Source organism: Canis lupus, chromosome 3, assembly GCF_011100685.1.
Source record: "Canis lupus familiaris isolate Mischka breed German Shepherd chromosome 3, alternate assembly UU_Cfam_GSD_1.0, whole genome shotgun sequence".
Taxonomy (NCBI): Eukaryota; Metazoa; Chordata; class Mammalia; order Carnivora; family Canidae; genus Canis; species Canis lupus.
The window spans coordinates 59,159,479-59,227,332 of record NC_049224.1 but is presented as its reverse complement, the minus strand read 5'-3'; the positions used below and the strand labels follow the sequence as shown (position 1 = coordinate 59,227,332).

At 53.5% G+C, this 67,854-nt stretch overlaps 2 protein-coding genes across 13 annotated transcripts; one reads left to right on the top strand and one right to left on the bottom strand.

The window, feature by feature from the left end:
* Positions 1–3,986: 3,986 nt before the first annotated feature.
* On the bottom strand, positions 3,987–36,809 carry MAN2B2 (mannosidase alpha class 2B member 2). 12 transcript variants are annotated; one of them, XM_038533070.1, is made up of 21 exons: positions 36,669–36,809; positions 35,366–35,566; positions 33,310–33,456; positions 30,754–30,859; positions 28,960–29,132; positions 28,108–28,196; positions 26,761–26,938; positions 25,122–25,320; positions 23,065–23,255; positions 22,017–22,155; positions 20,314–20,447; positions 18,417–18,691; positions 15,096–15,287; positions 14,342–14,594; positions 13,096–13,206; positions 12,824–13,016; positions 11,156–11,296; positions 10,708–10,845; positions 9,620–9,732; positions 8,665–8,785; positions 6,951–7,229 (listed from the first exon to the last, which is right to left on the bottom strand). In XM_038533070.1, the coding sequence occupies exons 2-21, from the start codon at positions 35,501–35,503 to the stop codon at positions 7,036–7,038; spliced, it is 3,225 nt and encodes a 1,074-aa protein (XP_038388998.1). In that variant the 5' UTR covers positions 35,504–35,566; positions 36,669–36,809; the 3' UTR covers positions 6,951–7,035. The 12 variants fall into 12 exon arrangements, 11 of the variants coding, with proteins under 11 accessions (XP_038388989.1, XP_038388998.1, XP_038388988.1 ...); XM_038533061.1 differs by lacking the exons at positions 6,951–7,229; positions 36,669–36,809 and adding an exon at positions 3,987–4,332; XM_038533060.1 differs by lacking the exon at positions 36,669–36,809 and having other exon boundaries at positions 25,122–25,284.
* A 1,728-nt stretch (positions 36,810–38,537) lies between these two features.
* Positions 38,538–45,183, top strand: LOC610273 (epididymis-specific alpha-mannosidase-like). Its single transcript, XM_038533693.1, is given in 8 exon segments — positions 38,538–38,562; positions 39,869–40,092; positions 40,172–40,364; positions 41,895–42,035; positions 42,610–42,636; positions 42,639–42,721; positions 43,553–43,673; positions 44,723–45,183. Coding segments are annotated over 8 exon segments (972 nt in total). The 3' UTR covers positions 44,881–45,183.
* Positions 45,184–67,854: the final 22,671 nt, after the last annotated feature.

Below are 67,854 nucleotides of genomic sequence, written 5' to 3'. Positions count from 1 at the left end.
TGGGAAGCAGCTCAGATGACCCAGCTTGTCCCATGAAGCAGGAGCATGGACTGACAGGAAAGAGAGCCACCAAAGAAACAGCCTTCCAAGGAGGTTCTGTCCTTTGGCCCCTGCCCAACCTCCCACGGGTTGGTAATTGGGTGTGTAGTGGCCACCTCTTGGCCAGGAACAAGAAGGCCACACCCCAAAATACTGACCCATGTCTTAGGGATCATAAAGCTGGAATGTTCCTCTCCATGAGGGTGTGTTCTCTGCTACCCCACAGGCTCTCCTATGGGCTCTCATCTTCACCTTCCTTAGACGCTGAGCTATCTTGCACAGATGCTTGGGAGGGTCTGTCTCAGAAGGAAAACCTCCACGTCCCCAGTGTGGATTGCCCCTGAGGAGGGGGAGAAGGAATCCCAGTGTTTCCCTCACCCCAGCCCCACTGGTTTACTGAGATAGAGAAGCAGATACAATGGAGGGGCTCTGGTCCAGGGTCAAGCATGGCAGTCCTGGAGGATGGCAGAAGCCTGGCTCCTGAGGATGTCATGGAGCTACACTACTACTTCTGGACTGTAGACTCTAACATTTTGGGCTCAACCTTAGCCCCTTAGGCTCCAGCCATCAGCAGTCCATTGAGCCAATTTTTCTCTTACTTGCAGCCAAATGCTTCCCTAAATGATATGCATTTACTTGCACACACACGTCCCCACAGAGACTCTCATAGTGGACAAGAAGGAAGTGTGGGCAAGAGTCTCTCTCTGAGACTAAACACCACTGGCCAGCCACATCCTTTCCTCTGTGGTCTGTAAGTACCAAAAGGAGCAAGTTCATACAAAGTAACAGAAGCAAATAAACGCATAACTGAAAACCACATCCCTGTGGTTGCATCTTTGGGTTGATTCCAGATTTGTTTTGTTCAGTCTCTACTGCTAAATAATTCTTCAGTGAGTATGTTTAGGGATACGAGTTTATTGTTCCTTCTTCATCTAATGTACTGAACATAAGTCCCCCCAAATGAAAATGCTGCATCAGGGAGGAAGACAGAGTTTGTAGCTCTTGCTGTCTAATGTCACACAGGCTTCCAAAATGCCACACTGGTGCCTGCAGGTGTTCACCCACCCCTTCTCAGGACCAGGAAATACGTTATGGATTGAAGAACATTGATCTACAAAATTCAGGCCTATTACCTCTCACAGTGCATTAGGGAAAACTCACATATTTTTAAAGCATGTATAGAAAGCTCATTTCAGAAAGCTCTACTAGTGCACTTGTGTTTCAACAAATGCCTGAGTGACACAAACAAACCAAATCGCATTACAATTCATCCCAGGGGCAGTATAGCTGGGGACCTACAGGGTAAATTACCTGCATGAACAAGATGCTTTCAAGGTGTGGTGGGTGTGAAATCAGATATTCCTGATTTGCAGGCCCTAGGAGACAATCTCTGGATTGTCTGGATTGTCTATCTCTGGAAATTACTGTCCGCAGGGTCAGAGGTAAAAAAAAAAAAGTGGGGCATATTTCTCCTCCATGGGTCCACTCTCCTCTGCACCTATAGGCTCAATGCAAAGAAATAGGCTTAGAGCAGTGGATGCTTATCCAGGGTCAGGGGCCTGGCTCTCTTCCCAGCTCTCCTGTAATTGACTCAGAGATCTTCGGCAAGTCACTGTACCTCCCTGGCCACAGTTTTTTCTGTGTCATCTCTGAGGACCCCTCCTCTTCCAGGGATCCCCAAGTCCCTGCATGTGGAGTCAGTCAGAAAATGAATCATGAGATGTAGGTAGGTGCCAGTGCCTGAAACACTGGGGAACTGTGGCAAGTGATCTCTCTCCCGGGGGCCTCCATCAACTGGGTACAAGTAAGCCAGGCTTTGCTTTCCTCTTAGGCTCACCACGTGCATTCAAACTGGTAGCTAAATCCAAATGGTCAACCAAGTATCCACATTGTTGATTTTGTTCTAAAGGGTTCCATAGAGGCAGGAAGCTTCCAGGGCACCTGTACAAAGCACCAGCCCCTATGGGGGTGTTTCTCCAGAAATTTGAGGATCTATAAGGGAATTGCCCACAAGGCATGGAACCAGTGCACAGCTGATGGGAAGGGCCCTGAGAATAATGGCAGCTGTCACTGCTTTGGTGCCACTGTGTGCTGGCCATGGCATTCAGACCTCTGTAGATGTATCTAAGGAAACTGCAAGGTCAAGGTTGTGGTTGGAGTTTTATAGCAGAAGAAGGTGTCAGGTCAACAGCAGAACTGCAGTCTGACCAGAGTCCTCCAGTTGGCCACAGTGAGGCAGGGTGTGGCTGGCTCATCCCAGATCCAGACATCACACCTGGAAGCGAGGGAGCTCCAGAGGGGTTTCTGACATATCAGAGGTGTTCAGTAAGTATTGACGGTGGTACTTGTAACAGAAATAATGCTAGTGAGATGGCTCCAATATGCCTTATCTCACTAATGCTCACAACAACCCTCTAGGAGATGCAATTAATTGAGGCTCAGAGAGGTGGAGTGACCAGCCCAGGGCCAATAGCTTATGAATGGCAGAGTCAGACCAAGCCCTCTCCCGCCACACCTTCATTAAGCATCATGGTGGTTGCTTCCTTTCCAACCTCAGAGAAGGGAAGGTCAGGGACCCCAGCTCAGGAACCTGAAGTTGCATGTTTCTGGGATGGTCTTGTCAGTCCACAGAACCATGGAGATAATAACATGTTGTTGTTTTAAGCAACAGTTTGTGATGCAGCAGTAGGGAACTGGGACACTGACTCCGGTCCCTTCCTTCTCCTGCCTCCTATGCCTGAAGTTCTTTCCTCTGCATTTTCATGACTGATCCCTTCCTTTCAATGATCTGTCTTCAGAAGGCACTTCTCAGGGATCCCTGGGTGGCGCAGCGGTTTGGTGCCTGCCTTTGGCCTGTGGCGTGATCCTGGAGACCCGGAATCGAATCCCACGTTGGGTTCCTGGTGCATGGAGCCTGCTTCTCCCTCTGCCTGTGTCTCTGCTTCTCTCTCCCTCTCTCTGTGTGACTATAATAAATAAATAAATAAATAAATAAATAAATAAATAAATAAATAAATAAATAAAAAAGAAGGCACTTCTCAGAGAGGCCTCGCTGAATCTCATTCTGGTGGCTTTTTGGTTACCTTTGTGCTCTGTGTTCACAGGAATGAGATCTGCTATGGGTGTTGGCAGAGCCATATCCTCGGTGCTGTTGGTGTTCAGCGATTGGCTTTCCATCTAAATGCCAGAATCATGATACAGAGACTCTTATAAACATTTTAAATTTAAAAAGTCTAAATTGGGGTATAAATGTCATACAGTAAAGCTAACATATCCTGAGTATTCAACGTGATGAGTTTTGACAAATGTGTATGCATGCCATCACCTCAGAAAGATCTCTTGCTTCCTGTCTGGTAGACTGTCCTCTGCCTCGTAGAGCCAACCATTTCTGATTTCTGAAGAGCCAACACATCAATTTGCCTGATCTAGAATGCTGTATGAGTGGAGTCTTCCACTGTGTCCTCTTGTGTTTGACTTCTTGGGCTCTGCGGGTCCATGAGACTCATCTGTATTTTTGCACGAATCAGTATTTCATTCTTGGACAGTTTTTTAGAATTCCATTTTCAATTTTCTGTGGGCTCTTCAGTCCTGTCTCTGTCTCTCATTAAATTTTCAGCAATTGCTCTAGGATTGTACTATATACATCCTCAGCTGTTCACAGAGGACTTCGTCAATCTTGGGCCACTTCAAAGAATGGAAGCACCCCACAAACAGAAAGGTAGACTCCCTTCATCCTTTTTGCTATTGTTATCGTATGTATTATATCTAAGGTACATTATAACCCCCGCAATGTAATCAGTTTTCTGTGCATAATTGCATGCACTGTAAAGAAATGAGGAGAAACAAGTTTCTTACATTTACCCATGTACTCACCATTTCCAATGGTCTTCATTCCTTCTGGAAGGTTCAGGTTTCCACTTTGCATGTTGATTGTCACTCTGGAGGGCTGCTTTTAGCATTCTTTGGAATGCAGGTCTGCTAACACTGTATTTTCTGAGTTTTTTTTTTTCCTTCATCTGAAATGTCTTTATTTCATCTTCATTATTGGAGAATATTTTCATGGAAGATAGCATTTTTTCAGTGACAGATTTTTCCAGTACATCCCAGATGTCACTCCACTGACTTCTGGCCTCCATTATCTCTGATGAGAAGTCAGTGATGGTCACACGGTCCTTCCCTTGTCTGTAATACATCTTTTATTTTCTCTTGCTGCTTTTGAGTGTTTCTCTTTGGTTTTTAGTAGTTTAACCATGACATGTGCCTTGGGATATTTTTCATTGTATATGTTTCTTCCTGAATTGGGAACATTTTTAGCCATCATTACATTTGTCTGCCTTGTTCTCTCTTGTCACACTTTCTGTGACAACACTGACCTACACTTGTAGACTCTGGTATTGTCCCACAGACCTTGAAGGTCTGGTTTACATTATTTTGATATCCTTCCTCTGTTCTTCTGATTGGGTAGATTCTACTCATCTCTCTTCAAGTTCAACTGAGGATTTCTTGTAGAATATGTACTTTTTTTTAAAGCACATTTTGTGAATTTTTTTATCCCAGATACTATATTTTATTTTATTTTTTGAAGATTTTAGAATTAATTTATTAGAGAGAGAGAGAGAGAGAGAGAGCATGAGCAGGGTGGAGGGCCAGAGGGAGAAGCAGACTCCCCACTAGCAGGAAGCCTGACATGGGGCTCGATTCCAGGACCCCTGGATCATGACCTGAGCCAAAGGCAGATGCTCAACCAAGTGAGCCACACAGGCACCCCACAGATACTATAATTTTAGTTCTAGATTTTCCATGTAGCTCATTTAATAGTTCGAGATTATCTATATCAATTTATCATGAACATATTTTTCTTTACATTCTCAAGCATCATGACAAGAGTTGCTTTAAAAGTATTATTTAAGGGATCCCTGGGTGGCGCAGCGGTTTGGCGCCTGCCTTTGGCCCAGGGCGCGATCCTGGAGACCCGGGATCGAGTCCCACATCAGGCTCCCGGTGCATGGAGCCTGCTTCTCCCTCGGCCTGTGTCTCTGCCTCTCTCTCTCTCTCTCTGTGACTATCATAAATAAATAAAAATTGAAAAAAAATATTAAAAAAAGTATTATTTAAAAAATTTTGTTCTTTATTAAATACACTACCCCCAATGAGGGGCCCAAACTCATGACCCCAAGACCAAGAGTCCCACACTCTACCAACTGAGCCAACCAGGCACCCCATCTGCTTTAAAATTATTATCTGAAAATTCCAACATTTGGGATCAGCTGACTCTCTTTTCTCTGAGTTGAGTTTCTTCTCCTATCAAGTAATTTTGGTTTCGGTCCTGAATGTTGTGAGTACTAGATAGTTTGAATTCTATTCTGTTACTCCTGAGGGTATTGCCTTTTATGTACATTTAACATGTGAACTCACACTGTAAGATGTCTCCCTTGCAGAGGGGAGTGGCTAGAATCTCAGTGTGGTTCTCGTACACTTGCTGGGCTATTTGGTGTTTGCCTTGTGAAGCCAGAGTTTTGGGTAAAGCTCACACACAGAATTTGGTGCTCCCATGTATGCTTTTCTCCTCATTTCTGTGCCAGTTTCCAGAAGTTGAGTCTGCTTATTTCCCAAAGCTCTGTCCACTTCAATTCTCTCTCTCTCTTTTAAAGATTTTATTTATTTACTTGAGAGAGAGAGAGAGAGAGAACGCATGAGCAGGGATTAGGGGTGTGCGGGGGAGGGGCAAAGGGAGGGGGAGAAGCAGATTATCCACTGAGCAGGGAGCCTGACCTGACTTGGAACTCCATCCCAGGACCCTGAGATCATGACCTGAGCATTGAGTGCTCTCGAATTAAATGCTGGATATTGATCCTGCCAAGTGGCAATAGACCCTTGCTGGAGGGATGGGAATGGGAAAAGGCTAAGTCACTCTATCCTGTTCCCTGTGTTGGCTTTTCCAGGGTATCTTGAAATCATTTAATGTCTTATTTGCTACCTTGTTGTCTCTGTCCCCAACAGGATGGAACCCAAGGCTCCAGGGCAGGTTCTAGGAGTTGTATAGGAACTCAGGGATAGGACAGGGAGGAAGTTTGGGAGAATGGAAGGGAGATGACAGGGAGGGAAGAGGAAGAAAAGAGGGGAGAGAGAGGGAAGGAGAAAAGGACAGGAGGGGAAGGGATGGGGACTGCCCAGACTGAGGCACAGATCTCCTCCAGACCCTGATCCTGTGGGTAGCTCCTCCCTGCAGGCTGGCTGTGTCTCACACAGGGTGTGTGTGGGAGAACACTTGCTATTATGCTTCACCAGAATTCCCCAGAGGATTCTCTTCCATATAGGAGGCACCCTGGGTGTCGACATTTAGATTCAGCCCATAGAGCTGAAGGTGCTGGGAATCCCCTTCAGGCTCCGACTCCCACCCCGGGTCCCTGTCCTAGGAGAGGGCCACATGGGACCGGGTACTTGCACCATTTACAATATAGTCCATGGAGGGCCACCCAGGAGCCCTGAAGTGAGAACAGAAATACCCCGCAGATCCTGCCGCCTGGTCTCATCACCCAGTCTGTGGGGCTCAGGACTCAGGTCAGCCTGCTCTTCGCATGACTCTTGACCGGGTCTGGGGTAACCTTTCCATCCTGAATGGACACCAGGCCCTCATGCTACCCACAGGCTCTGAAGGCCCTTGCAGTACCCACCCCTCCCACCCCATCATTAGCCACACAGTAGGCCCGTATGTAACACTGGTGACCTGGGTGAGAAGGGATGGGGCCTGTATGGCAGGTGCCTTTGCTGTCACGCTGGGTATTTCACTGCCTTATGGGAGCTTTCTGAAGACTCCTGCACATGCATGGGGAGTGTGGATGTATGTACAGATATCACCCAGGTTGGAGGATCACAGAGGCCAGCTCTAGTGCCTGAGGAGACTGTGTGGGTCTGTTTAATGCAATTTTTATTTAAAGCACAACAAACCCCCCAACCTGACCATTTTCTACATTAGCCTATCAGGCAGACAGCTGTTCATCCCCCATCCCTCCATGCTTTTCCATGTCCTGGGTCGTCTTCCTTTTTCTGGGATTCCTGGGGCCTCCCTGGGGCCACAGAGTCTGCCAGGGACTCATGGCTACGAAAGTGGATAAAAAATGTCCGGATTTCCTTCGGGTAGATGGTGACCTTGGTGCCTTGCAGGGGTGTTGAGTGAGATCTGGAGCTGCCTGGGGGAGCAGAGGTGGTCTGTCCTTAGAGCCACCTGCTTCCCCAGGACATTTCCACCCAGCATCCCCCTCATATACCACACCTGCCTCCACTCTGTTGTGGCTCCTTCATGAAGGCCCTTGGGTGCCCCCCTCCTCCTGGGACTCCCACTGCCATGTACCCCTTGTATTCTGGCTCTCCCATGAGGGTAATAGGTAGGTGGTCCTGGCCATACATGGCCTCATTCCCAATAGGGTGTAGCACTCGGTGCCTAAAGCTTTCTCACTCAGGTCTTTGGGTGGGGCCTGCACTTTGTATTACTGGGCTCCACTAAATTCAACCTTGGCAGGGAAATTTCTTCATCCATTCATCCCATGGATCATTCCACCCATGATCCTTGGTCCATCCATGAATCCATTTGTCCTTTCACCCATTCAAAAACTCATAATTCCATAGACCCATTCATCCATCCACCCACCCAGCCATCCATCCTTCACTCCATCATTCATCATCTAATCCTCCATCAATTATTCACCCATCCACCCATCTATCCATTCACCACGTATTCACCCATCAATCAATCCTTCTACCCATCTTTTCACACAAATACCCAATACCCTTCAATATACCCAATTATCCATCTATTCATCCATCATCAATCTATCATCCTCATCCATCTACACATCTACCTGTCCATTCATTTATCCATCAATTCATCCATCCATCCATTAATCCACCATCTATCCATCATTCATTACCTCTTTACCAATCCATCTATCCATCCACCTATCATCTATCACCTATCCATCATCCATCCAACTGTCACACATCCATCCATACATCCATCCACTCATCCATCATCTTATCCATCATCCATCAACCATCTACCAATCCATCCACCCTTTCATTTATGTATTTGTCCATCCATCCATGATCCATCCATCCATCTCCACATGATTAAGTGTCCAGCAATGTAGATGGCACTATGCGTGTACAGTGCACAGAGAAGATCCACAGCAAACAGGAAAGAGGGGGAGAGGACAGCAGAGGAGGAATCTGATCCAGCCCTGGACTTCACAGAAGCTTGAGTAGGAGCAGGTCAGAGGAAAAGGGACAAGGGCCATGCAGGCAGAGGGAAGAGCATGGGAAACACTGAGAAGCATGAGCTGCCTGTGGTCCCCAGGAACTGATGGTGTGTGTGCAGTGTGAGGCACAACATGGTAGGTGTCAGAACCCCCTGGAATATGCTTGCCAGGTCAGGACTCAGCCAGGACAGAGGCATAAGGTGTGGTCTCCAGACACACATGCAGGTGTGCACACACACTGACCTGTGCAGATTCAGAGGAGCTAAGGAGCCTGCTCAAGGTCCCACAGGCCATAAGGGGCAGAGCTTCTAAGCCAGGCTATGGGGTTGCTAGGATACCCAGGCAAGGCCTGAACCAGGGGCTCCCAAACCTCTGTGGTGGGGCGGCTCCTGTGTCCTCCAGCTCCAGCGGTGTAGTGTGTTCCCATCCCAGGTCCCTGTCAGTGAGCGCTCCTCCACTGCCCCCACGGACCCCAGCCCCTGCAGCACAGCCTGCAGAAACAGGAGCACAGGGAGGGTGAGCTACTCCAAGCCCCAGATCAGAGCAGGTAAAGCAGGAGTAGGGGGGGCAGTCTCACCCTGGGCACAACACACTTCCTCCTTAATTCTTACTGCAGATCCCCAGACAGGAACTGTGTCCACATTTTAGAGATGAAGACACTGGCCAGGGTCAGCATGCTTCCCCTGGCACTGTCCTGGAAGAGCACACTCGGGGGTGGCAGGCACAGGAGCTGCCTCCAGCATCCAAACCCCTTCTCCCTGGTGTGGCTCAGCAGGCAGCAGCCCCAGAGATGAGGCCAGGCATCCTTATCCCTCCCCTGTGTCAAGTAACCACAGACCCAGCCTCCTGTGCAGGGAGGGAGGCAGGCAGCCCATTCTGGCCTGAAAAGGAAGGGACCTTCTGCTGTCCAGGAGACAGGGAGGTTCTGGAGAAGCTTCCTGGCACTGACAGGAGAGAAAGCACAGGGGGCATGGGCTTTTTTGCCTCTGCCTTCCCAGCTTCTGCTGCTACATCTGATTGGGAGGCCAGTGTGGTGGGTGACCACAGGGACGAGCAGAAGCAAAGAGCCAGCACGCTGACCAAGGCTGGCAGCAGGACAATATGACCCAGGAAGGGAGCAGAGGAAGTAGAAATGCAGGAAAAATGCAGGAAGAGGGGGGCAAGGTGCCCTTGTGCCCCAACAGCACCCACACCAGGTTGAGCCAGAGCTCCCACAGGCATCTCTTTGCCCACGTCTTTGCCAGAGGGGATTTTCACCCTGGGCTTGTGTCCCTGCTGGGGCTTCTTAGACAGGAAGCCTGTCCCAGGGATCTGAGGGCACTTACCTGCAGATTGACCCTCACTGGCTGAGATAGGACCGGGTCTTCGCCTTCCTCATACAGGTGGTGGAGCCGCAGCAGGACACGGCGAAGGTCAGCCTTGGCCTTCCCTCGATGGCCTTCAGGGACAGAAGGACCCACATTGGCCCCAAATCCTCTAGTCAGGGCCCAGCACTTCCTACTCCACACCTCCCTGGGAGGCAGCTGACCCGGTCCCTTATTGATGACAAGTAAACCAGGCTCATAGAGGTCTGGTCACTTGCCCAAAGACACAGCTGGTGGGCACCAGACAGAGGATTCCAGCCCAGGTCTGGCAGCCTCCGAGGCCTCTCCCCACACCCAGGGACTAATGCTGAGGGGTGCCTGCAAGTCTCTGCCCTCGTCTGCTGCTGTGCTCCTCACTAGGCTCATCCTTAAGCCTCCCAGTGCCTGCTGGACTGCTCTTCCCTGCCCCCTGTGTGCTTTGGTGTGGCCCCAACCCTCCCAGGTCAAGGCACAGGGAGCAGGAGGGATGTAGCCCTTGCACAAACTTCTTTATCCCCGGGAAGGAGGAAGCAGGTGCTGAATATGGCCTCCATCAGCTGGGGACCCTGGTGGCCACAGTGACAAGGGCCATGAGCTGAGCCCACTGGACCTGTGGCACAGGGGAGAAAGGAACGAGGCTGTGTTGGGTCAGGGGAATGTGGGCTCCTGGGTCCTGCAGAACAAGGGGTTTATAAAATCTCTTGGATGTGTTCCAGGGTGGTGGTTGTGGATTCAGCCCAAGGGTTGGGCACGTTGTCTGTGTCCTGTTGGGGGTGTAGGTGGGGGTGGGGTTGAGACACGTTGATGTCCATGACCACATACCTACTTCATAAGGTGGCCCTGAGCTCGAGGACAGCAGTGGGGGTGTCTCACTGCATCCCTGAGGCTCCTCTCCCTCTGCCACTCACTCACTGCTCCCCAGGGAGGAGGGACTTTCATTCAGTGAGTCTGGGGACACCCCAGACATTGTGTGTCAGGGCCCAGCACTTGACTTGGCGGCTTCCCTGTCTAGTCTGAGAACTCTGTGAGTCCAGGGTCTTTGCCTACCATCACCTCTGCTGATTACCCACCGCCTGGCACAGGAGACAGTTGTTCAGTGAATGAATGGAAGCCCCGGATAGTCAGGCTTCCTGAGTTCAGAGGATGAGTGGGACTCAGTTGTTCCCAGCTCCAGGAGGAGTCCCTGAGGAAGCAGACTCCACGGCAGGCTAAGCATCCGGCAAAGGTGGACGATGGTTGGGGTTTGGTGGTGGGGATAGAAGGGATCCTCAGAGCCTGGGTGTGGACAGGTCCTCCTCTGGGGCCCTGCCGACTGGGTGTCCTGCCTACTGAGGGACCCCGGTCCCCCCACTGCCTCTCTGTGGGCCTGGGTCTCCCCATTGGGCAGATAAGGGGAACAGGGGACCATGCAGAGCCAGGACAGCTCTGACAGGAGCCCACTTTGTCCGGTGATGGGCGTGGGGCCAGGTTGACATGGGGAGGGAGGAGTGACTCTGGTTCCCTGGACACCCGGCTCACGTTTCTGGAGATCCTGCAGGTGCTCCGTGTGGTTGGAGCTGTAGTTCCAGCCCGGGATGCTCAGGATCTGCAGGTGAAGACTTGGGGGCAGGGTCACGGCTTCTTGCTGCCGCTGGGAGCCTGGAAAAATCTGGGCAGACTCTGCAGGGCAGACACACAGAGCCAGGACAAGGATTGGGCCCCGCGCCTCCTCCTGGCACCGGGAGCTGTGTACACTCTGGCCCCATTCCGGGCAATCCGGCTCCTGCCAACTCGTGCCCCTGAGGGAGGACAGCCTGAAGCCCCTGCTGGTCCAAGCGCCTCGGGCACCCCCGTCTAGCCTTTGCCCACGGACATCCTTCCACCTGAATGCCTTCCCTCCCACACGGCCAGGGGCCCACACCACAGAGTCTAAGAGTTGGAAGGATCCTGAATCTCTAGGTCAGCTGTTTCCAAGTACAGATGGGGAGACGACCGCCCAGAGAGGTGATGTGGTTTGTTCTAGATCACAGGGCAGGTTCACACAGAGCCTCGGTTTCAATTCAAGGTCTAGGATGCCAGCTCCTCCCTTGTTAGGTCATCCTTGGTCCCCTGCTCAGAAGCACCCAAGGCCCTCCTTCCAGGAGAGGACCTGTCCCTTGCCCAGTCCCACTGCCTCTGCTCCCTGAAGCCTGGATCTGTATGAGCATGGCCCCCCAAGCCCATAGCTCAGGAGAAATCCTGCAGGAGAGGCCTGGCCCTTGCCCATCCTCAGTGTGCAGCACACAGCAGGCACTCAGCCCGTGTTTTGTGCACGTGTGAGCAGCAGCCTGCCCGCTTCTACAGCCCTGGGAGGGTCCTGCTCTAAAACTGAAATGAGATAAATCATAACCACATTCTCTTCCAAACCTCTCAAGTGAGTAGAGAGGAACAGTTCAAGGATTAAGGGAAGGATACGAACTGTATCTAAATGATTCATTCTTTAAAAGCTGCTGCAGAGTACCATATTTACACATGATCATTACTTATTGTTTCTCATCTTCAATTATTTCTGTAAAGACATAGGCGGTTTTAAATCTGAAGAAGTCTGACCGAGGGACCCCTGGGTGGCTCAATGGTTGAACATCTGCCTTTGGATCAGGGCGTGAATCCCAGTGTCCTGGGTATAAGTCCCACATTAGGGTCCCCGCAGGGAGCCTGCTTCTCCCTCTGCCTATGTCTCTGCCTTTCTCTGTGTGTCTATCATGAATAAATAAATAAAGTCTTAAAAAAAAACCAACGAATTTTGAGTGGAGGCAATGCATGAATTTTGCACATCAGACCATGAACTTGAACTAACCTTGCCTGGTGACAGCACACCCAGAAATCAAATAAAACAAGTCTTTTAATGTTGATCTACTAGGGGTGAAGCCATCGAGCCATACATGTCATATTATGGAAGATAAAGAGTCATCAGAGCAGAAAGTGAGGGATACTCAGGGAGAGGATACAAGCGGAATCTGTGATTCTCAGAAGTGCTCGCTACTCCATGTATAAGCTTGGGTGAAGCCTGAAAGTATTTGCACACACTTTGCCCACACATTAAACGAGGGCTTGGATCAGAGACCCCTGAGCTCGTTTCTGATCAAAGTTTCCAGATCATGGTGGCCCACACGGTCCCCAGGTCCATCCCAGCCAGGGGGGCTCTTTCTGGGGTGAACACTCCCTTACCATTCAGCTCTCTTAATAGCACTACGGGTGCGCGCTGCAGCGCTAGCCCACACCTCTGACGCAGGCGGGTGGTGAGAGACTGGGGTCCCAGCAGGAGCCAGAGCACAGGGTAGACAGTGGAGGTGTCATTCAGGGTGAGATCATAATCCAGAGCCCAATCAAAATTGTTCCAAAGCCGGCGATGGAGCATGACCTGCAGGGAAGAGCTGTCTGACCGGCCCCCCTGCCCACCTGCTCCCACCCCTGGGTGACCAGCAGGGCCCACTTCCTACCTCCACCTGCCCGTTCTCTTGGCTGGACACGCCGTGTGCCTGCTTGGACAGCAGCACCAGCCTGCTTCTGCCGTCCTCAATGAAGGCGGACTGAGCCATGGGGTAGTAATTCTGTGGACACAAACATTGCCAGGCTGGCGGTCGTGGAAGGGGACAGGAAGGCCTCTCGGTCTGGGTCCCCCTCCGGCCACCCCACACCCTCCACCCCACGCACAGAGCACCAGCTCAGGGTGGAGAAGGGAGACAGAGGTTAGAGGCTCTGACGTTGGACACCAACAGACTGTCACTCCAATCCTGCTCCACTGCTTCTGACTATATGAGCTGGGGACTAAGCCCACTCAAGCTCGGTTTCCCCACCAGTACAAAGGGCCCAAAGACACACTGCACAGTCCTGCAGGAGTGAGGAGGGGGTGTGTGGGGTCCAGCCTGATAGGGGAGCTGGGTGGAGAGTTGCTCCAGAGAGAAAGGGCCATGTGTGTTCTGGGAGAGCGGCCCCTGTCCCAAGGCTGAGTGCTCTCTGGAGCCAGATGTCCCGGGTGGACCCATGGGAACTGTCAGCAGCCCCTGCACAGCCCGTGAGGGCTAGCAGGTAGGTACGAAGGGACCTGAGCTCAGAAACAGAGGAGGGTGGGGACACATGCCTCTGGGTCCCCTCAGGAGGAAAAAGAACTGATTACTGAGGGCACAGGAGGCCCCCAGCGGGGGCTTCACCTGGATTGTCCCCCCTGACCCTCACAGCCCTGGGTTTGTTCCCTTTCTCGGGTCTGCAGGGAGCCATAGGGAGGCCGGCCCAGCTCGCCCAGGATCACAGGGCCAGAGGCCTAGGACGTGGGAGCCCATCTGGCTTCTGGCAATGCTCAGCGCTTGGAAGAAGCTGCCAGGGAAAGTCTCTGCCACAGCACCTGGGATGGGTCAGGCACACTCAACCTGAATCTCAGAACACCCCACACGAGGCGTTCATTCTCCACGAGAGGAAACCGAGGCACAGACAGGGACAGGGACAGTCTAGTGCATGTGGTGGCCCCGGATTTCAGACACTGCAGGTGGCCCAGCCTGGGCCTCACTCCTAACGGCACAGGTGGGCAAGGGGGCTCTGCTGGAGTTTTGTCCAGAGGCCTCTGCCGCTCCATGGTGAAGCTGCAATGGGCCTCCTCCTCCTGTCTTCTGGAAAAGCACCATCAGGGATTCCCACCCCCACCCCCCCGCGCTCCGGGACCGCAGAGCAAACAGGCATCCTAGAGCATACCCGGGCGATGCCATTGCTCGAGTATTTCTGGAAGACTCTCCGCTGCATCTGGTAGCCGTTGTTGTCTGAGTGGAGGACCTGCTTGTTGTGGAGACTGGTGCTGGTCCTCAGGATGGCCTCGCGGTTCAGCTCCAAGGGGCCCACCCGGTACTCCTGCTCGATGCGCCGGCACAGCAGCTCCGCTCCCTGGGCCAGGGGCACGTGGGCGAGCCGGGAGTAGATGGCATATGTGTGATTCCTGTCCCCCACCTTCCTGGTGCAAAATAGGGAATGGGTGGCTCAGGCTCTGGGTTCCTTTGGAATGCCCCTCCCTCCCTCCCCTCACTCTCTCCCTCCTCCTTCACTCCTTCCATCCCTCCCTCACTCCTTCCTTCCCTCATCCAGGGCAGGGGGGCAGGGGGGCAGGGAGCATTACTTATCAACATAATGGAAAGAACCTGGTCCCCTGATGATGTGGAGCTGGGATAACGTGGAGCTGGGGTGCCTCACCCGGATGGCTTAGGTGTGTGCTCTCATGAAAACACAAGAGTCCCCTCATTGTCCCTGTCCCAGCTCTGAACCTGGACACCCCGTACAAGGTCCAGCACGTGCGATGGAGCCAGGATGCCCTAGGCCAGAGCAATCACGTCTTCCTCAATCTCCCCTCCAGAAGGACCATGTGCCAAGCACGGGCCCAGGAGCAGGGATCCGGCACAAACATGGACCCTCGTTCCCTTCCACACTTGCCGGCAAGCACCTAGGAGCCTGAGCCCACCTGTAGAAGTATTGCCGGATCTCAGTCATGAGCTTTCCCGCCACAATCTGCATTCCCACACTGTTCCATGGGCGCTTTGCAGAGTCGATGGGCATAAACACAAAATTATCAGATACAAAGCCATATTTCAAATCAGCATTGGCATGGTATTCCATGAACTCCTGGGTCACCTGCACTGTGCGGTTACTCCCTCTGCAGAGACAAGAAATGGGACACAGCATTATCTTCGTGCACACATGTCCCAAGCATGGTCCTCTCATCTGGAAGCCGGTAAGAAGCCCTCTATGCAGACACCAAGCTCCACCTGAAGTGAAGAAAAGTGATCTCTGCAGAGCTCAGTGACAGTCAGGAGGCCACTCGGTGACACCCGTGCACTTGCCTCAGATAAAGCCCCTGGGAGTCGCCCCTCCCCTGAGCCAAAACTGCCTTAGATCTTTCCATGTGCCAGTGGGGATCCCAAAACAGGAGGGGGACAGAGGCCTCACCCTAGGCCCCTGAGAGCCTATAAGAAGCAGTCACGCTGCCCCAGAGGAATCATCCCAGGGAATGGTGCCTGCTTATCAGGCTGCCTCCAGGGCCACCCTATACCTTTCAGAGGTACCCCAAGGAGGACCCACAAAGACTTTGTCATGCTGACCCCAAGGTGTCCAGATGTCAGGAACCAGCACTGTCAGTCATTTCACCTTCTCCTGACTCTCGAGGGCAGGGAATATTAGCCCGTTTTGCTACCGAGTCACCTAAGACTGGGGCCCTAACATCACTGGCATAGGATCACATGTCTGGGAAATGCTCAGGCCAGGACTCAGGTTCTGACTCAACTGTATATTCTCGCTCCTTCTATTCTGTTCCAATGTTTTGCTTGGGTCGGAGGAGCGGGGAGGAGTGGGTGGGGACTCAGAGCCTTGTAGACCTGTGTATGGTGTACACGTGTACATCTCTGTGTGGTCTAAGCCGAGGCAAAGCCACGTATCCAGGATTAGGCATGGCCCTGCAGCCACAGAACATGGAGAAGTGTCACTTCCTCAGCCATTTTGGGGTTTTCTGTGCTAATTTTGGGGAGATGGATAGGGAAGGCAAGGGAGTCATCCGTGAAGGGCCCCTGTAGTCCCTCTGGAGTGGCCAGAAAAGAATCCTTCTCATGAGTCTGGCCCCCAAGGCTTTTCCCTCTGGCTGCAGGCTGCCCCCTTTTCTTCATCAGATCCCCCAGGCGTCATCAGCCAGAGACTGGATGGGCAAAATGTGCTCCATCTGTCGTGGGAATAACACTCAGCCCAAGGAGGGCTGAGTCCCTCATGCACCTGAAGCATGGATGGGGAGCTTGAACACATGATTCTAGGGAAGGAAGCCAACCCCAAAGGGCTAACTGGAGTTGATCCCAAGGTATGAAATGTCCAATTTAGACACATCCAGACAGAAGGGTGAGAAGGGCCATGACTATGGTGATGCTAACAGGGCCCGTGAGTGTCCTGATACCATAGATGGGGACCATTTCTATGGCTGAAGTGCATGGTCAGTGAATTATATCCACAGTGCTGTCATGTAAGAAGAGAAGCTCAACCTCAACACAACCTGGCCCGGGGTGGTCTGTACATGGTGGCCTCCCATTCGGTCCTCTGCACAGGAGACTGCCTCCGTGGAATTAGCTGTCCCCTCGTCTGTGCCCGTGGATGCTCTGGCCCTTCCAGTCCTCAGGCCCGGCTCCAGATGCCTCCTGCCCACCAAGCGTCCTCTGCGCTTCCTGCTCTCCATTCCCACAGCTCCTTTTCTCTGTTACCAGAGTTCAGGTGCTGAGCTAGCAGTTTACCCTGGAGGGGATTTCAGAGTCTTATGAGAAATACCCAGTCCTCACTCCAGCCAAAGGTAATAGAGACACTTGGGGTCAGATGGATGGTCGGCAACCATGAGCTGTACACCCAGAAATGTTGGGTGGGGGATGTGGCTGAGGATGAGGCCTCCCTTGGGTGCACACAGGGAATGTGAGGTGGGGCTGGTCCAGCAATCACTGTCTAGCTGGGGGGCGAGGCCTGACTCAGAACCATCCCAAGGCCAGCCTGGGGACTCTGCCCTCCACGTCCTGACCAGGGAGGCTCAGAAGTTGTCTGGCCCTCCCCCGGTTCCAGGTGCTCCCCACACCCCCTATGCTGGCCACTGGGCCCTCCTCCTACCTGCCACATCCTCTCTCAAGAGGATCTTTGGAGTGATGAGGAAAGAGCTGTGATGGGCCCCACTGCAGGGGACTTTCTCATGCTCTGTGGCTGCAGAGCTGTGGACAGCTGCCTTCAGGCTGAGCTCCAGGGGCCATTCACCTCACACCCATGCTGCCCGCTCCCTTCTCTTTCCTTCCCCTCACTTTCTGCCAGCTACTCTTCCCAGACTTCCTGCTCCTCCTCCACTTCCAATCCTGTTTGGATGTCACATTGGGAAACATAATTGGCTGTTCTGGCAGAGGCATTTGGGGTGGCATGACAACTATCTGGGATGTGGCCTGATGATGGACAGGGCTGGCCCCAAACACTTGAGAGTCCTTTTCCTGGGGTGACCTGCCTTCTCTGCTGTCAACAATTAGTTGCTAAATGCATGGATATGTAATGGATGTATAGATGGGTGGACATGGACAGATAAGCAGATACATAGATAGATCGAGTGGTTAGTGGATAGATGTAGGGGTGAATGAGTGGTAAGTAGGTGGATATATGGATGGGTGGAAAAGTTGATGAGTGGATGGATGGATGACCAGTGTGTGGTTAGGTATATGGGTGGGTAGATATATGGTGGATGGGAGGGTAGTGAATGGATGGGTGCATAGTTGAGTGAGTAGATGGATTGTTGAATGTGTGATTGGATAAATATATAGAAAACTGAGAGTACGGTGGATTGTTGGAAGGAGGGTGGTGGGATGGATGGGTGGATGTATGGATGGATGAATGATGGATGGATGAATGAGAGGGTGTCTGGAAGAGGAGGATGGGTGGGTGGATGGGTTGTTTTGTGTGTGGCTATAAAGACGGTTGTGGGGATGAGAGGATAGATGGGTGATTGGGCCATTGGTAAATGCATGAACAAAAAGTTAGTGGATGGATGGATGGACAGAAAGGTGGGTAGATGTGGATCAACAGCCCTGAAATGGTCAGATTCAAGAAGGGCTCTATTGTACTTGTCTAGTCTCAGAACTGCAGAAATAGAGAGGGTAACAGAAGGAGGGCCTTTGTCACCTTCTGATGATTTCCCCTAGCAGATGAGGACACTGAGACAGGTGGGGAAATGACGTGCCCAGGTCTCAGTGCACGTCTCTGCCTCAGAGCCACCATGGCTGCGCCTCACCTCTCCCAGATGCTGTGCAGTAGGTTAGTGTCCCGGTCCAGGAACACAGTATAACAGTCATTCTCCACGTGAATCAGGTGCCTGTCCCTTGGACGAGCAGGTGTCTTTTTCTTGCGGCCAAAGTTGGAGGTTCTGGCCAGACTGGCACCCAACTGGTTCGTCTCCTCCTGGGTCCCCTCGGTGCTCCTGATGCTGTAGTATCGGTAACTGAGCCCTGGGATTGTGGTCAGCACATGCAGGTCATATGCAGATTGTGTCTTCTTTGATTCCTGGATCTGCAGGCCAGAAGGATAGGGCAATGTGGTTGGTTTCAGGCCTGGAAGACCTTCAGCGTCCTCAGTAACCTGTGACTTGCACACCTCCTAGTCGAGGCGCTCACTGCTCACGGGCAGCAGGGTCTTTGCATCATTGGACTGTGCTGAGTTCCCTCTAGTCATCCTCCCTGCTCAACAGGACCTTCCCCAGCCCCATCTCCCTCCCTGGCCCCTCACTCCTCAGGGTCCAGCATCAGCAGTGCCCTCCTTTCTCAGCACCCTGTTTTCTGCCTCTGAGCCTTTGCTCATGATGTGCCCTCTCCCTGGAGGGTCCGCTCTCTGAGGGGACCCTGATTTCACATCCTCCAACTTTCCCAAGGGGGTGTTTTCCTGTTCCCCTCCTGGCCTTCCCATTCCCCTTGTCACCTGAACTGGGAGGGTTGGAGGAGGACACAGGGTACACTCAGAGGAACCCCTCACTCTCTAGGGGAAGCATGCAGCATCCCAGTTGCTGGGGGTAGCTTTGGGGCCTCCATTAGTCACCCCAGGATGTCTGCACACAGCGTCCCACCCAGGCCTTGTGGGACATTCAGCAGACACCCCGTACCTGCCCCCATCCTGCTCTGGAGAACTTCCTCTCAGAGCCACCACCATCTGTCACATTCCACACCATCTTATTTGTTTCCTGTTGTCACCCAGGGTGAGAATATGAGTCCTCCGCAGGCAGGGACTTCATATGCCTGGTTATTAAGGAAACCTGGCCCCTAGGGCAGGCCTGACACAAAGCAAGTCTCCAGAAATATTTGCTAAGAGCATTTATCTGCATGCTGTTGCATGTGGGGGAAGAAGGGGGTGCTAGGAGTTGGGTCTGTGAGAGCAAGCCTATCTCATCTCCCTGCCCACGTCACATGAACTCCTCCTTCTGCGTCAAGCAAAGCCAGCTGCCCTGGCTCCCCAGGTCATCACTCCACACCACACGTGTCCTTCAAGTGTTGCAACAGCCTCCCCACGGTGGCACTGCCGTCCTGGGGATGAGCACTCAGCCCTGGCGGGAGCAGAATGTGCCCTCGGAGTGTCTGCTAAATGGCTGAGGTCAGCAGCTCCTGCCCCTCTGCAGGGAAACACTGGCATTGGGGGACAGGCAGGTCCCTGGGGCCCTGTTGGCTCCTGGCCGTGGAAGGACATGAGAACAGATCATGGGCATGCTGGCATCTGGGTACGCACACCTTCAGGCAGGCCAGTCTGAAACATCAGCACCTCCACCAAGTGCCCCAGGAAGCCCCATGAGGGTCTTTCCCACACAAAGTGGAAGTTGACATTCAGAATATAAAGATGCCTCATGGCGGGGGGTGGGGGGGGATGGGGGGCGGGAGAAGGGCCTCCCAAACAGTGCAAATGACCCAGGAGAACCTCCTGGGAAGGGACAGTGGGGCCCTTCTGGCCACTTCAGAGGCCCATAGCCCAGTGCCAGCCTCCTGGTGGATCCCACGGAACCTCACTGGACAGGGTCCCCATGGGGATGTACTCCAAGGGAGCACCCATTGTCACATGTTCACTTAAACTGTTCCCATTTCTTGAAGCACCCTCAGAGAGCAAGTGTCAGCAACGGCAATTGTGCCACGTGCAGGAAGTCATACCCATACCTGTGCAGCCACTTGCTGGCCTGACTCATCTGTGACGCTGACCCTGGAGAAGCCCACAGTCAGGGTAACAATGGTGGTGACCGTCCAGGCCAGGGGGTTGTAGACCGCGGCAGAGTGTCCCACAGGTTCCTGGTCTGCACACAGAGAACTGAGTTTACCTGCTGCCATTGGACTCACCCAACACACCTGGGTACCCCTGGATACATGGGAAACTGGAGGCAGGAGAGACACATCCCAGTATAGCTGCCAGGGCACCTGAGGACAGGGACTAGTGGGCTAGTCACTGCTACACCCAGGGGCCCCATACTCTGCTCAGTGCTCTGTTCCCGGTCCCCAGGCAGAGAGGCTGGAAGGGAAGACACAGTGTTCCTCTGACAGAGAGGGTCCCCATGCTCCTCACACATCACCCCTGACAGCCCCACTGGACTGAACAGGCCCGGAGATGTACAGTCACCTGGCCTGCTACTGAGGTGTGGCTGCCAAGCTTTGAGTGCTTGGCCTCGGGATGGACGGGAGAATTTTTGGGAGGCTGGAGGGTCCAGTCCAATCGCCTAGCCCAACGTGTGAGCCCCAGCGATGTGCACCTGGGCTCCCTCTCTGTTCCATCCTTTATTTATTCAGTGAGGTAAACTCTGACCATGTCTGATGATTCCTAAACACATCACACACTTCCAGGCCCGAGCCCCTGCCCAGGCTGTCCCCATGGCTGGGACACCTCTCCTGACCTCCCTCTGCTCACTGCTTGGGCAACCGCCCAGGTGAGGTCACGGGAACGGCCGGTCCCACCTAGCAGGGAAATCCGACCCCAGGTTCCAGCTCTGTTGCAAAGGTCTGTACCAGCCGCCCCAGGATCTATGGGCTGGGACCCTGTGTGCTGCTACCTGGTCCCCGTGGGCCTTCCTCAGTTTGAGGATCCAATGGCATTGCACATAGACTCAGAAGGGAGGGAAACGCCGGCCAGGGGAGCAGCGAGGGCCGATGTGAGGGGTGCCCCATGACAGAGTGCATGCTGGGCTGGGGAGCAGGGAAGGCTCATCAGGCCTTGTACATGTCACATTCAGGCACTGGGAGAGACACCACGGTGTCCTGGTGCCTGGGCCTTTCAAGGGGGAGGTTCTCAAACCTCCTCAGGCCCAAACTGGCATGACCAGTTATCTGCACATGTGGAACCCTCACCATCAACGAGGCTGGACATCAGCACTCAAACTGCACTGACGAGGGAGTTGGGGGACCCAGGCTGGGCTCAGATCCCCGAGGACACCTGCATGCTCTGTAACCCTGCAGCACGGGGCCACGGTTTCAAGCCCTGCTCTGCTCCTTCCTGGCTGAGTGACCCTGGACAGGTCCACAGCCTCTGGCTCTGCTGTGTCCTCAGCTGCGCAGTGAGGATAACAGCCCCGAGCTTACAGACCCTCCCGGCATTCAGTAACCACTGTGTGCAGAGTGCTGAGGCGGCCGCTAGGCCTCACTCTCATGGCAACGTCACCCTTCTTCCCACACACACACAGGACACACAGGCTCTGAGCAGCCAAGCACTTGCCAAGCTCAGGCCAAGGTCAGGGTTGCACAGGGATATGTGGTGGCAGGGTCTGAGGCTCCGGTTGTTCAGATCCTCTCCCTGACCCCAGGCTCTGTGCTCAGAAATGGTCAGAGCCGCCCCCCACCACTGACCTGCAGGGCCACCATACATAGGCCTCGCTTACCCGAGTGGGCTGGGGTCCTGTCACGGACGATGGAGGCCATCAGTTCCTGCACACCCTGCATCCCTGAGCTCAGATTCTCCTCGTACATGTCTCTCACCTTGGGGCTCTGGGTCCCAGTGATGGCATCATGGTGCTGGACCTGCGTCCCGACAGGATTGGGGGAAACATGGGATCTGGCCTGCCTCTGTACACCACCTACCCGGGTACCTCCTAGGTGCTGGCTCTCCTTCCCGCTCCCCAGGGGCTCACGGAGACCCACTGTGTCCCCTAGCTCGGGAAGAGAGGAGACTTCTGTCAGGGACCTGCCCCTGCTTCACCTCCACTGTCCAGCCTCCCAGGAAGTGCCGCTGGGATGCTCCGGGCACCCTCCGTTCTCTGCGCCAGAGTGGGACTGGGATTAACTTTCCGGCCCGAGGGAACCTGAGACTCTACCAGTGAAGCCTCTTGTCCAGCCCCCTCTGAAGGACTCTAAGGTCTACCCATTTCACCCCAGTGACACATCTGCCAGTGACTCCCTCAGGTGAGCATGCCAATGTCACGTCCAGCATGACCCTTTCTGGCTGGGTATGACAAGTCACAGGATTTCTCAGATCTCACTTTTCCTATCTGTACAGTGGGGACAAGTGGAGACGGAAGATCGGAACCACTTGTTATGGGGCAGCCACCGTGCCCAGCACCTTATGTACATTATCACATTCAGTAGCCTCGCCACCCTGGGGTGGGCGTGAATTTCTCATTGTCCAGGGAGGGAATTATGCTCAGAGAGGGCAGTCCTGAGCCTGAAGCCACCGGCAGAGGAGGACTGAATCCACACAGGACACTAACGCCTCTCCTGTCTGCCCTTTACCCTCTGCCCTTTGGCTCTAAAGCCTACTGAACCCACCAGCTGAGCGTTGTCAGGACGTGATTCTAGCCTTGGTCCAGTGTCCACACACACCCACCACCTCAGTGTTCTCCTCTGGAAAGTGACCTCTAGCGACCAGGGGCTGGGGAAGTGCACTACACAGGAGGTTTCAACCTGACATCATGCTGAGAGGTGTGACATTACCTCGGAGACTGCCCAGCGGAGCCTCTGGAGCTGCTTCAGGGCCCAGGCCGGGTCCAGGTGCTGGTGGGGGGCAGGCCACATGTAGCGTGTGAACATGGACTCCCCGGCATACAACAGAGCACTGGCTCGCCTCGCCAGCGCCTTGAGCCCACTGCGGGAGGCGTAGAAGCCCGTCCAGGCCTGAAATGGATCTGGAGAGAAGAGCTGGCAGTTGGCATGAGTCTCCCTGGCGTGGGGGCTTCCAGACCCCAAGCCCAGTAAAGCTGGGGAAACTGGAGCCTGGTGTCTGGCTCTGCCTGGGTCACCTATAGAGGCAGCCAGAGACTCCTGTCCAGCCAGGCCAGGAATGGCCCGTGGATCCCTGTTGTGGGGGCTGGGGCAGGTGGGAGGATCAGGCTGGGCTGGGCCAGGCCTGGGATGGGGGACCAGACAGTCCAGGGAGGACCTGGGAATTTGAAGAGCCTGTGAGCCAAGGGCCTGGGAGACCTCTGAGGAGTACAGGGGGAGGTGGGAGCCCAGCAGGCAGCACCAGCTGGCACGTGCTCTGAGTGCTGGCAGAGGCCTTTGCCTGTGACTCAGGGGAAGCCTGCAATCAGTGGGGTTCCACTGGCAGCCCAGGGAGCTGGGATGGGGGATTGCTGAGGGATTCCCTAGCTGCTGTGCTGACCTGCACCCAGAGGATGACGCCTGTTCTGGGCTCTGGTGAGAGGAGGGGGTGCGGAGTGCCTCCCCAGGCCCTGGCTGGGTCTCACAAGTTGCTTGACTCTTCCCACTGTTCTTGCCCCCTGCCTCCTCCCAGGTTGGCCTGTGTCCCCATTCCCTGACCTTCCCCACACGGCCTGAGGACACCAGGAAGGGTAGCCCCACTGGCCCGGAGAAAGGCCACAGGCCATGGGGTCAGGTGGATGTGCTGTCCACAGCCCCTCCAGCAGGCTGAGTGTCCTGGCCAGGCAGGGGCTCTCCACAGCCTCAGCTCTAAGGCGCCCGTGACCCAGAGCAGGGCCCAGGGCTCACCGCACCTGTCCAGTCTCCACATAAACACTGTCTCTGCTGGGGGGTTACAGCAAGCCACGCCCATTCAGGACAGAACACCTGCTGGACATCGCCCTGTCTGGACCTACCTGAACAGTACCCCTACCTGGACCGTAACCACGCCCAGAGGCACATGGTCCTGGAACTGCACCTGTAACCAGCCCACATCAATTTGCCCCTCCCACTTCCACCCCAGCCAAACTCACACCCTTGTATGTCCTCCCACAGGATGGCAGCCAAAGCCTTGTGGATGTGGCCTTCATCTCAGTTGTCAGCCTGTCTACCTCAGGGTAGCCACGCCCACCCTGACGGTAATCCCGCCCACTTGCACGTGTCACCTCTGTCTGGAATCCACTCCCAGGTCTCTGTAGTATCCCCTCGCACCTCACCTGTAACAGCCCCTCACTTCAACATATCCAATTTCACCTGGACTGTACCCATCCCCTCCATCACTGTGGCCCATCCCATCTCCACTGTAGCTGCTTTGTCTTGAGTGAGCCACATCCACATGGAATCCCATGGCACCTGTCTTTATCCCTAGGTCACCCTTGTGTCCCTCCCATCTCCCCAACAGCCCCGCCCACATCATGGCCTGTCACCCCACCCACTGGGAGTAGCCTCGCCCCCTCCCCTGTGACCGCGCCCGCACTCATGGGCCCGCTCCGCTTTGCCTGTCACCCCGCCCACAGCTAGAAACCTCCCTCCTCTAGTGCAACCTTGGACACATCCCTGTAGCCTCTTTCCCTGGCGGGATTTTCTGGCCGGCCACCAATGCTGGTCAGACAGAAAAAGGCCTGACAGCCGTGCAGCTCCCCCTGGCAGCCGCACAGAGAGAGGTGGGGGCCCAGGGGCTGGAGCAGCCGTCCTGTCGGGCGGGTCAGGGCAGCGCCCGCCCCCGGGAGGCAGCTCCTGCGAGGGGCTCCTTGGGGCATCTCCTGGAAGGGAAGGGAATGAGGGGAGGGAAGCAGGAAGCCTCCCGGGCGTCCCGGGAATGTCTTGCCGTCCTAGGATGCCCGGGCTCCTACCGGAGGAATAGGGCAGGAAGTCCCCGTGGGTGTGGACGCGCCACGAGGCGTTGTGAGCCTGCACCGCCTCGAAGTAGTCGGCCAGCGTGGCGTACTCCACGGAGATGCCGAGCTTGGACGAGTTACTGTTGATGAAGTCCAGCAGCGGGTCCATGTTGGAGAACTGCAGCGACGCGTTGAAGAACTGCTTGTCACAGCCCTGCAGGCCGGGCCACAGCGCGACCCCCGTGATTGCGGGGCTGAGCCCAGTCCAGGCGAGCGGCCTCCCTCGGCCATCCAGGGCCCTCCGCTCTGCCTGGAGAGGCCCCACCAGCTCCCGAGTGCAGCCCTGTGTCCCTTTCCTTCCTGCGAGCCTCCCTCCCTCCCTCCGTCCCTCATTCCTTCCCCCATCCCTCCTACCTTCTTCCTCCTTTTCCCTCTTTCCTTCCTTCCTTCCTTCCTTCCTCCCTTCCTTCCTTCCTTCCTTCCTTCCTTCCTTCCTTCCTTCCTTCCTTCCTTTCCTCCTTTCTTCTTTCCTTCCTTTCCTCCTTCCTTTCTGCTTACTGTTCTCACTAAAATCTTGTTAGGTTTTACATCATGCTCTACATTACACCTCCAACACATGTTTCTCATATAACTAAAGTCTGTACCTTTGACCCTCCCTCACCCCTCAAGTCTGGGAACTAAAAAACTCATCTCTTTTCTCTACATCTGATGCTTTTAGAACCACATTAAATGAGGTTGTGCAGGGTTGGAATTCTCTTTCTGACTTACTTCACTCCGTGGGCCTTTCTTAAAGACCAGCAGTATGACTCTTCATCAATATCATTAACAATAATAATATGAAAATTAGGAATGCCAGGGATAACAGCCATCACCCACATTTACTGACCCTCTGTGCACTTTCCCATAGGCACTCAAGACATAAGAAGACAGAGTAGGGAATGCCCAGCCAGGGTGTGATCACAAATCCCCATCTTAGCTGCCCTGCTAAGTAGCTGTGCGGCCTCAGGACGATCCCTTGACCTCTCTGGTTCTCAGGTCTCTCATTGTCAAAATGGGATACCAGCAGTGTCTGCCTTCTAGGCCCATGGGCAGACTAAGAGGATGAGACAAATGTATCACATAGAAGGTGCCTTGTGCCCTGGGGAGGCTAGTGAGGGGTGGATCTGAATGTAATGTTGAGGAGGAAGCCAAAGAGGAAGAGGAGAAGGGAGTGTCTGACACTCTGACACTGACACGGGGCATGCCTCCCCTCAGTCTCAGCCTGTGAGTCAGGGACTGTCATGATCCTCACATTAGAGATGAGGAAAGTGAGACCCAAAGGGGTCGAGGCACACAGGGTCTGAGCAGGGGTTCAGGATTCCTACCCCAGCCTCATGTCCCAACACTGAGATGGGAAGAGGAAGATCAAGGATCTGGGTGGAACTGGGGGCTGGCAGGGGCCAGGGCTGTATTTCAGGTGAGAGAGGCTTGGGGAGTCCAGGGTGGTGGCAGGAGCTGGTGGAAGGGGTGAGGCTTTGTGGTGTGCAGGGAAGAGGCACCACCTCGGATCTGAGATGGCTGTCTGGCCTGTCCCCTGGAAAGAGCATGGTTGGGTGAGACTGGACAGGAATCCAGGGCTGTGGTCAGGTCACTGAGGCCTGGGATCCCACCTTACCCAGGGCCAGAGGAGGTGCGGTGTCCGGAACCAGGTGGCTCGCTCCTTCACATTGTCCACAAGGAGACTGACATAGTAATTGATATTGTTCCAAGTGATGGGTACAGACTTCGGGTGAAATACCCTGTCTGGCGGTGAGTTCGGGAAGACTGCAGTGCCGTCCCAGTTAAAGCCTTCCCTGCAGGGGAGAGAAGGGTTAGAGGAGCCCCGCCCTGAGAGGGGAGGCAGCTCGGGGTCCAGGAGGACAGGCAGGTGCGGCCAGGCCACAGGGCAGCTCAGGGTGTACAGATCGGCGCTCAGGCCTCCTTCTCACACCTGTGTGTTGGGAGGGTCAATGGTGGCCGACAAGAGCTCCTCTGACAGATGGGGCTCAAATCCACATGTCACAGTTTGCCAGCTGTGGGGCCTGGAACACGGCCCCTTCCCTGGGCCCACACTGCCTCCCCCGCCCCATGGAGCCCACAGTCTGCATTCCCACTGGGGATCTCACGGAGGCCACTGTGGTACCCTCAGACCTGAGTCCAAAGCACAGAGCAGGGCTGGGGCAGGGTGAGGCTGTGATGCACAGTGCCCTGGGCTGCGAGTGTAAGGGGGAGCCCAGTCACAGGAGGTGACATGGAGGTAAGTTGGTGTCATGCTTCAAAACTCAGAATTAATGTGAAACAAATGGCGATGAACAGAATACCAACATTCCCCCCAAGTGCAAGGGCAGTATTCGGATTTTCCCTTTTGTCTCAGGCTCCAATTTGGTCTGTATGACACAGACCCCGAGACCGACCCTGAGGGTCCGGATGCTCCAGTTAGGGTCCCCCCTGCCTCATTCCAGGCAGCATAGAGTGACATAGGGGTGACCCGGGCCAGCATCCAGGAGTGGCCACTTGGATCCTCAGAGCTTCAGGTATCCTCATCCATTAATGTCCTGATGGTTGTTAGAATCAATAAAGGACATCAGTGGAAAGCCCTGGAGAACTTGCCTGGTGCACAGCGTGGGCTAGAGAAGAGGTCATGAAATCCTTCACCTTGCCCAATAATCTCTCCTTTTCCAGGATAGGGGAGCTCAATTCTCTATGGCCTCAAGGTCGAAAGGGCCAGAGTGAGTTGGACCCAGGGCCTCTCGTCCCAAGAGCCCACAGCCTGGCTGCACCCATGCTTTAGAGGCCTGGAAATAGTCTGTCCAAACCAACCTGACTCTGCCACTGTGGGCCCTGGGACCCTGGCTGAGTGACCCTGCCTCAGTTTCTCTTTGTGTAAGCCAGAGTGTCCCAAGAGGATGCACGGGAGGGTGGGTCGTTTCTCAGGTAACACAGGGAGAGTGCTTTGAACTGGGCTCCCCAGGAAGGTGCTCACGAGCAGTAGTTGTACTGGTCCAAGACATGCGTGAAGATTTCCTGCTGAGCTGATAGGGTTGGGGACCCTCGCCACACAAACTGCAGCCCCTGCAAACCCAGAGGGAACAGAGTGACGGCCCAGGGGCAACACGGTGGCCCTGGTTCTGCCTCCTCCAGCCCCACTTGGGTCTCCCTCAGTGGTTCCAGGGGCCATCCCCTCCGCTGCCTCCTCTAGATTCCCTCTGACCCCCCAAGGCCACCCATGTTTGTGGAAATTGCCCTCTAGTGGGAGCCAGCCCGCTTGCTCACTGCCCGCCACCCCCGCCGCCTGCCCCGGGGAAGGACCCTCTCTACCAAGGCCTGCCAGCGAAGCTCATTCTGGCTCTGCTTGACGACCTCCTGGCACAGGAGCTGCTCACCTCTCACTAATCCTCTGGTCTGTTTCTTCATTGCTCTCATGACTGGGACCCGCTCAGGGTTACAAAGCAGGGGGAAATCCTGGTTCTATTAAGCACTGGCTCTGGGACGATGCACATGTTCCCTGAGTCCCCCGGGACTCGGTTTCTGCATGGGAGGAATGGGGAGGGCCCCACGCAGCTCACAGAGTCAGCAGCGGCAGAAATGAGCTGACATGGGAAGTGAACTCTGCGCACAGCGTGGCATGAGGTGGGGCTCAGGACATGTTCTCCTCTTGCCCAGCTAGAGCCCACCTGTACCCTTGTCTACCGCTGCGAGCCGCAGCCAGCATTTGTCCCAGAGCGTTATTACCCAAGACACGATACTCGCTACAGCAGGGGCTTAGTAACGGGCCCTGCACACAGAGGGAAGGACCAGGGGCGAGAGGCAGCAGCGGATGTGGCTCACGGCTCACCTGCGAGTTCTGCATGGTGTCCTTCAGGGCATAGTCGATGCGGGAGATGACGTGGGCATGGAAGCCCGCCAGGGCAAATAGGGTGGGGGTCGTGGCAGATGCACCAAAGGAGTCGATTTGCCAGGAGAACCTTGGCCGGATCCCAAAGGTTTCGTACAGGAAGCCGTGTCCTTCTGCAAAGAGAGCCCTGCCTTGCTGGTGACAGGAGGGTGGTCCCTCCCCACCTGCTCACTCAGGGCCCCTGCCTTTCCAGGGGGCTGGAGTGCCATCCTGGGGTGTGCTGCAAGAGGGCCTAACACAGAGGGTGCCACGGCAGGATCACCCGATGTTCCATGTACTCATTCACGACTGTAGAGCCACCCCATGAGTCTGATGTCAGGTTGAGTGCTGCAGGGGAAAGAAATTCCAGACTAGTGCCAGACATTGGTTCTTGTTTCCCAGGCCTGCCACCACGTACTGTGTCAGAAAACTCAGGGCAGGAAGCAGAGGAGACGAGGAAGAAGCAGCAGTGGGAGGGAAGACCTCGGGGTTGTGGGGCCTGAGCTTGTCAGGGAATGCTCAACAGCATCACCGGATCGGGGGAGGGTAGCTTGAGGAACAGTCCTCTCTACAGACAGGGAGCCAGAGCAAGCCAGGCCTGACGATACCTCACCCAGCTCAAGAGATCAATTTTCATTGGCTTTAGCTATTCATGGCTAGAAAGTACCATCGTTCAAGCCGGGGTCAGGGGAGACAGTGTGAGCAGGTCATTAGACAGCATCCCTTTCCATCCTTCTGGTTTACAACAAGGGTAAATGGGGCCCCTGTGTCATGGAGTGACCTCAGGGCTTGGCTGCAGTCACAGGCCTGAGTGAAGACCCAGCCCATCCACTGACTTTTGGCCCTTCTTTGGTCAGGGTCATCTGAGCACATGGAGACTGGAGACCATGTGCTCACAGCAGCCTGCGGAGAGGACAGGGTGAGCTGCTGCTCCTGAGGGCATTCGGTACATGGAGAGGAAAGTGTCTTTAGGACAAATGTGCATGGTAATGGTGGTGGTGGTGATGGTAGCCGTAGTGGTAGCTGCACCGGGCAGAAACAGGGCTTGTGACCTAGGAGGTCCCTGAGGGGTGATGGCCATGAAGTGGGAGTGGGTGGCGGTATTTGCTGGGGTGTGGATGGGCCTGTGAAGTCACGAAGCTAGTTGTGACGATGCTGGAGATTATGATGATGGTCATCGTGATGTGGACACAGGTGGTGTATGTGGGGCAGTGGCAGTCAGTGTGGTTGGTGGTAGTAAGATGATACAGGTGGTGGTGGTGGTGGCCCTTGGGGGAAGGCTGGAGGGTGACCGTGCTGCTGCTGTGGCCCTGTACGTACGGGTGGGGAAGGCAGCAATGGCATCTAACCTCACTACTCATTTTCTGGGAACCACAGGCTCCACTCCCAGTGCTCTAATGAATTGTCCGAATTTGATCCTCACAACTACCCTGGGAGGTAGGCAGTGCCATCACACTCACACTCATTTAAGTCATGAGGAAACAGAGGCCCAGGGAGGTGACGTCCCTTGCCTGGGTCACAGGGTTGGGAATGGGCAGAGGCAGGACAGCGCCAGGCCATGTGGTCTCCAGTCCACGTCCACAGCCCTGCACTCAGCAGCACTGGCAGGAGGACGCCACTCGCCAATGCCTGTTTCTACTGGCCTCAGGGTCCTGCTCAGAGGGGAAGACGGGGCTCAGACCTGGGCTCAGAAACCCAGTCCCAGTCTGATTGGAGGCCCCAGGAGACCCGGGGGATGGGGAAGGGGGACCTCACCTGTGAGCTGTAGGATCTGGTCATCAAAGTGGGCCACGGTCTCATCATGCATGACCTGGCCCCCGATGACAAACTCCAGGCGTCTCGTGGCCAGGAGATGGCGGACCTTGGTGGCAAGCAGAGAGAACAAAGCCAGGATAGAACCCCACAGTAGGGCTGGATCTGTGGGGACATGCCTCCGGCGTCTCATGGTGTCCTCCATCAAAGTCCTGCCGTGCCTTCATTCTGCAAGAGCAGCAGGTCAGCACTGCCTCCCACCCCCCGCGCCAGCACCTGGCCCTTGGCTGTACTTGATCTCTGTTGTGTCCACCTCTGTCTCTACTTCTGTCTCTACATCCATGTCTACCTTTTTCTCTACCTCTGTTTCTACCTCCTTGTCTATCTTTTTCTGTGTCTTCATGTCTGTATCCACATCTGTTACCTTTTCGCTGTGGAAATAATTTGAAATTTCTGAAAGACTTGCAAGGAGTATGCAAGTGGCTCCCGGGGAATCTGAGCCCTTCCGCGGATTCGTTCACTGTGAACCTTCTTCACCTGTTTGCCGTAGCGCTCCCCCATCTCCTTGTAACCTGGGAGGGTTTTCTCTACACCATTTGAAATTACCAGTTAGACATAGCAGCCTTGCGCCCAGGTCCTTCACTGTGCTTGTCAGGAGAGGGTGCTTATAACCATAGTGTAACATAGTGTAAGGCTCCACATAGGACATTTGACACGGACGCAACAGTGTAGCTAATCCAGTGTGAGAAGCAGAGCCGGCGCCCATGATTGCGAGGCTCCTCCTCGGGATTCCACAGGCTGCAGGGTGAAGAGCCCCCAGTTTGATTGGGGGGACTGACTCTCTGCTTTGCCTTCTCAGCTTTACTACCCTGGGCACGTCTCTAGCCTCCCTGACGTTCACGATCGGTGACTGCTCTGAAGGAAGGTGAATGGCAGGGAGGGGACCAGGTCCACAGCGTCCTCCCAGGTGTTCCCGTCCTGCATCATCTGGCCTGTCCACTCCGAGGAGGGGGAGGTCACTCCCATTTGCGCAGGCGGGCCCCCCAGCTCACAGCGTGCACCCCTGCCTCAGGCGGAGCCGGGTCCCAGGCTGCCTCCCTATGGGGTGAGGCCTCTGTGACCCTGCAGCCTGTGATGCCTCCTGCAGCCTGTGATGCCTCCTGCAGCCCACTAACTCAGGGACTGTGGCACCTGGGAGGGCAGCCAGCTGCGTGCCCGTGGGGCCAGGGGTCGGTGGGGTCGGTGACGCAGGAGGTGGGGTTAGGGCCCCTCCGGAGTGCTGAGGTCAGAAGTGACCCCATTCAGCACCAGCTGAGTGCTCAGTTGGCTTGCCAGGCTGACACTTTACACCAATCGCCACGAGGCTGATTAAAACCCAACCTGTCTATTGTGGACATTGCTGCTATAAACATCGGGGTGCAGGTGTCCACAATAGCCAGACTGTGGAAGGAGCCTCGGTGTCCATCGAAAGATGAACGGGTAAAGAAGATGTGGTCTATGTATACAATGGAATCTTCCTCAGCCATTAGAAACGACAAATACATAGAAGACGGGCTTGATTGAGCTCATAATATTTTTTGTAGAGTTTTTCCTGGCTGTGGAAAAACTCAGGCTGGTAAGCATTTCTCTGTTTAAAGTCCTACAAGGCAATTTGAAATAATTCATTCTTCTTACCCAACTTCTAAGTGGTCTTTTTCTTACCAAGCCAAGCCTAATATAATTGAGGGAAATGTCGAGGTGCTGGCTTAAGGCTGCACACTGACATCCGGATCATGTTCAAAGCCTTATTAACATTGTACCTAAAATGATAGGCCATTTTGCCTCACTTCCTTGCCAAAATAGCCATTTCTAAGTTAAGGAAATTTTGAGGTAGTCTTAACAGCATTCTTGTTGTATTTCATTTTAGATTGTAAGCTTGATGGCAGGGACACTATATTGTTAAATAAGCTTTTATATAACAACCATTGCAGTATACTCTTGGTGCTTAATAAATGTTTATGATTATTAATAATAATAATAATAAAAAAGAAACAACAAATACCCAGCATTTGCTTCGACGTGGATGGAGCTGGTGGGTATTATGCTGAGTGAAATGTCAATCAGAGAAGGACAAACATTATATGGTCTCATTCACTTGGGGAATATAAAAAATAGTGACAGGGAATAAAGGGGAAAGGAGAAAAAATGAGTGGGAAATATCAGAAAGGGAGACATAACATAAAAGACTCCTAACTCTAGGAAACGAACTAGGGGTGGGGGAAGGGGAGGTGGGCAGGGGGTGGGGGTGACTGGGTGGTGGGCACTGAGGGGGGCACTTGACGGGATGAGCACTGGGTGTTATTCTATATGTTGGCAAATTGAACACCAATAAAAAATACATTTATAAAAAAAACAAAAGAAAACAAACAAAAAAACCCCCAACCTGTCCTGGGGGCAGGGTCTGAGCCCAAACCTGAGGTAACAAGCCTGGGAACCGCCCAGTGTGTCTGGGCCTGAGCTTCAAGCCACACAGCCCTGGCACCCCACCCTCCCCCTGGAGGCCCCTGTAGGTGGGGGTACCTGGCGTTTCTGCCTGTAGGAGGCGATGCCATCCCACCACAGCCGGAAGTACTCCTGCTCCACCGCGATGAACCTGCGCTGCTTCTGGAGCATCAGCTGCTCCACCACTGTGGTATAGACGTTGGCAGCATAGGCCCGCAGGCTCTCCTGGGGAGGGGGCCGCCGTCACACCAGCCCTTGGGGAGGCTCCCGGACTCTTGGCCCCAAGGCTCCAGGAGCAAACTGCAGAGTGACATCGTGTCCCTGGGCCCCGCCACCCCCTGCAGGCATGCGCCCAGGGCTCTTCCTCTGCTTCTCCCTCTGCTGCTCACTTGGAGGACCCCGGGTGCCCTGTAGGTGCTGGACACCCAGTGCCGGCTGGGCCTGAGAGGGCCTCATGACCCTCCCACCTCTGCTGAGATACTGCTGTTCTTGGGACAGAGATGACGTTCCAGACCATGACACACGACGTGGGCGGAGGACGTGCCAGCCTGAACCAGGGATCAGGGACGGCTTCCCGAAGGGGCCCTTAGGGTGTGGAGACAGCGCAGTGCAGCCATGGAGTGACAGGGGAGGGGGTCCAGGGTGCCCTCGGGGCCTGCCTGGGCTGAGATGAGGGGAGCCGGTGTTGAGACCAGAAGTTGAAAGGAGCTGCCCCGGCCCCCTGGCTGGTCCTGGGCACCTGCCTGCCCACCTCCCCCCTCTGGCTGGGGGCTCCCAGGATGCAGCCGCACCTGTTTCTCATAGCTGTCTCCAGGCTGGCACATGGCGGTGCCCAGACCTGCTCCTTGAAAGGAGTGAATAAGGGCAGTCCCCGTGGCTCAGCGGTTTGGCACCGCCTTCGGCCTGGGGTGTGATCCTGGAGACCCTAGATCGAGTCCCACGTCCGGCTCCCTGCATGGAGCCTGCTTCTCCCTCTGCCTGTGTCTCTCTCACTCTCTATCTTTAATAAATAAATAAAATCTTAAAAAAAAAAAAAGGAGTTAATGAGCCTGGGCTGAGAGGCTTCAGGAGTGGGCGGTGGGGGTCATTCCTGGGTGCCCTCAGGCAAGTCACCAACCCCCTCTGGGCCTCAGTTTCTTCCTCTGTAACTGAGGGGTGCAAGCTCGTTCCTCCCCTTTAGCCATCTCCAAGGGCCCACGAGTGTCCCCCAGAGGCTGCCCAGTGAGTCCAGGACCAGGTTCCCCCACTGCCCAGAGTCACATCCTGCTGCTGCTTCTCTCTCCTGATGAGTCCAGCTGCCCACTTAGCAACGACCTCAGAAAGTTACCAGATCCCTAATCCCAGAGACTGTTTGTTCTCTACTGGGTTTCCTGCCTCTTCCCACAAAAGAGCTGGAGGTAGCCTGGGTGACAATATTCAGTCACCAGCCCAGATTCCTGGACAATCTGAGGCTGTTCCCTCTCCTTTTCCATCATTCATCATTCATTCCTTCATTCCTTCATTCAGTGATTCCTGGTGTCCCTCTTGTGTCTGAAATGTATGGAGTGTCAGGAAATAAAATGAACCAACCTGTGCCCTGTGAAGCTAGCCTTTAGTGGGGACAAGGACTGTCCACTAGCCCTCAAGTAATGTGGCAGGAAAGGAGGATGGGGAAGGAAATAGGGCACAGACAGGGATGCCAGGGAGGCCTGGCCAGGAAGCACCTTTTGTGGAGCCCCCCCAAAGGATGGGGCAGATTGAGTCCTGCAGGTGTGTGGAAGGATAGCCTTCTGGGCAGAGGAAAAACCAGTGCAAAGGGTGGGAGGCCAGTGCCATCCTACGGAAGGGGGACCCGGAGGCTCCGAAATGGGACACAGTCCACCCAGGGTGCCCCAGTGTCGCACTGGGACCATGGCCTGAGTCAGGTCCCCGCCTCTTCATCCCACTTTCCTTGGCACGGATGGGGACACTGAAGCCAGAGAACAGCAGCACCGAGCCCTGGTCAGTGTCCTCTGTCTCCAGCAGAGTCAGGACTCACACAGGCTGGTCCCCCCCCAGGTGGCAGCTGACCCCAGGCTTCAAACCACACTGGGATCTGGCAGGAGAAGGAGGCTGAGCTCCAGGGGCGTGTGGGAAGCAGCGACCAGGCACCTACCTGCACCGTGTAGATCCAGCCCACGTCCATGTGACTGTGGGGCACCACGAACACCCTGATGGGGCTCACAGGCTGAGCCACCAGGAACCGCAGCAGCAGCAGCTGTGTGAGCACGGGGAGCCAGCAGACCGACCACATGCTGCTGCCAGGGGAGCCGGGGGCTGCTCTGGCTGTCCCTGCAGGCCACCAGGGATGGGTCCCCTAGACAGACAGCAGGGATCAGCACACTTGGGGGAGGAGCTGACAGGAACAGGAGGAGCAGGGCCAGCAGAGGTGCTGCTGTCACCTGAGTTAGGCCAGGGGTGGCACATGGACACCAACTTTCCTGCTCCGCCCTCCCCTCCAGTCCTGTCCACGCTTCCACTTCTTTTCTTTTTTTTATGATATTAATTATTTATTCATGAGGGACACACAGAGAAAGACACATAGGCAGAGGTTCCCTGCAAAGAGCCCAATGCAGGACTTGATCTGAGGACCCCGAGATCACACCCGGAGCCAAAGGCAGATGCTCACCCATTGAGTCACCCAGGTGCTCCAATAATGTCCACATCTAAGCAGAATCCCAAGCCCCAGGGCGGCTCTCCCGGGATGCTTCCCCCCTTGGAACCCTACCTCTAGGAAGTCAGCCTCCATACCCAGGTCCCTGTAGCAGCTCTGAAGGGGCCACACAGAGAGGGGCTAAGGCGTCCCACCCACAGCCTGGACTGGCTCTGCAGCCACCCCTCCTGACCCTGCCCCCATCCAGCTGCAAGAGTCCTTACTGGAAGATGCTCATGAAGGATGCTGAGCCAGACTCACCCAGCTGCATCACTCCTGAATTCCTCACCCCAGAAAGTCTGGTGCTGATTTAAGTTGCGGTCCTCAAAGCACTAGGAATCCCGTCTCCCCAGCGTCCAGTCAATGACCAGAAGCCTCCTTGGGGAAGGGGGGGAGGAATGCTTCCAATAGGCCCCTGCCGGGCCCTGCAACTCCTTTATCCTAGGGACCTGGGGTCTCCTTCCATCTGTGGGTTTTGGGTTTGGAACCTGAGTCAGGCTGGCACCTGAGCAAAGGGTCTGGACGTTTCATCGGGATGGGTACCCTCAGTGTCTGGACCCAGTCATCCTGAGTGGCTCCTGAGACAACAGGCACAGGTGTGTGTCACCTGTCTGTTCTTTCCCCCCAGGAGCGCCTTTCCCGTACCCTCCGCAGCTGGCAGTGGGTCCCGCTGCCGTTCCGACCTCACTGGGTTCACGGGGACCGACCTGACCTTGCTTCTGGCTGCTGGGTGCTGGCCCCTGGGCTCTTATGTGTGTCCTCTTACCTGCAGAGCCCCCAGCACACCCAGTGCTGCCCTGGCCCCACTTCGTCGGCCGGGCTGGTTGGGGGCAGCCCATCTCCGAGCTCCCTGTGTGCTGTAGCTTGGTAAGACGAGTGTCCCTGGGCCTCCCGTGAGCACTGTCACCCGGAGGCTTCTCACCTCACACACTGTCCCCTGGGAGCCCATGCTCACCTGCCCAATCTCTGATCCCTCCCTCTCCCTCCAGAGGTCACGGTGGACCTGGCACCTCCTCTGCATGCAGAGTGGACGACTCTCTCTCTGCCGCCTCCCCGAGCTTGGTCCGCAGAGGGTGAGCACGGTCTACTGGAGCTGCCGTCACAAGATACCACAGCATGGAGCTCCAGCTCCAGACATAATTTGTCAGGGTTGCAGGCTGGGTGCCCCCAGGGCTGGGGAGAGCATGGGGGCCGCTTGGGTGCCATCCTCTGAACGCCGGCTCTCCCTGACGAGGGAGCTGGCCTTCCCTGCAGACAAGGCTGCAGCGTAGGAGCAGAACTCTCTGGGAACAGGCCCTGGAATGCTCAGCCTCAGGAGGCTATTTTGGTTTCTGGATTCTGTGACTTCTGTGACATCTGTCCCTGGTCACCAACAGTTTTCTGGAGAAAGCCGGCATGAGCCGTGTTTTCCGTGCTCCAGTGAGATGCCCCTAGACGCTGCACAGTTGAGTCAAAGCCCCGGGAAAAGCATACACGGTGCTGGGTGCTCCCTGGGGGCAACGTTAATGTGTGCCCAGTGCCACATATGGGTCCTCTGGCCTGTGCCCCCGAACCGGGCCCCCGCACCCACTAGGTGCCCAGGACTTGTTCTGGGTGATCTAGAAAAAGGAACGTTCTGAACTTCCTTTGTTGGTCTGTAGGAGGTTGTGGGATAGGTGCACCTGCACCATCTCCCAATTAATCCCTGTGACTTCAGTGTTATCTGTGCTCTGCAGCAGCTGGGATGGGCCTGGAGGCTCTGGCAGTCTGTTGGTCAAAGTGCCTGGGGGCTGCCGCCAGTGCCACTGACTTTCTGGGCCACAGCCTCGATCCTGGAAACCTCTTGCCCCCAACCTTCCATAACTCCCAGTGTCTCCCCTCCAGAGCCTGATCCTCTGCCTGAGTTTTAGAGCCTTTCAGATTTCTTCACCCTGCCTTTCTGGCCTCACCCCCCACCCCCTGGACTCCATTCCTTCCGGCAGCTGCTGTTGGGCCCCACTGCTCCCCATCCTCATGACCCGTTCCCTCTGCCGTGTTCTGGCTGCTGTGGTTCATCCAGCTGCAGTGAGCCAGCTTCCTCCCTCCACCAGTGCTGCCTGGCCACATTCTCCCAGCACTTCCAGCCTTTCCCGCCCCAGGCCCTTTGTCCATGTCATTCCCTGGCTGGGAAGCAGCACTTTCCCTCTCTGTCTTGCTGAAAGGCTCACAGAGACCCCTTCATGGCCTCTCACTCCTGCTCCATAGCATTCACTCTGTTTATAAATCCCTATTATGTGTGTGTGGTTCACATCGTCCTCACCCACAGCTCTGCCCGCCATGAGGCTTTGTAGGGCCGCCTCAGGATTCAAACCTGAATGAGGCACTTTCTCCTGGCACTTTCTCCCCGAAGTGCATGTGAGGGTGATTGTATGACATGGCCGTGACCCCTGTTCCCTGGAGGATCTAGGTGGTCTCCAGTGTGCAAGGTATGAAGTTCAGTCCAGTACACCTCCCAACCCCACCTCTTACCTGCTGCAGGAGCACCAACCAGTCCACTAGGTGCTCAGAGAGATGGGCTTCCCCAACCGGCCCAGCCAACGAAGTGGGGCCAGGGCAGCACTGGGTGTGCTGGGGGCTCTGCAGGTAAGAGGACACACATAAGAGCCCAGGGGCCGGCATGCAGCTGCCAGAAGCAAGGTCAGGTCAGTCCCCGTGAACCCAGTGAGGTCGGAATGGCAGCGGGACCCACTGCCAGCTGCAGAGGGTATGGGAAATGTGCTCCTTGGGGGAAAGAACGGACAGGTGACACATACCTGTGCCTGTTGTCTCAGGAGCCACTCAGGATGGCTGGGTCCAAACACTGAGGGTACCCATCCTGATGAAACGTCCAACCCCTGAAGGCAGCTCTCCACAGCCCTACAGCCACAGAGCATGAGGAAGTCCCCTGCCGTGGGGTCCATCACAATTCTGTCCTCATCACTCCAAAGATCCCCTTGAGAGAGGATGTGGCAGGTGGGAGGACGGCCCAGTAGCCAACATAGGGGGTGTGGGGAGCACCTGGAACCAGGGAGGGCCAGACAACTTCTGAGCCTACCTGGTCAGGACATGGAGGGCAGAGGCCTCAGGCTAGCCTTGGGATGGTTCTGAGTCAGGCCTCGTCCCCCAGCTGGACAGTGCTTGCTGGACCAGCCCCACCTCAAATTCCCTGTGTGCACCCTTGCACTGGACCGTCCCTGTCCCTGTCTGTGCCTCGGTTTCCTCTTGTGGAAAATGAACGCCTCGTGTGGGGTGTTCTGAGATTCAGGTTGAGTGTGCCTGACCCATCCCAGGTGCTGTGGCAGAGACTTTCCCTGGCAGCTTCTTCCAAGCGCTGAGCATGGCCCGAAGCCAGATGGGCTCCCACGTCCTAGGCCTCTGGCCCTGTGATCCTGGGCGAGCTGGGCCGGCCTCCCTATGACTCCCTGCAGACCCGAGAAAGGGAACAGACCCAGGGCTGTGAGGGTCAGGGGGGACAATCCAGGTGAAGCCCCCGTTGGGGGCCTCCTGTGCCCTCAATAATCAGTTCTTTTTCCTCCTGAGGGGACCCAGAGGCATGTGTCCCCACCCTCCTCTGCTTCTGAGCTCAGGTCCCTTCGTCCCTACCTGCTAGCCCTCATGGGCTGTGCAGGGGCTGCTGACAGTTCCCATGGGTCCACCCGGGACATCTGGCTCCAGCAGAGCACTGACCTGGGGACAGGGGCCGCTCTCCCAGAACACACATGGCCCTTTCTCTCTGGAGCAACTCTCCACCCAGCTCCCCTATCAGGCTGGACCCCACACGCCCCCTCCTCACTCCTGCAGGACTGTGCACAGTGTGTCTTTGGGCCCTTTGTACTGGTGGGGAAACCGAGCTTGAGTGGGCTTAGTCCCCAGCTCATATGGTCAGAAGCAGTGGAGCTGGATTGGAGTGACAGTCTGTTGGTGTCCAACGTCAGAGCCTCTAACCTCTGTCTCCATCTCCACCCTGAGCTGGTGCTCTGTGCGTGGGGTGGAGGGTGTGGGGTGGCCGGAGGGGGACCCGGACCGAGAGGCCTTCCTGTCCCCTTCCACGACCGCCAGCCTGGCAATGTTTGTGTCCACAGAATTACTACCCCATGGCTCAGTCCGCCTTCATTGAGGACGGCAGAAGCAGGCTGGTGCTGCTGTCCAAGCAGGCACACGGCGTGTCCAGCCAAGAGAACGGGCAGGTAGAGGTAGGAAGTGGGCCCTGCTGGTCACCCAGGGGTGGGAGCAGGTGGGCAGGGGGGCCGGTCAGACAGCTCTTCCCTGCAGGTCATGCTCCATCGCCGGCTTTGGAACAATTTTGATTGGGCTCTGGATTATGATCTCACCCTGAATGACACCTCCACTGTCTACCCTGTGCTCTGGCTCCTGCTGGGACCCCAGTCTCTCACCACCCGCCTGCGTCAGAGGTGTGGGCTAGCGCTGCAGCACGCACCTGTAGTGCTATTAAGAGAGCTGAATGGTAAGGAAGTGTTCACCCCAGAAAGAGCCCCCCTGGCTGGGATGGACCTGGGGACCGTGTGGGCCACCATGATCTGGAAACTTTGATCAGAAACGAGCTCAGGGGTCTCTGATCCAAGCCCTCGTTTAATGTGTGGGCAAAGTGTGTGCAAATACTTTCAGGCTTCACCCAAGCTTATACATGGAGTAGCGAGCACTTCTGAGAATCACACAGATTCTGCTTTGTATCCTCTCCCTGAGTATCCCTCACTTTCTGCTCTGATGACTCTTTATCTTCCATAATATGACATGTATGGCTCGATGGCTTCACCCCTAGTAGATCAACATTAAAAGACTTGTTTTATTTGATTTCTGGGTGTGCTGTCACCAGGCAAGGTTAGTTCAAGTTCATGGTCTGATGTGCAAAATTCATGCATTGCCTCCACTCAAAATTCGTTGGTTTTTTTTTTTAAGACTTTATTTATTTATTCATGATAGACACATAGAGAGAGGCAGAGACAGGCAGAGGGAGAAGCAGGCTCCCTGCGGGGACCCTAATGTAGGACTTATACCCAGGACACTGGGATTCACGCCCTGATCCAAAGGCAGATGTTCAACCATTGAGCCACCCAGGGGTCCCTCGGTCAGACTTCTTCAGATTTAAAACCGCCTATGTCTTTACAGAAATAATTGAAGATGAGAAACAATAAGTAATGATCATGTGTAAATATGGTACTCTGCAGCAGCTTTTAAAGAATGAATCATTTAGATACAGTTCGTATCCTTCCCTTAATCCTTGAACTGTTCCTCTCTACTCACTTGAGAGGTTTGGAAGAGAATGTGGTTATGATTTATCCTTATTTCAGTTTTAGAGCAGGACCCTCCCAGGGCTGTAGAAGCGGGCAGGCTGCTGCTCACACGTGCACAAAACACGGGCTGAGTGCCTGCTGTGTGCTGCACACTGAGGATGGGCAAGGGCCAGGCCTCTCCTGCAGGATTTCTCCTGAGCTATGGGCTGGGGGGCCATGCTCATACAGATCCAGGCTTCAGGGAGCAGAGGCAGTGGGACTGGGCAAGGGACAGGTCCTCTCCTGGAAGGAGGGCCTTGGGTGCTTCTGAGCAGGGGACCAAGGATGACCTAACAAGGGAGGAGCTGGCATCCTAGACCTTGAATTGAAACCGAGGCTCTGTGTGAACCTGCCCTGTGATCTAGAACAAACCACATCACCTCTCTGGGCGGTCGTCTCCCCATCTGTACTTGGAAACAGCTGACCTAGAGATTCAGGATCCTTCCAACTCTTAGACTCTGTGGTGTGGGCCCCTGGACGTGTGGGAGGGAAGGCATTCAGGTGGAAGGATGTCCGTGGGCAAAGGCTAGACGGGGTGCCCGAGGCGCTTGGACCAGCAGGGGCTTCAGGCTGTCCTCCCTCAGGGGCACGAGTTGGCAGGAGCCGGATTGCCCGGAATGGGGGCCAGAGTGTACACAGCTCCCGGTGCCAGGAGGAGGCGTGGGGCCCAATCCTCGTCCTGGCTCTGTGTGTCTGCCCTGCAGAGTCTGCCCAGATTTTTCCAGGCCCCCAGCAGCAGCAAGAAGCCGTGACCCTGCCCCCAAGTCTTCACCTGTAGATCCTGAGCATCCCGGGCTGGAACTACAGCTCCAACCACACGGAGCACCTGCAGGATCTCCAGAAACGTGAGCCGGGTGTCCAGGGAACCAGAGTCACTCCTCCCTCCTCATGTCAACCTGGCCCCACGCCCATCACCGGACAAAGTGGGCTCCTCTCAGAGCTGTCCTGGCTCTGCATGGTCCCCTGTTCCCCTTATCTGCCCAATGGGGAGACCCAGGCCCACAGAGAGGCAGTGGGGGGACCGGGGTCCCTCAGTAGGCAGGACACCCAGTCGGCAGGGCCCCAGAGGAGGACCTGTCCACACCCAGGCTCTGAGGATCCCTTCTATCCCCACCACCAAACCCCAACCATCGTCCACCTTTGCCGGATGCTTAGCCTGCCGTGGAGTCTGCTTCCTCAGGGACTCCTCCTGGAGCTGGGAACAACTAAGTCCCACTCATCCTCTGAACTCAGGAAGCCTGACTATCCGGGGCTTCCATTCATTCACTGAACAACTGTCTCCTGTGCCAGGCGGTGGGTAATCAGCAGAGGCGATGGTAGGCAAGGACCCCGGACTCACAGAGTTCTCAGACTAGACAGGGAAGCCGCCAAGTCAAGTGCTGGCCCTGACAAACAATGTGGGTGTTTCTATCCCTGAAGGCCATCGAGGGAAGGCCAAGGCTGACTTTGCCATGTCCTGCTGCGGCTCCACCACCTGTATGAGGAAGGCAAGGACCCGGTCCTGTCTCAGCCAGTGAAGGTCAATCTGCAGGTAAGTGCCCTCAGACCTGGGACAGGCTTCCTGGCTGTGGCCTGAAGCCCCAGCAGAGACACAAGCCCAGTTGAAAATCCCCTCTGGCAAGACATGGGCAAAGAGATGGCTGTGGGAGCTCTGGCTCAACCTGGAGTGGGTGCTGTTGGGGGCGCAGGGGCACCTCACCCCCCTCTTCCTGCATTCATGCTGTTTCTCCTTCCTCTACTCCCTTCCTGGGGCACATTGTCCTGCTGCCGGCCTTGGTTAGCCTGCTGGCTCTTTGCTTCTGCTCGTCCCTGTGGTCACCCGCCGCACGGGCCTCTCAAGCAGATATATCCGCAGAAGCTGGGAAGGCAGAGACAATAAGGGCTGTGCCCCCTTGTGCTTTCTCCTCCTTTCAATGCCAGGAAGCTTCTCTAGAACCTTCCCATCTCCTGGACAGCAGAGGGTCCCTTCTTTCAGGCCAGAATGGGCCGCCTCCCTCCCTCCCTGCACAGGAGGCTGGGTCTGTGCTTACTTGGCACAGAGGAGGGATAAGGATGCCTGGCCTCATCCTTGGGGCCGCCCGCTGAGCCATACCAGAAAGAAGGGGTCTGGATGCAGGAGGCAGCTCCTGTGTCCACCACCCCCAAGTGTGCTCTTCCAGGACAGTGCCAGGGGAAGCATGCTGACCCTGGCCAGTGTCCTCATCTCTAAAATGTGGACACAGTTCCTGTCTGGGGATCTGCAGTAAGAATTAAGGAGGAAGTGTGTTGTGCCCAGGGTGAGACTGCCCCCCCTACTCCTGCTTTACCTGCTCTGATCTGGGGCTTGGAGTAGCTCACCCTCTCTGTGCTCCTGTCTCTGCAGGCTTTGCTGCAGGGGCTGGGGTCCGTGGGGGCGGTGGAGGATCGCTCACTGACAGGGACCTGGGATGGGAACACACTACACCGCTGGAGCTGGAGGACACAGGAGCCTCCCCACCACAGAGGTTTGGGAGCCCCTGATTCAGGCCTTGCCTGGGTATCCCAGCAGCCCCCAGCCTGGCTCAGAGGTTGGGCCAACCTGTTAGATCCAGCTCTGCCCCTTATGGCCCTTGGGACCTTGACAGGCTCCTTAGCTTCTCTGAATCTGCCCCCTCCTGTATCTACCACAGGTCAGTGCGTGGGTGAACACCCGCATGTGTGTCTGCAGACCACACCCTCTGCCTCTGTCCTGGCTGAGTCCTGACCTGGCAAGCATATTCCAGGGGGTTCTGACACCTATCATGTTATGCCTCATGCTGCACACACACTGTCAGCTCCTGGGGATCACTGGCAGCCTCATGGTTCCCAGTCTTTTCCATGATGTTCCCTCTGCCTGCATGGCCCTTGTCCCTTTTCCTCTGACCTGCTCCTACTCAAGCTTCTATGAAATCCAGTGCTGGATCAGGGTCCTCCCTGCTGTCCTCTCCCCCTCTTTCCTGTTTGCTGTGGATCTTCTCTGTGCGCTGCACACAGCATAGTGCCATCTACATTGCTGGACACGTAGTCACGTGGATGGATGGATGGATGATAGATGTAAAGAAGAATGTATGTATGGATCGATGAGTATGGACGTGTGAGTATTTGAATGAGTGAAAGGAAGAATGGATTCATGGATGGACTAATGAATCATGGATGCATGGATGGTTGGACGGGTGGGTGGATGAATGTATGAAATTTCCCTCTGAAGGTTGAATTTAGTGGAACCCAGTAATACAAAGAGCAGGCCCCACCAGATGACCTGAGGGAGAAAGCTTTAGGCATTGAGTGCTATACCCTATGGGGAATGAGGCCATGTATGGCCAGGACTACTTACACATTACCCTCATGGGAAGGCAAGAATGCAAGGGGTCCATGGCAGTGGGAGTCTCCACAGGAAGGGGGCACCCAAGAGCCTTCATGATGGATCCATAACAGAGTGGAGGCAGGTGCGGTATATGAGGGGGTTGTTGGGTGGAAACGTCCTGTGGAAGCAGGTAGCTCTAAGGTCTAAGGACAGACATCTCTGCTCCCCTAGGCAGCTCCAGATCTCACTCAACACCCCTGCAAGGCACCAAGGTCACCATGTACCTGAAGAAAATCCGGACATCATTCATCCACTTTCATAGCAGTAAGCCCAGGGCAGACTCTGAGGCCCCAGGGACCCCAAGAAAAAGAAAACGACCTAAGACATGAAAAAAGCATGCATGGAGGGATGGGGGATGAACAGCTGTCCACCTGATAGGCTAACGTAGAAAATGGTCATATTAGGGGCTCATTGTGCTTTAAGTAAAAATTGTTTTATAGGAATGCCTAGGTGGCTCAGTGGTTGAGTGTCTGTCTTTGGCTTATGGTGTGATCCCTGGTCCAGGGATTGAGTCCTCCGTCAGGCTCCCCGGGGGGAGCCTGCTTCTCTTTCTGTCTACATCTTTGCCTCTCACTATGTGTCCATCATGAATAAATAAATAAATCTTTAAATAAAAATTGCATTATACAGACCCACACAGTCTCCTTGGGCACTAGAGCCTGTCTCTGTGATCCCACCACCTGGATGATGTCTGCCCACACACTCACACTCCCCATGCATGTGCAGGAGTCTTCAGGAAGCTCCCATAAGGCAGTGAAATACCCAGCATGACAGCAAAGGCACCTGCCACACAGACCCCATCCCTTCTCACTCAGGTCACCAGTGTTACGTGCGGGCCTACTGTGTGGCTAATGATGGGGTGGGAGGGGTGGGTACTGCAAGGGCCTTCAGAGCCTGTGGGTAGCATGGGGGCCTGGTGTCCATTCAGGATGGAAAGGTTACCCCCAGTCCCGGGCAGGAGTCATGCAAAGAGCAGGCTGACCTGAGTCCTGAGCCCCACAGACTGGGTGCTGAGACCAGGTGGCAGGATCTGCGGGGTATTTCTGTTCTCACTTCAGGGCTTCTGCGTGGTCCTCCATGGTCTATATTGGAAATGGTGCAAGTACCCAGTCCCATGTGACCCTCTCCTAGGACAGGGACCTGAGGTGGGAGTCGGAGCCTGAAGGGGATTCCCCACACTTTCAGCTGCATGGACTCCAAGCTTCATGTGACGGATGGTCCAGTGGAACTGGACTGTCCTTTGTCATCACAGCCATCCTTAGGCACCCTTCCCATGTACCCCATTGCCATTCTTGTGTGTCAGGCTCTGTCCTAGGCACCTGATATGATCTGGAAGCCTCTAGCATGCTGTGTGGTCTGGGTTCTTGACTCTGTCAGCGTGATCCATAACTTTCTCTGCCCCCTTTGCTGGTCTCCACCACTCACTCCACCTTGGGTCCCATTCTTCTCTGCTTCCTCCACCTTAGCCTTCTCCTGGTTCCTCTGGGTGTCCCACCCCAGAGGCTTCGCCAGTGGTGTTCCCTCTGCCTGGAAACTCCTACCAGGTGGCCTGCACCCCTCTGTCCCAGAATTCATTCAGGTCTCGGCCCCAGGTCACCTTCTCCTCTGACCACTCTGTGGCAGGTGTCACCAGGACTGCCCTCTCCCCTGCCAGTCTCCTCCCCTTCCGGGCTTTGCCTTCCTTCACAGCCTTGCCCTTTGCTGTCATGGCTGAGATCATCTGTCTCCTACCACTGGATGTGTGCCTCACAGAGGAGGAAGCTTCTGGTTTTCCCCCTTGTATCCTTAGGCTGGAAGCAGATGTAGGCACACGTGGCCTTGATCAATGTTTAATTCCTGAATCAAAGCTGCAGGGACGAAGGTTGCCTATGGTGTCTGCTTGGAGGAGAATGAAGAGGGGGAAATGGAGTCACCCTGACCCCACTGACCTTGTGCATCCAGGGTAGTTGGCCTGGGACTGACCATCATGTGGAAGGGCCCATCTCCCAGGGACCCTCTGCCCTGGGGCCCCTCAGCCCAGCCCCAGCCTTCCCCAGGAGGGGCCCCATGTGCAGTGTCAAGGCTCTGGGTGATGAGGTCAGTCATCTATAGTGAGCCCTGGGGTGTGTTGGGGCCTTACAACCCCCCCACCTTACAGTAGCCCAAGGGCCCTGCATGGCCCTCACCCTGAGGGCACTCAGGGTTGATGGTTCAAAAGCCATGACATGGGGACAGATTGATCTGATCTGAGGATAATCTGAAATCCTGCAAGGACCCTAGGGAGCTGGGTGTCCCTGGTAATAAAAGCTGACATGGGAGATCCAGTCACATCAGCCAAGGCTGCCCGGAGGGCGCCGCACACCTGCTCCCGGCCTCCTGCAGCCCGAGCTGGGCTGAGAGGCTGATATGCAGCACCGGGACCTTTACAACTCTGGGAGGAGAAGTAGGAGTTTGATCCAAGGCTTCTTTTAAGCTGGAATATTAACCATGAATTATTCAGTGATCTGGATCCGGTTTTCTGGCAAACGTAAGCCTCACTCTGCTCCCTCTTGCCCTGTGACGGGGATGCTGCTCTCTGATCTGATGCATTAACCCAGCTGCTGCCATAAAATGTACGTGGCTGGTTCTGGAACAGACAAAACAAATACCCACTGGGTCTTTGAACTGCAGGCAAGGAGCTGGAATTTGTGTCCCTTCCCCTCAGGTACATACACGCTGAAGGACACCCTCAGATCACCAGAGCTCGCTCTTGGGATGGGCAGTGCAGGTCAGCTGGGGTTTCCCCCGGAAGGATCGACCAAGCCCCTACAGGAGTCACATGGGCTCATGTATGTCAGCACCATGAACCCTCATGACGCTTTGAGCTCTTCCTTCATTCAGTAGGAAGCTCTCCCCTGGCTCTGGGCTCACCTCCAGAAAGAGAAGCCAGCGGGGAAGATCTGTGGTCCTGGCCATTGTCAAGGAGGCCGGTCCTTGGCCCCTTTCACAGATGAGGAAGAAGAGACTTAGTGTGCCCCAGGGGACTGTGAAGTCACTCCTCCCCTTTTCACTGGCCCCCAAATGCTCCTGAAGGCTGGAATCTGGCCTCTAGAGTGGAAGTGGCACATCTGCTCTAGGCACTCCCCGAGGCGGGTTTCATCATGTAAGCTTCCTTGTCTATAAAACAGTGAGAAAGGATGGGATCTGATGTGGCTTAGAAAGCCAGTAGGAATTGTCAAGAGACATTCCCTGTTTCCATGTCTCTGTCTCCTTCCTGGGTGGCAAGGCAGCAGAGCTGGCTCAGCCTATGTTAGCCAAGAGTTACTGGGCCAAGTAGAGAAGGCCTGGGGTGTGGTGCCTGCTGAAACTACCTCCTTGTGGCATCAGAAACACATGTACCCAGCAGCCCCCGGGCCCTGTCCATCTACTGAGGAGCCATGCTGACAGCTCCCACTGCCTGCCACTAGGCCTACACTTGTACAGAGCTCGATGCTCTGTCTGCCCCCATAAGTGAGCCTGTCTAACCCCAGGGCCCACCCACACCTGGGAACTTGAGGGTGCGGGACAGGGTGGGGGTGCTACCAGGACGGGAGGGGTGTCCTGGGGAAGCTCTGGAGACAGATGCAGGGGGAAGTGTGAAGGATTAGGAGTCTCAGACCTGGGTTCTTTTGCCCCTGCTCCAAATATTGGCTGCAGGGTCTGGGTCAAACCTTCCTGGTTCTGTGTCTGGTCTCCAGAGCAAGGGTCAGCGGTGATGGGGAGAGCCCCAGCTGTGATTGGGGTTGGGTTCACTATGAACAGCTACAGGACTTTGACCTTCCTGGGCCCTTTTGTTTTGGGTCTTGCCCCAGCCTGAGCAACCAGCAGGCTTAGCTGTTGGACCCAGTGGGAGAAACATGGTGCGGGAGGGAGCTTTAAATGGGGCTGGGGGGTGACAGGCTGGAGCAGCGCACCATGAATAGACTGGAGAAGGCTCAGAAATAATAAGTCTTTGTTCTCAGAGCTCACTAGCCCCAGTTGTCTGGAGTCCCCTGCTGGTTGGGCTCAGGGACCTTGTTGCTTTGTAGGGAGGGCAGAACCCAGTGAGAGCAAAGTCCTGGCCACTGCACAGTGATGGCTGGCTTGCTCCAGAGGCCGATGGACCTGGATGCATCCTAGGCTTTTCTCTAACCATGCCTCAGTTTCTCCATTTGCAACACAGCAGTAGCAGTGACTCCTACCTCATGGATAGCTCGTGGTGTACAGTGGTGCTCAGCTCGTGGTGTATGGTGGTGCTCAGTAGGTACTGGCAGTTGTTGGGTACGGGGCACAATGAGAGCAACAGTGGGCCACTGGAGGATGATTGACAGGAGCAAACACTGGCCCAGGAGTGTGTACAGCGGCCCAGTTCTGTCTGCAGCACTTCCACCTACTGAGTCCTATCAACAGGCAGGAGTGAAGAGCCTCAGAGGGCCAAGATGGGATTTGGGTTCCAAAGATAAAACTGATGTAGCTCCCCTCACCCCTGTAGGGCATGAAGGGGGGTGAAGAGAGAACCCAGGAAGCCAGATGGGCAGACTCCTACAGCGACCTCCGGGACAGGCCATTCTGTAGGATGTCCCTCGTCAGGGCTTTGAGGGGGGCTCGATGAATGGCACTCCCTTCCAAACCACCCAAGTGATCACACTCAATGAAGGTAGATGGGTGTTTCTGTTTGCTAGGACCACCACAGTAAAGCACCACGGGCAGGGGCATTACAGCAGACAGTTATTCTCTCACATTCAGGAGGCTGGAAGCCCGAGACCCAGGCATGGCAGGTTGGTCCCCTCCTAGGCCTGTCTCCTTGGCATGGAGATGACCGCCTTCTCCTTGTGTCTTCACACGGAGGTCCCTCCGTGTGTCTGTGTCCTAATCCCCCTTTCTTATAAGGACACTAGTCAGATGGGATTAGAACCCACCCTAACAATCTCATCTTACCTTAATTACATCCAGGGGCCTATCTTTAAATACAGCCACCTTCTGAGATGCTGGGATTAGAGTTCCACGTATGAGTTTGGGGGGGACACACTTCAGCTCCTTACTGTGGGAAACTGAATGGCACCTCCCTAAGCAATGTGATATTGGAGAGCATGGCTTGGGTGCTTGGCAGCAAGAGGACCGGTATCCTGAATCCCTGAATCAAACTCACTCACCTCATCATGCCCAGGACCTCCGCTGTGGGCATGGCAGCACCCCTGCTCCCCACCCCACCAGCAGCTGTCCATCTGGTGCCCTAGAGGAGTGGAGCTGAACGTAGGCTTCCTCTGGGCCTGTTATTGCCGAGAGAGAGATGGTCAGGGCAGAGGCTGTTGTTCAGTGTCATCACTCCTGGGAAGCGGGAGCAGGGCGGGGGAGGCCAGGTCTTCACTAGGGAGCTCCTTTCATGTGCACAGAAACCTTGGGCCGGGGTGGGGGGGCGGGGATGGGATAAGCGTGGTCCCTCATCACATGGTCAGTAGGACTGAAGTTTCTATGTACCCGGATGAGGAGTGTGCTGAGTGGGCCCAGTGAGAAGCTAGCGCCCGGGGTTAGAAGCCTGCAGGGGGCAGCAGGGGAGGGCACCCCTGCAAGAGCACTGCCCTGCAAGATGCCCTGCAAGAAGAGGGACATTCTGGCACACACAGCAGACACCAGAACAGGCACCGAGGATACGGTAACCTCCTGGAGGGAAGGACAGGAACAACTCCATGCAAGACTCCTCCAGAGGACACTGGAGACTTCCTTCCACAACCTCGCACCATGGCTTAACCCTTAAGAGGTTTATTCATTCCAACACCAAGAGGTCCAGGGGTCGTCCAGAGCTAGTGAGAAAGAAGCTCACTCACACCACAAGGCACCCTGCCTCTTGCCACCTTTCCACTCGGCCATGCTTAGTGCGCAGCCATTGTCCTCATGCATATAGCCTCATGGTGACAAAATGGCTGCTGCATCCCTGTGCTCCTGTTTTACAGGCAAGAAGAAGGAGGAAGGGATGAAGATCCTGAGGTTGGTTCATTTTATAGGACCTTTCTGGAAGACTCCTCCCCACCCCCCCAACAATCTTCACTTTTGTCTCATCTTAGCTGCAAAGGATGCTGGGCAGTTTTTAGACACCCCAAAGAAAATTGGGATCTTTGAGTAAGGAACCACTGGAGGAGGGATAGGGGTAAGAACTAAGGTTGTGCCACAGGTTTTATGACAATGTTATGGGTGTCAAAGCAAGTAAAGGAGCCACTCCCAGTGAGAGCAGGTGACCAGTGGATACCTCGAGTGAGTAGTGGTTTCCTGCTGGCTGAGCACAACCCACCACGTGTGAGAAGATGCAGAGATTGCACAGAGCCCTCAGGAGTTGTGCCGTGAAGGCTCCTGTGGCGTCCGTGTTCGGAACTGAGTGTTCTGTTAGCACGTTCGGATCCTGTGGGCACGAGGCTCCGAGTCAGGCAGGCTCCGGGCCAGCATAGCTCCGCCACGGATGCGGTGTGGCCTCCCGGCAGTCACCTAACCATTCTGAACCTCCTCTCCGAGATTTGTGCATTTCAGACTCTGCTCAGTGACGGAGATGAATTTGCTCTTCTCTTGAGTTTTGCCCCATCAGCACAAAGAGGTTTGCGCACCCTGGAGGTCCCCATGGTAATAAGAATAAAGACATTTCCAGAGGACTGGCTAGGAACCGGGCACATTCTAAAAACTTCACATGTTCTCAGCCAATCCTCACAAAATCCCTGCAAGGCAGGTGCTGTCATTACTCCCATTTTAAAGACGAGGAACTGGAAGCCCGGGGAGGACTTGTACGTTGCCCAGCATCCTCAGCCAGTATGTGGTGGAGGTGGGATTTTGACCACAGCCTGCAATCTCCTGCTCTCTTCTGCCTCCTGTGAGAGATGATAAGAGCATTTAATATTTGAGTAAAGATTTCAGGCTTCCAAATTGATTTTGTGGGCTTCTTTTTATTTAAACTTGTGCTTTTCCGAACAATCTTCTAATGTGGGCTCATTCTCCCCATTTCATGGATGAAGAAACTGAGTCTGGGTGAAATCAGCGTGTTTGTCAGAGGAAGGCTGTACCAGAGCATCGTCCAGAGGGTATGGAAGTGGGGTATACTTGTATTTCTCTTGCCAGCTGTGGGTCATTAAGAGTGTAACTTGCCTCAGGGAACCTGGTGGCTCAGTTGGTCAAGTGTCCAACTCTTGGTTTCGGCTCAGGTCATGATCTCAGGGTCATGGGATCAAGCCCTGGATCAGGCTCTGTGCTCAGCAGAGAATCTGTTTAAGATTCTCTCTCTCCCTCTCCCTCTGCCCCTACCCTCACTTGCTCTCACTAAATAAATGGATAAAATCTTAAAAAAAAAAAAAGAGAGAGAGAGAGAAATGTACCTTGCCTCTCTTGCCTCAGTTTCTCTGTGTGTACAATGCAGCTAGCTGATGAGACCAACGTTGAGGGTTGTTGGAAGGAATATGTGACCCACTGGAGGGGAGGCTCGGAGCCTCCCTGGCACATCATGGGCCTTCCCAATGCGGCAGCAGCACCTCCAGTCGGCAGGCTCCAAGTCCAGTGCTCTCCCATGCCCAGCCCACCCTACATCTTGCCGCAGCTCTGAAGTGGGGGTGAGGGCCCTGCTGGCAGAGGAGGGTGTGTGCCATCAGACCTGAATCATGATGCTCAACCAAATGTCCAGCTGGAGGCTCACTGTCAAGTGTCACTTGTTGGGGACTGGCTTGGCACTCTGGGACGGCCTTGTCACGATCTGCTTTGGGCAGCCCCTCACCTGTGTGTTAACTGCATTTCTCCTCCTGATGGTATTGGCGGGGTTGCCACTGATGTGGGACAGAAGCCACTCTACTCAGCACAGCAACTTGAGAAACCTTGTCCAGAGGAGGATGGACAGTGAGACGCTGACAGACAGACGTGCTCTTTCACTGGGATGCAGATGGTACCAGTCTCCACGGTAATGCCAGCCATTGACAGAGGGCTGCTGTGACCCCATTGGTCCCCAGGGCAATCTGTGACCCCTCCCCCAGGAGGCTCATCCCTGCAGGTTTCAGGGGCGAGGGCATGAACGTGTCTTTCAGGAGGGCCACTGTTCAGTCTGCTGCCAGCTTAGAGTCCTGCAGGTGTTCCGAGCCTCGAAGACTTGGGAGACCAGTCTCTTTTGCATCCCATTCCCTTCTGCCATCCCCTGAGCCTCAGGAAAGGGTGTCCTCAGAGGCATTTGTGCTGAGCTAGAGCTGCAGGTGTGGCAGGACACCCTCAGGTAGGCCAGACCGGGGCCAGGGCTGATGGGAGGCCCAACCAGTGCAGAAGTCTGAGGGCCAGATCAGGGGCTGGTCCAATGAGGGTCTTCCCTCTGCCCTTCCATCCAACTGCTCCAGGTAAGAGGTGGGGTCCTGGGGGGATGATGGACTGGAGCTGGGAACAAGGGAGGCCTTGGGGCAGGTCTTGAGACAGAGGTGAAGGGTTCTAGCCCAGGGCAGGGACAGAGGAGGCGAGGCTGAACTCTAGGGTCTTGGTGAGATGAGCAGTGGTGATGCCTTCTGCGGGGACAGGGGAAGGAAGAGCTGAGGAGGCTCTTCAGGTGTGGGGAGGGACCGTTTGCTGTTCTGGACAGGTGAAGTCTAAGTTCCTGCCCGATGCCCATTGGATGCAGGTTTTGATTGCTGGTAGTGGAATCTGAGGAGGCTAAAATGCAACCTCTCAGCCCAGATATGGAGCCAATTAAAAGATAAGAGACAAAGCAGAAGTGACATCAAAATATTAGTCTTGTCGCCGAAAAAACTGGTAGTGGAAAATGTGGCTTACATCTGAGGATGAGGGGCTCCTCAGGCCGAGCCCCAGAATCTGCCAGACTCAGCCTGAGCCCAGGCAGCCCTGATGACCTGGCGGGCTCCCCGTGGGCAGGGAGGAGACTCAGCAGCCCGGGAGTCTCCAGAAGTGTGGGAGCTGCGGGTGGAGCCCCGTCCGCCTGACTTCCAAACCCACATGTTCAGCCGCTCCTGCCCCAGCCCAAGGCTGAGCTCAGCACAGCGGACACTAGCGGGGCAGGGTGTGTGGAAACTCTGGATGGAGGGAAGGAGGAGCATAGAGGGGGGGATGCGTTTCTGCAGGAGGGCTTTCTGGACAGCCCGAGAGCTCATTTCTTCTCTCTCTTGTGTCCCAGGGATGTAGACCAGCCACAGATGCTCTCAGAGCCCCCGCCTCCCCGTTTGCTAGATGAGGGCGCCATACACTCAGAGTCTGATCACAGCAGCACCCAGCATGGAAGGAGTGCTTGTGTCACATGCCACCTTCCTACTGTCCCTGGAAAGTTGTCACTTTTGCCATGTCCCAGAGGAGACGGTGAGGTCCAGGGAGCTTGAGGACATTTTCTGGGCTCCCCGTAGCTACCAGGTTGCCCAGCCTGGCTTGGCTCCTAGGGCTGACTCTAGGGCTCCGCATTAGGCTGAGGTCAGATGGGTCACGCGTCCAGCATAGTGCCTACCCCTTAAGGCAGGTTCCCAGTGGTGATCCCTGAGGGTAGGGGTCACCAGAACAGGTCAGTCCTGCCCTCCACCCGGAGGCCCTGCCCCTTTCTGCCAGGTGGGCCACCTGGGGGTGGGGAAGGGTGCGTATGTGCATCAGTGTCTCTCGTCACCGGGGGCTGGCGAAGGGGAAGGCCACATAGAGTTATTTCTGGGTCTGTGGGGGCTGCTGGGGGAGCTAACTGCGGCAGGGCTTTTTAAAGAAAACTGTGCCTTGTCTATAAATAGCCCCCTGATGCGCTCTGAGCTTCTGACGGTTTGGGGACGTGAGGTGGATAGCGCCCTGCCTGGGTATTGCTCCACACACCTATTGAAGGATTTCACAGGGGAAGGAAGTTTGGGGTCAGCCAGAGCAGGATTTCACAAACTAGTGGCATCTTCCCACAGAAACCCCAGGGGTCAGCATTGTTGACAGCTGTTCATCTTGCCCAGTAAGGGCTTCTGAAATCACTTATCACCATCATGTCATAAAAGAAGCACTATGACAATGCCAAAAAAGTAGAAAACACATCATCTCAGACTGAAGGGCAGGCCAGTAAATGGAATACTCCCCTGCCCCCTTACAACAATACTTGTTTACTACCTCAGTTCCGTAGGTTAGAAGTCCAGGTGGGCTCAGTAGGTTCTATGCTTCGGGTATCACAAGGCCAAAAGCAAGATGCCATCTGAGCTGGGCTCTTACCTAGAGGCTTTTGGGAGCTCAGACAAATTGCATTTGCAGGACTGAGTTCCCATTTCTTTGCTGGCAATAGACAGGGAGTCATTTTCATCTCTTAGAGGCCTCTCTGTTTCTTAGGCATGGTTCCTCCCTCCTCAAAGCCAGCCGCAGTGTGTCAAATCCTTGTCTTGCTTTGTTTCCTCTCTCTCTGACTTCCCCTTCTGCCCAAGTACATTTTTTTAGAGATTTTATTTATTTCTTCATGAGAGACACAGAGAGAGAGGCAGAGACATAGGCAGAAGGAGAAGCAGGCTCACTGCGGGGATCCCAATGGGGGACATGATCCTAGGATCCTGGGATCACAACCTGAGCCAAAGGCAGATATTCAACCACTGAACCACCCAGGTGTCCCCAATACATTTTTTAATGGAAATCTGTCTTTGGGGTTCTAGCTGCCTTAATCCTTCCAGAATCTTATGAAAACAGGGATGGACAGCTCGTGCCCACAGAGTCTGGTGATGGGGAGTACCAGAGCCTGAGGCTTTGGGGCACCGCCTTACCCATTCATCGTGGGTGAATAAACCCGATCAGGAGGCTGGGCCTTGGGCTCAGTTGTGCAGATACAGAGTTGAAAGGAAAAGCAGCCCCTCTATGAGATGCAGCTTGCTTATCTGCAAGTAAGGCTAGTGTTGCCTATCTCTATGTGACACCAAGGATGGTACAAGAATGATGGATAACAATTTGCTGACCCGTACAAGAAGTCATTGTCATGGTCCTCTCTGCAAGTTGCACAACTAGGTTGGTCTGGAATGCCTAGTGCCCCCTGGGGCAGGGCTCTGGGGATGCACTGGGGATGGTGGGTGGCTAGGGACATGATGAAGTGAGTTCTGAGCACACCTGCCAGGCAAAGAAGTCTCCAATGATGATATGAGTATACCCCCCAAAATAGGTTGAAGTCCTACCCCTCATACCTCAGAGCATGACCTCATTTGGATGGAGTCATTATGGGTGTAACTAGTTACCCTGAAGTCATACTGGAGGAGGGTGAGCCCTAATCCAGCATGACTGGTGTCTTGAGAAGAACACACACACACACACACACATCACCACCACCACCATCACCAAGTGGCAACAGAGGCACAGACTGAATTGTCACAGCTACAAGCCCAGGAAGCAGGATGACCAGCAACCCCAGAAGCTAGGGCAGGCAAGGGAGGACTCCCCTGTCAGCTTCAGAGGGAGTGTGGCCCTGCTGACACCTGACTTTAGACTTCCAATCTTCCTACAGTACTTGGCTATGGAGCCCCAAGAAACTGACACAAATGCCTGTCACAGCACTGGCACACAGTCGGAGCCTGATACGTGCTTGCTGAGTGAATGATGAGTGAATGATGTGTATCGAGTGCTTGCTCTATAGCAGACACTGGGCTGCAGGATCTGATGATGGTTGAAAATAGTTGTACAATTACAGTTTGCAGGACACTTGGGCAAGCATCTGAGGCGAGTGCTACTACGGTTCTCACTCTACAGAGGAGGAAACCAAGACAGAGCGACAAGCCCCTTGCCCAGGGTCATGTAAGCAGCTGAGCTAAGATGCAGAGCCAAGTGGCACAAACCCCAGAGCTCTTGCTGGGCAGCACTGCAATATTGCCACCCAGCCTGTTGACCAATACATAATAGGTGATAGATAAATGCTCACCGCCTCATACTTGTCCACTGCCTTTCCCCAGATGTGCTGACAAAGTTCTGAGATTCTGCAAGAGTCTTCAATTCAAACAAGAGAAGTGTCACTTTTCAACCTGTCTGCCAGAGTCTCTGGGTGACTGCTCAAGATTTACTGAAGCAGAGCTGGTTTGATTCTATCCTTAAAATTGTCACTTCCTCCAAGATGCCTTCCCTGACCAGCCCCCATTTATATTAGTATCCTGTTGCAGAATGAATTGTTTCTCCCAAAAAGATCTGTTGAGGTTTCTAACCCCGATGTCTGTGAATATGACCCCTTTGGAAATAAGACCTTGCGGATGTGGTCAAGTCAAGATAAGGTCATATTAGATTGGGGGGTCAGCTCTGATGAGACATAAATGTGTCCTTATAAGAAGAGGCACAGAGACTCAACCAGGGAAAACTCCAAGTAAGGACAGAGACAGATTATTGTGATGCATTAATGAGCCAAGGGATTCTGGGAGAGAGGCCTTGGAACAGAGTCTCCCCTAGAGCCTCCAGAGGGAGTGTGGTGCTACCAACACCCAGATTTCAGACTTCTGGACTCTGGAACTGTGAGGGATTACATTTATGCTGTTTTAAGCCATCCAGTTTGTGGTGCTCTGCGATGGCAACCACAAGAAACAAACATGCACCAGGCTTGGCCACAAGCTGACTTGGGCTCATCCTATTCTAACCTCCATTCCACCTTCTTCCAGCAATTTCTAGAACCCAGGCATCTGAACTTCCTCCTCAATTTAATAGTTAAAGTGACTTGAACATTCTCCCTTCAGAGCAAATCAATATATTGCATCCCCGTGGATGCGGGTCAGGGAGGTGAAGTCCTGGAAAAAATCCAGGGCTCTGGAGTCAGTCCCTTGCCAGGTCTGAGACCTAGGACCAACCAGATAACGTTTTTGACCTCCAGGAACTTCTTATAAAAGTGGCCATAATCATATTGCCTTGAGAGGTGTGAGGTTGAAGTGGGGAAAGATGTGCCAACACTTGGGCAGTACCTGATTCCACAAGGTCTTTTTTTTTTAAATATTTTATTTATTTATTCATGGTAGTCAGAGAGAGAGAGAGAGAGAGAGAGAGAGAGAGAGAGAGAGGCAGAGACACAGGCAGAGGGAGAAGCAGGCTCCATGCACCGGGAGCCCAACTTGGGATTCGATCCCGGGTCTCCGGGATCGCACCCTGGGCCAAAGGCAGGCGCCAAACCGCTGCGCCACCCGGGGATCCCTGATTCCACAAAGTCTTTAACAAATGCTTCTTAACCTGAATAGAATATCAGACCCCTCTGTTGGGTGGTTCATCCCATAAATGAAGTTGAATTTCTACTATGGTTAGTACCATAGGTTCACAAAATTGCAAAGATTAATTATACAGTGTTTTCACCTGCTATTTAGATAACATCAGAAAAGAACAACACAATTATACCAGGTTTCATGCTTTCCAAAAAGAAAAACAAAGTCAAAGGGAAGAAAGTTATTTTCTCCTTGCATAAAATTAATTTGGTGCTGGCTAACACGGTTCTGTTTTTGTTTTCTTCCGCTTCCTAAATAGAAGAGGCCCAATTTATACATCCCATCTGTATTTGAATGTTTTTAGAATGCCTCAAAGTTAGTGTTGATTTAATTTATTTTCATGAGAGATTTGCAAAATATTTTCCTAAGTTATTCTGAACTGTAGGTCGTTCATGAGGGGAGTGAAGGGGTGGTGTCTGTGGAGTGTGTGCTCCTGGAAGGAGAAGACTAGGCAAAGCAGGGAGGAAGTGGGGGCCTGCAAGGTTCCTCCTTGGCCTCTCCAGTCCAAGTATTCCCTTCCTACCCTTTCCAGGGTGTCCTCCTATGTGTGTCCTTTCCCTGAGACTGCATTGTCGCTAACTTGGTTTGGAGGTCCTCTGTGAACTGGTCTACCCTCGTCCATCCTCACACGCTGCACCTGTCCCCTTCACACTCACCTGGCTCACACAAAGCCCCTCCAGCCTGGCGGAGCATAATGGAGCAGGACAAACAGGTAGGTGCCCATCTATGCAGCTGAGGTGGCTTCCCTCGCCCTCCCTCCAGGTTCCTAGGAAGAAGCTTTGCTTTCCCTTGTTCCTCACCCTCCTTCCCATCCAGTGAGGAATCTCCTCTCTCCATGCCTGTACAACAGCTCCTTGAAGACACTCATCTCTGTCCTCACTCTTTGGACAGACTCCATCTCACCCCGGGGTCTGTTGTACTGAATTGAAAACCAAAGCCTCCAGGAAGAGTTTCTCAAAGATGAACATGTTTAGTGAGTAGATGCTTATTAAATATTTGTGAATTAATGAATGCATGAGTGAATGAGTGAATCATGTATTCTTTGGAGAGTTTTCTAGCTCTAGATGTAACCAAATTATAGTAACTGCAGTAAGTCTTTTTAAATCCCTCACATTTAGAGCAAAATAAATTATATTATTTACAAAATTCCCCAAGATGCAATAAAATACAGCGAAGTCCTTTCTGTAATCCTGACGTGACCAGCTAATGCTGTTAAATCAGAATTTTATAGTGTGCTTTTATTGGACCTGGTTTCACTGAGTCTTATCATAAGATAACACATTTGCTTTTGAACTAAACTGAACTGTGAAATGGAAACTACAGTTACCAGCACCTACCATTTGTCCAGTATCACCCTAAGTCCTTATATATGTTATGTACAGAACTCAGGCCCAATAATGTCTCATTGTCAATCTCCTCCCCCCCTTCAGTAATCACCATCACCACCACCACCACCACCACCACCACCACCACCATCATCACCATCGCCATCATCTCCACCACCACCCCCACCACCATCTCCACCATCACCATCACCACCATCACCACGACCACCACCACCACCATCACTACCATCACCACTGTTACTGCCACCACCACCATTACATTACCATCATCACCAGAAAAACTAACAGTTATTGAGCACTTAATCCTTTTCAGACATTAGTCTAAGTGTCTAACATGTTTTTCTCAGGTAATCCTCACCTAACCTCTATTAAACAACTGTTATGATCTCTATTTTTATAGATGAGAAAACTGAGATTATAATAAACTTAGGGACTTTCTCAAATATAGAGCTAGTGAGTGTCAGAGCTGGAGATCAAATCAGATACTTGGTCTCATCATTCATTTGACAAATATTTTTTGAGAGGATCTTGTACAAGTCATGTGCCATTCCAGGGGTTAAGGGATACAGAGCTAACAAGATAGGAGCAGGAGACTTACAGCCCAGAATATGTGTGTGTGCCTGTGTATGGCACATATGTATGATGCACACATTCTTGCATGTTGTAACTGTGCTTATGTATGCATATGTGCATGCATAAATGCATGCACGTGTGTGAATGCCTGGAAGCAAGCATGTGTGTGTGCATGTGGGTGGGCCAGGGTCAGAGCACAGACAATGAAGAAGTAAACAAATGAATGGAGATAATTTCAGAGAGATACAGATGCTGTGATAAAATTAAAGCACGTTGTTGGGACACAAATTGAGGGGGCAGAGCTTCTTCAGACTGGATGGTCAAGGAATATATGACATTTGACATTTGAAATAAATGACATTTGAACCAAGACTGGAAGAACAAGAAAGGGTGGATTTGGGGATGGAGTTCCAGGGGAAGGGGACAGCAAGTGCCAAAACCTCACACCAGCCACTACCCAGCCATGTTTTAGGAGCAGAATGAGGCTGGTGAGTTTCCAGCATCTTGAGCAGGGAACAGGGTGGTGGGGTGAGATTGGGCCATGGGCAGGGCCAGGCCATGTGGGTGTGGGTTGGAGTCTGGGTTTACTCTGGGTGCTAAAGGAAAGGTGTTAAGCAGGCAGGTGGCATATCTTTCTCATGTATTAAAAGGCCATTTGGGTGACTTTGTAGGGAATAGGTTGAAGGGAGCAGGGAAGGAGATGGAGACAATAGTCTGAAGGTGCTGGGGGTCATCCAGGTGAAAGATGGGAGCTGTGTGGACCATGATAGTGGCCATGGAAATTCAGGAAGTTAGAAGCATTTGAGATATGTCGTGCAAATGGAATCAACAAGAACAATGGATCTGCTAGACACGTGGGGTGCAAGGAAAGAGGCTAAGAACCACTGATGACAATGAATACTCACCCTCACCAGGCACTACTCAAGTTTGTTGTTGGAATAGAAGGGAAGAAAGGGTAGGTACTGCTCTTAGGACCATGGAAACCAAAGGAAAGAACTAAGTCACAGAGAGCTAAGGTCATGCAGTGGGAAGGTGCTGGAGCCAGAGGCAAGAAGAGATGGAAAAGCTGGTATAGAGTGGCATTGCTCACATCTGTGCAGGTGGGTACCAGGGCAGGTACAAGCTCCCAGCAGCGGTGCTTCAGTGGATCAGAGATAGACCCCTTGAATGTGATTAAGTAAGAACAGATTCATTTGGCTAGGTTTCTTGTAGATTTACTGAACATGCCATTTCCTATAGTGTTCACCACTCCACTAACTCATTTTTCAGCCAGAGGCTCAATTTTTTTTTATTGCACTTGCTAATTTCTAAATGGCATTTCAACTTTCCCTCCTGGGTATTTCTTTTTTAAAAAAATATTTATTTATTTATTATTTATGATAGACAGAGAGAGAGGCAGAGACACAGGAGGAGGGAGAAGCAGGCTCCATGCCAGGAGCCCGACGCGGGACTCGATTCCGGGACTCCAAGATCGCGCCCTGGGCCAAAAGCAGGCGCTAAACCCCTGAGCCACCCAGGGATCCCCCCTCCTGAATATTTCTTGTGCTTTAGTTCATAAATCTTTGACATATGGTGTGGCCCTGTGGATGATTATGGGGAGAACCAAGACACAAACTGGTTCACCATTTCTCAAGAAGGGCACTGGAGGGCAGCCCGGGTGGCTCAGCGGTTTAGCACCTGCCTTCAGCCCAGGGCATGATCCTGGAGACCCGGGATCGGGTTCCACGTCAGGCTCCCTGCATGGAGCCTGCTTTTCCCTCTGCCTGTGTCTCTGCCTCTCTCTCTGTCTGTGTCTCTCATGAATAAATAAAATCTTAAAAAAAAAAGGGGGGGCTCTGGGTTGAGGCGTTCAGGTTCTACCTTTTGTTTTCAAGTTAGAGTGTTTTAATGTTGCAATTGTCCTTTCTCAACCACAGGAAAGCTAGTTTCACAGAAGAAACACCAGAAGTTCAAGATGTTTTAAACACTGCAGTTAAAGCAATGGTCAGATTACCCCTCTTAAGAGTCAAACACTAGTCATTGTTTTATGCTCTGAAGCTCATTCTAACTTGTTTCAGGTCTTTCCATGTTACAGAATTTTCAGAGCTAAAAAATACTTTAGTAATCATGCACTTTACCTTTTGATAGACGAGGAAATGGTTCAAGTATTGAATGATGTGCCCAGAAGGTGAGAGCTGATCTTGAGGGGACAAGTTTAGGGTAGGATATGGGGATTGGTAGGTTAGGTTTTACTTAGTATATCAGTTGGCTATTGGTATAACAAACCACCCCCAAGTCTGGTGGTTTAAAACAATGGCCATGTATTTGCTCTGAATTCTGCAATCTGGGCAAGGCTCAACTGGGTGGTTCTTCTGCTGGTTAACCTTAGGTTACTCAGTGACCTCTGGCAGTCATTCATATGCTGGCTGGGCCAAGCCGGTCCAAGGTGCATCAGCCAAATGATTAGAACAGCTGGAGCCTGGCTGAGTCTCCCCCATTCTGCACAGAGAGTCCAACAGGGTAGCTAGCTTTCTTTGTAGGGTGGTTCAGAGCTGCAAAAGTGCAGAAGTGGAAGCTTTAAAAATCTCTTAGGTTACCCAGTGTCACTTCTGTCTTCTTCTGTTGGTCAAAGCAAGTTACAGACTGGCCTGGGTTCTAGTAGAGGGGACATAGACTCTACTTCTCACTGGAAAGAATGACAAAGCCATGGTATAAATGGGCATGTGGAATGGGAGAGATTGTTAAGAGGTCATTCAGTTCAAATCAGCAGGGTCTGGCTCCTCATCCAGACAAGAGTTCATGGACTGCCTGCTGAACTACACTGAATTACTTACCTGTGAGCAGCAGAAAGGGCAAGAACCCAAGATGGTCTGGCCTCTGATTCAGGGCTCTATAAAGACCTAACAGGCCTTAGATGAGACTGGCCATCCATGACAGGCTACTGCTATATCAGCTTGTGAGTGGAAGTCTCTTACCAGCTGTGTGATCTTGAGCTGGTTAATAAAGCTCCATGTTCTCATATGCATCCTAAGCATATCACATCTACTTTGAGGTTTGTTCTGAAAGTAAATGGTATACAAATGCACAGTGCCAGCCCTTGATAATCCAACAAATGGTAGCAATAATTATCAAAGTCATCTGTTAAATTATTAGAGCTTTGGGATTAGAAAGACATAATAATAGCAGCCAACATTTACTGAGTGCTTACTATGTCCCAGCCCTACAGTGAGTACTTTACCTGGGTTATCTCAATCCTCTGTAATCTGATGACCAGGGTATTTTATTGATTCATGTGTCAATAGGAAGAAAATGAGTGTTCAGGAGGTAGATCCATGGCAGGTCATAAGTGATGGAGCAGTTTTTGAGCTTGGCCACTCTTACAACCAAGACCTGAGCTTTTAACAACCACATTTGCATATTAGGCAAACATAAGCTTTCTGGACTTTGGTATGTCTGGGTAGAGAGGATAACATAGGGTTTGTAGGTTTGTTTGTGCATGTCTGGCCCAGATGTGCCTGTGGATACTTGATAAGTCACCCTAGTTGACCACTGCTTCTGTTCTTGGACAGTTTTTGGGGCACCAGCTGGATGAGTCAGGAGGGAAGGGCTGTCTTTCTCTCTATTCCCTCTTTGCCTCTCCCATAGGAGAGGTCAGCTGAAGTTTGAAGCCAAGGGCAGCCATGAGACTAATGGTTTTCATGGTTCAGAATGTATTGTCTCTCTTCCCCTGGATGCCTGAAGTACTCAGTGGCTATATTTGTTGAGGAGAGTTCATGGTGCTGACATACATGAGCCATGTGACTCCTTTCAGAACAAACCTCGAAGTAGATGCGATATGCTTTGTTGAAGAAAATGACCTTGGGCTTCTCAGGGCAGAGTCCTACCTATAGCCAGGGCTCCACCACATTGTAGGCAGCTGGTCCCACATGAGGCTAGCTCAGAAAGGGAAAGTGGTCTAGTCTTCATTGGCACATTGGTTCTGCTCTCCTGTAGGACCTCCACAGCAGCAAGGCACATGTCCCTGACCTCAAAGTGCCCAAAGTTGACAAGGTCAGAGATGGGCCCCCATTCACCTAAGGCCAGCCCTACAGTTATGGGTTCCCTTCACTCTCTGAAAATAGGGCATTCTTGTGAAACCTTTTGTGAGCCAAATGGGATAAAGCCAAGTAGCAATTATCATTCATTTATATGGAAAAAATTTTTGAGTGTTCTCACCCTAAGAAAATCAACTCTCTTAGGTTTTTCTGGTACCTTAGGAGAAATATTACTAATGGATACACACAAGAAACGGAGAAAAACCCAGAACTTACAGACACAGCTCTGAGCTCTGGCAGCCTGAAGCCCAAATGCTGAGTGTGGACCCTGGAGAAGTCACTGGGGGTGCCACTTGCTGCTCAGATGTGCTCTGCCCTTCACCTGCTCCTCTCCCTATAAAACCAGTACTGAACATGAGTTTTGCGTTTTGCCATTTTGTGTTAATACAAAAAATCTGATGTCTTTCAAGTAGTGAAAACAGGAACTAATGTTGGGTTCTTGTTAAACCAAAGTGGATAACAGCAAATTCCAGAAGCAAGTCAGCCCCAGGGAAGACTGCTGTTCCTGGCAGCCCCGCACCAGGGAGGACAGAGAGGAACCCCAGTCACCTCTTCTCCAGACCAAACCCTCCCTGATTCCAATTCTGAATCCTCATTTATTCCAACCAGTGACTTCTGGGCACCTTCTATATACCAGCTCTGGGCTGTGCCCTGGACCACCCAGACAGAGAAGCCCCATTGGCTTACATGATGGAACCCGCCTCGGGGAGTGCCTAGAGCAGATGTGCCACTTCCACTCTAGAGGCCAGATTCCAGCCTTCAGGAGCATTTGGGAGCCAGTGAAAAGGGGAGGAGTGACTCTACAGCCCCCTGGGACACCCTAAGCCTCTGCTTCCTCATCTGTGAAAGGGGCCAAGGACCAGGCTCCCTGACAATGGCCAGGACCACAGATCTTTCCCCCCTGGCTTCTGTCTCTGGAGGTGAACCCAGAGCCAGGGGAGAGCTTCCTACTGAATGAAGGAAGAGCTCAAAGCGTCATGAGGGTTCATGGTGCTGACATACATGAGCCCATGTGACTCCTGTAGGGGCTTGGTCGATCCTTCCGGGGGGACCTCAGCTGACCTGCACTGCCCATCCCAAGAGCAAGCTCTGGTGACCCTGAGGATGTCCTTCAGTGTGTGCCTGAGGGGAAGGGACACAGATTCCAGCCCCTTGCCTGCAGTTCAAAGACCCAGTGGGTATTTGTTTTGTCTGTTCCAGAACCAGCCACGTACATTTTATGGCAGCAGCTGGGTTAATGCATCAGATCAGAGAGCAGCATCCCCGTCACAGGGCAAGAGGGAGCAGAGTGAGGCTTACGTTTGCCAGAAAACCGGATCCAGATCACTGAATAATTCATGGTTAATATTCCAGCTTAAAAGAAGCCTTGGATCAAACTCCTACTTCTCCTCCCAGAGTTGTAAAGGTCCCGGTGCTGCATATCAGCCTCTCAGCCCAGCTCGGGCTGCAGGAGGCCGGGAGCAGGTGTGCGGCGCCCTCCGGGCAGCCTTGGCTGATGTGACTGGATCTCCCATGTCAGCTTTTATTACCAGGGACACCCAGCTCCCTAGGGTCCTTGCAGGATTTCAGATTGTCCTCAGATCAGATCAATCTGTCCCCATGTCATGGCTTTTGAACCATCAACCCTGAGTGCCCTCAGGGTGAGGGCCATGCAGGGCCCTTGGGCTACTGTAAGGTAGGGGGGTTGTAAGGCCCCAACACACCCCAGGGCTCACTATAGATGACTGACCTCATCACCCAGAGCCCTGACGCTGCACATGGGGCCCCTCCTGGGGAAGGCTGGGGCTGGGCTGAGGGGCCCCAGGGCAGAGGGTCCCTGGGAGATGGGCCCTTCCACATGATGGTCAGTCCCAGGCCAACTGCCCTGGATGCACAAGGTCAGTGGGGTCAGGGTGACTCCATCTCCCCCTCTTCATTCTCCTCCAAGCAGACACCATAGACAACCTTCGTCCCTGCAGCTTTGATTCAGGAATTAAACATTGATCAAGGCCACATGTGCCTACGTCTGCTTCCAGCCTAGGGATACAAGGGGGAAAACCAGAAGCTTCCTCCTCTGTGAGGCACACATCCAGTGGTAGGAGACAGATGATCCCAGCCATGACAGCAAAGGGCAAGGCTGTGAAGGAAGGCAAAGCCCGGAAGGGGAGGAGACTGGCAGGGGAGAGGGCAGTCCTGGTGACACCTGCCACAGAGTGGTCAGAGGAGAAGGTGACCTGGGGCCGAGACCTGAATGAAGTCTGGGACAGAGGGGTGCAGGCCACCTGGTAGGAGTTTCCAGGCAGAGGGAATGGCATGTGCCAAGGTCCTGGGGTGAGACCGTGCTCGGGTGTCAGAGGAACCAGGAGAAGGCTGAGGTGGAGGAAGAAGAGAAGAATGGGACGTGAGGTTGGAGTGGGTGGTGGAGCCTGCAGGGGATGGGTTCTGGATCATTCTAAGTGGACTTCACACCTATTTCACTCCTTCAGTTACCCTGAGTCAGGTGCTTTGGAGGATTTGGAAATGAGTTACTCCTTCCTCCAAGCAGCTCACGGTTGGTTTTTGGTTTGTTTGTTTGTCTGGGTTTTCCTTTGGTTTTGCTCCAGCCTCTCAACACAGGTCTCGGAGATCTAAACACTAGGTCTTTGGATTCTCTGGGCTCAGGGAAGAGATACTTTTCCTGTGGATGGCTGTTTGAGCCACCTGTGTCCCCACTGGGCCCTCACACAGCCTGGGTGCTCCTTGGGATCACACATAGGAGTGGATGAGCTGGCTGCTCAGGGTGGCTCACCTGCTTCCCCTCTGCCCAGGCTCCTTGGCCTCTGCACAATGTCAGCTCCCTTGCCTCAGGGTGTCACCTCTCATGGTCCCCTTGCTAACTGCTGTCCCTCCTTATTCTATAGCATACTTGGTGAGTCAGTTCCACTTCTCACTTCTTTTTCTTAATGTTTGGCATCTTACATCTCTATTTTTCTATATTTTAAACTATGAAATATTTGATACGTACAAAATAATATAAGATAGGGGTTGTGCAGATTATGGAGCATGGTAGCATTTGTGAACTCTATGCCAAGCATCCAGTATGATATTCGGTCCTTCTGTTCCACCCTAAACCCGCTGCCTCCCTGTCTACAGAGGGATCATTATCCTGAATGTTTTCTGTATCATTCCCTTGTTTCTTTACAGCTTTATGACAAAGCTATAGCTTGAAACCATCTAGTGTAGTGAGTACGGCTTTTTAACTTTATATAAATAGAATATTCTTTGTGTGTTTTTCAAGGACATTCAATGTGTGTGTCGACGTGTGTCGTGGTTCTGCATTCATCTTCACTGCTATGCATTGTTCCCCCACATGGATGTGCCAGCAGTTACCCATCCTCTAGTGAATGGACGTTTGGGTTGTTGCCCTTACTTTGTTGGTAGGATGATGAGCCACAACCATGACTATATGCATCTCCAAGGATGTGACTGGAAGAATTTCTCTAGGCATTTATGAGAAATTGCTGGGTTTGGGGTGTGTACAACATCAGTTGTATTTTGTACTGACAACTAGTGTTCTGAAGCATTGGTTCCAGTGCACCATCCCTCAGTGACCTGAGACCATGCTGACTGTCCACATTCACACACTTTCTAGATTTTTACCAAGCTGGCGGGTATGGTCTTTCATGTGATTTTGATTTCTTTTTCCCTGGTTACCTTTTCATATGTTTCCAGGAGTTTCTCATGACATCTATGAAATACTCATGCTGGTCTTTGCAAAGCCTTGTATTGGTTTCTTTGACTTCTTGTTGACATTTAGAAGTTATTTGGGCATTTCCTACATTAATAATTGTTCATTTCCTGGGTAGCAAATGCATTCTCCCTGCATGTGGCTTGGATTTTCACTCCGTTTATGATGTCGCAAGTTTGTGGTTTACTGTAGTAAAGTGTCTTCCTCTTTTTGACTTGTTTAAGAAATCCCATCCTACTCTAGGGTCATAAGGATAGCCTTCTATAATGCCTTCTAAATGTTTTCAAGTTTTGCCTTTCATATTTAAATCTCTAATTTACTCAGAGTTGATTTTTGTGTAGGGTTTGAGGTAGGGATCTAAATGAAGTTTTTTTTCCCTCCCAAAGGTAGAACAACTCCTCCAGGACTACTTCATGAAGTCTACCCTTTCTTGCTTGTCTAACCAATACATCCTTTCCACGTTACACCA

Coding starts and splice junctions, on each gene's coding strand:
- MAN2B2 (XM_038533070.1), bottom strand. CDS start 35,503: ATGTGGTCGGTCTGCTGGCTCCCCGTGCTCACACAGCTGCTGCTGCTG. Junction 18,692..20,313: donor GCCAGCAAGTGGCTGCACAG/GTATGGGTATGA, acceptor TCTGGCCTGCAG/ATCCAGGAATCAAAGAAGAC. Junction 11,297..12,823: donor GCTATTAAGAGAGCTGAATG/GTAAGGGAGTGT, acceptor TCTGCCCTGCAG/AGTCTGCCCAGATTTTTCCA.